General features: G+C 39.9%; 3 protein-coding genes and 2 non-coding genes across 7 annotated transcripts; 3 read left to right on the top strand and 2 right to left on the bottom strand.

Moving 5' to 3' along the window:
• The first annotated feature begins 18653 nt into the window (after positions 1-18653).
• Positions 18654-26779, top strand: Mak16 (MAK16 homolog). Its single transcript, XM_047550432.1, has 10 exons — positions 18654-18739; positions 20929-20978; positions 21070-21179; positions 21295-21359; positions 21699-21850; positions 22573-22627; positions 24220-24294; positions 25207-25323; positions 26043-26108; positions 26280-26779. The coding sequence occupies exons 1-10, from the start codon at positions 18725-18727 to the stop codon at positions 26475-26477; spliced, it is 903 nt and encodes a 300-aa protein (XP_047406388.1). The 5' UTR covers positions 18654-18724; the 3' UTR covers positions 26478-26779.
• Positions 21817-35966, bottom strand: Tti2 (TELO2 interacting protein 2). 3 transcript variants are annotated; one of them, XM_047550429.1, is made up of 9 exons: positions 35914-35966; positions 34881-35628; positions 33453-33639; positions 32761-32853; positions 31180-31367; positions 30958-31101; positions 28461-28623; positions 26936-27106; positions 21817-22375 (listed from the first exon to the last, which is right to left on the bottom strand). In XM_047550429.1, exons 2-8 carry the CDS (start codon positions 35522-35524, stop codon positions 27002-27004), a joined length of 1524 nt encoding a protein of 507 aa, XP_047406385.1. In that variant the 5' UTR covers positions 35525-35628; positions 35914-35966; the 3' UTR covers positions 21817-22375; positions 26936-27001. The 3 variants fall into 3 exon arrangements, with proteins under 3 accessions (XP_047406385.1, XP_047406384.1, XP_047406386.1); XM_047550428.1 differs by lacking the exon at positions 21817-22375 and adding an exon at positions 25117-25288; XM_047550430.1 differs by lacking the exon at positions 21817-22375 and adding an exon at positions 26284-26857.
• A 341-nt stretch (positions 35967-36307) lies between these two features.
• On the top strand, positions 36308-36410 carry LOC124984148 (small nucleolar RNA U13). Its single transcript, XR_007108607.1, has one exon. It is a non-coding gene; the product is annotated as a small nucleolar RNA U13 (small nucleolar RNA).
• A 5332-nt stretch (positions 36411-41742) lies between these two features.
• On the top strand, positions 41743-41877 carry LOC124984111 (small nucleolar RNA SNORA70). The gene has a single exon (XR_007108572.1). It is a non-coding gene; the product is annotated as a small nucleolar RNA SNORA70 (small nucleolar RNA).
• An 11142-nt stretch (positions 41878-53019) lies between these two features.
• Rnf122 (ring finger protein 122) lies at positions 53020-67885 on the bottom strand. Its single transcript, XM_047551089.1, has 6 exons — positions 67451-67885; positions 61898-62054; positions 56654-56699; positions 56317-56358; positions 54374-54456; positions 53020-54113 (listed from the first exon to the last, which is right to left on the bottom strand). Exons 1-6 carry the CDS (start codon positions 67473-67475, stop codon positions 53999-54001), a joined length of 468 nt encoding a protein of 155 aa, XP_047407045.1. The 5' UTR covers positions 67476-67885; the 3' UTR covers positions 53020-53998.
• Positions 67886-71373: the final 3488 nt, after the last annotated feature.

Below are 71373 nucleotides of genomic sequence, written 5' to 3'. Positions count from 1 at the left end.
TCAGCAGGCATCCTGACCCAAAGTGTAAGGTAATAAAGGAGGCAGACACAAAATGAAGGTAGAGATGCCACGCCTTATCCTGTTTTTAGTTACCCATCATGTATCTGCTGGCCTAAATAATTACTGCTTTTAGCAAAGTCAGCCTAAGTCCCTGTTTTAGGGCTAGAGTGGAAAAAAGGAGAGGACTGTGCCTCAAAATGAGGGGATGGTGGTTCTCAGTGTCCTGAGTGTTAGGTACAGCTGCAGGTCCCAGTAATTTGCTGTCCTAGATCTGCCTAGTGCTGGCCCTGCATTGCTCCCATGCCAAGCACCTCAATTAACTTCGCTGCAAAAATGGTTAGATAATAATGTTCACTTCTAGAAAACTTCAAACACAAAAGACTGAAAATAGAGTATATTAAAAGTAATAAGTTCTGGACTGGGTTGTTGCTCAGTGGTGGAGTGCTTGCCTAACATGTGTGAGACACTGGGTTCAAATCTCAGCACCGCATACAAATAAATAAAAAATAAAGATCCACACTGACAACTAAATATTTTTTAAAAAGTAATAAGTTCTAGGGGTTGGAGATGGTAGGGCATGTGCATAGAATATGCAGGTCCCTGGGTTCGATCCCCAGAAACAAAATGAAAAAAGTAAGAAATTCTGCTCATGAAAGACACCATTAAGAAAGTGAAAAATGATAAAGTGAGAGATACTTTCTGTGTTAGTCCAGTTTTTCATCACTATGACTAATATATCTGATATGAACAACTTTAAGGAGGAAATATTTATTTTGGCTCAGTTTTAGAGGTTTTAGCCCATGGTCAGCCAGATCCAGAGCTTTGGACCTGAGGTGAAACAAAACGTCATGGCAGAGGGATGTGATAGAAGAAAGATGCTCAGCTCAAGGCAGCCAGGAAGAAGTGGGGACAAGACATAGTCCCTAAGAGCACATCCTGGATGACCCACTTCCTCCAATCATGCCCCGCCTGCCTACAGTTTCTACCACCTCCCAGTAGTTCATTTAGCTATCACAGGATTAATACACTAATAAGAATAGACTCTCAGGATTCTATCACATTCTCAAAGTCCTAACCCTGGACATTGCACCAGATCTTCAACTCGTGAGCCTTTGGGAGAAATTCCAGATCCAAACCATAACATTTTCAACGGATAGTATCTAATAAAGAATTAATACTTAGAACATATCAAGAACTTCTACAATGCAATAAGAAAGACAAACAACCAAAAAAATATATATAGGACTTCAGCAAGGAGGAATCCAAATAGCCAGTTAGTATGGGAAAAGATACTTGACTTCTTTAGTCATCAGGGAAATGCAAGTGAACACAATAAAATACACCCGCCAAAATGGTTACAAATTTTAAAACTGGCAATACCAAGTGAAAGAAAAGTTGTGTAGCACATGGAGCATGAAACTCAAGAATTACTGGTGGAGGTATAATTGTGACAGCCACTTTGGAAAACTGCCTATTGATATCTACTAGACCTAAACATACCCGTTTTGCAACCCAGAAATTCCCAAAAATATGCCAACACATGTATATGCATCAAAGGACATGTATACTAGGCAATAAAACACACCTTAACAAATTTAAAAGAATAAACATCACCAGAAAGCAAGCTTTCAGACAACAATGGAATTAAACAAGAAATCAATAACATAAAAATAACTAGAAAACCCCCCAAATATGTGGAGATTAAACAGCATACTTATATATAATACATGGGTCAAAGAAAACTCAAGCCAGCTATGTGATGTGCTTGGCTGTAAAGTGCAGCAGAAGGAACAGGTTGCCAGTTCTGAGCCCAAGCCTAAATGGTGTTGTATACTTCTTTTCCTTGAAACTCTACTTGTTTCTTGGTACCCTGCTCAGCACCATAAGAACATTCCTAAAATAACCTTATGAATGATAGTTCACAATCATTGCCCTGGCAAAAACCTACCAACTCTAAGACATGAGGGCATTCTAGACCAAGCAGATGCAGGCCAGCTGACTGCAAATACTTGAGCAAGCCCAAGGTCAGCAGAACCACCCACCTGACAAAATATTAAAAAAAAAAAAAAAAAAAAGGGCGGGCTGGGGATATAGCTCAGTTGGTAGAGTGCTTGCCTTGCAAGCACAAGGCCCTGAGTTCAATTCTCAGCACTCAAATAAATAAATAAATAAATAGGAAGCAATAATAAATGCTTACTGTTTTAAGCCTCTGAGTTTTAGAGAGTGTCTTAGTCTCTTTTCTATTTCTATGACAGAATACTATAGACTGGGTAATTTCTGAACAATATCAGTTTAGCTCACATGTGGTGATTGGGAAAGTTAAGGTATGACATCTGCTGAGGGTATTCTTGCTGCATCAAAATATGGTAGAGGACATCACATGGCAAGAACAAAGTAGATTGTACTCTCAGGGCTCTCTTACTCTCGTCTCATAAAACCATTAATCCCATCATGCCACCACTCCCACACACACTCTGTGAATTCATTTAACTCTAATTACCTCCCAAAGCCCCTACCTCCAAATACCATCAACATATGAATTTAGGGATTAAATGTCCAACATATGAATTCTTAGGGGACACAGTCAAATCTGATATATTGATATACAGTTGTTTTAGTCAGCTATTTCACTGCTGCAACTAAAAGACCTGACCAAAACAATGATAGAGGAGGAAAGGTTTATTTAAAGGCTCACGGTTTCAGAGGTCTTCATCCATAGAAGACTGGCTCTATTCCTTGGAACTCAAGGTGAGGCGGAACATCATGGCACAAAAGTGTGGCAGAGGGAAGCACTCACATGGTGATCAGAAAGCAAAAAGAGACTCTACTCTCCAGGTACAAAATATATACCCCATAGCCACACCCCACCTGCCTCCAGTTAAGGCTATATAACCCAATCATTTCTCCTCCAAACCTTCTTGCATTGTCTCACACGTGAGATTTTAGGGGATACCTCATACCCAAACCATAACATTTTCACTGAATATGTTAAAGCTATAACCCAATCAACAGAGATATACTCATACATACAGATATTGATATATAGATATTCAAAGTCTATTAGAAAGAGATATGCTACATAGTTATACCTAACCAATACAGAAATTGGCGTCTAGAAGTGGCTGCTGCTTTAACAAAAGTTTAAAGTATGTAGCACTGGCTTTGGGCCCAGCTGGTGGGCAAAGACTGAAAAACAGTGAGAATGCATCTACTTGACAGGTCTTGTGCAGTTACTGTATACTGTATTCTTGCATCCACTACGGATGCAAGAAATTTGCACAATTTCAGTATGTTCAGTTCAAGTTTTCTGTTTGTCTAATTATGGTAGTGAAGATTGAGTGGAGGAAATGCAGGAGAAATACATGATATCATAGGGGAAAACATGGAGAGATCATTTTTGCCACTCAGAAATAACCTTGTAAAGAGTGAAGACTCTGTTTCGTTGTTGCTGTTGTTTGTTTTTGTTTTTTGGCAGTGCTAGGGATTGAAGCCAAAACCTTGTGCTTGCTAAGCATATGCTTTACCACTAAGCTACATGTTTTAATCCAAACAAGAATCTAAACTTTTAGTATTTTTTTATTTTTTTGAGCAACAAGAAAACTACTACAGCAATCTGGAAAAACAACGGCACACACTATGCAGTGGTGAAATATTCGCTAAAACTACCACCTATAGTAACTTGCAACATACAAAACATACCAAGTGAATTTTTACACCTTGATAAAATTATTTCCAGGAAGAATGCTGAATGTGTCAGTTGGTATCTTTTAGCTGTATATTATGAGGACTGCAGAAAGATGTAAAAGGGGGAAAGGGGAGACCAAAATTTAGCAGATTTGAAAATAAGTCTGGTTCTCATCTCCTGTTTCCCCAATCAGTAAAGTTCCTCAGGTGAGAGTTGGATGATTCTTTTATTAAGACCTAGAAAAGGCTAAGTAGGCACATAGTAGGTCTTTTCAGTTAAACAAAACAGGCAGTAGTAAAAATAAGGATGTCTTTCCATAAAAGTTTGGCATGCCCAAGGTAATCACAATTTAGTCTGGAGAGAGAAATTTGTCTAAAAAGAAATGTGCATATGACTTTTGTCTAATGGAATGGACGTCAATTATATGTCACATAGAATACTCACAAAGTTTTAAAAAGTTTTACATAGCAAAAATTTTTTCCCAACTGGAACTGAACATACTGAAATTGTGCAAATTACAGAAAATGTTTCTGAGATCCACCCTCCTATGGGCAGGACAGGAACAGAGAAAAGTGCTCAGCTACAACAGGAGCCCCATCTTCATAAGTAGTCAAGGAGGATGGTGGTAAAGAAAGGTGCTTCCAAGGGCTGAGCCAAGAGCTTTGAAGGACAAAAAAGCAAGGAGGAGAACTGGGCCCTAACCAAGGAGCACCCGCTGCTCCGTTCAGGACCTGACAACACTTGTGTGGGATTTTGGTATGAAATGGACCAGCAACTGCTGTGTACTTATTTCTAGGTCCTCACAAGTCCAATTGAATGTTCAGTAAGAAAATAAAAATTAGTGTGTCCAAAATCAACTTTTGCCTTCTCTAAAATCTGTCCCTCCTTCACCTTCCCTATCTTGTGAAGATACTTCACTTCACCCAAAATCTTCAAAAACATCCTTGATTATTCTTTTTTCTCATTTCTCTCATCTAATAGGTTAGGGACTAGGCCCAACTCCAAAATATTTCCAAAATTACACAACCTCTCACAACTTTTAACAATGTCACCCTGATCCAATCCATGTCATCTGGACTACTGTAATAATACCTAATGACTCTAATTCCCTGAGACAACCAGAGTGATCCTTAGAAATCACGAAAAAAAAAATCATGCCAATATTCCATTCAAAAACATCCATATAAGATCATGAACTACAATGTCTTAAGTGATTAGCTTTTGGCTATGTCTCCAACTTCATTTCCAAGCACCCTCTGTTTACTCATTGCTCTCTGCCCACACTGGCCTCCTTATTGTCCCTTAAAGAAACCAATCATGTTCAAATTCAGGGTCTTTGCTGTCATATGCTTGGCATGGTCTTTCCCCAGATATTTTTATGGGTTATTCTTCATTTCTTTTTTGTTTTTATTGGCACTTTATAATTATACATAACAGGGGGATTCACTGTGATATATTTTACATCTTACATAACTTGATCAATTTCACTCCCCAGTACCTCCCCTTCCCTCTTCTCCTCTTTTCCCCTCATTCCCTTCCTTTACTCTACTTTTCTCTTTTTAAATTGGTGCAATTTAGAATATAATTATAAAAGTGGGATTCATTGTGATGTATTCATACATACACATAACAATTTGATTGATTTCATTCCCCAGTACCTCACCTTTCCCTTTCTTCCTCCCTCCCCCTCTATCTCCTCCTCTACTGTACTGGTTTCCTTTCTAATTTCCTGAGATCCCTTTTTTCTATCTTCCACATGAGAGAAAACTTTTGACCCTTGATTTTCTGAGTCTGACTTATTTCACTCAGCATGATGTTCTCCAGTTCCATCCATTTACCAGCAAATGACACAATTTCATTCTTCTTTATGACTGAGTAAAATTCCCTTATGTATATATATACTACATTTTCTTTATTCATTCATCTGTTAATGGAACCCTAGATTAGTTCCATAACTTGGTTATTGTGAATTGCACTCCTATAAATATTGTTATGCACATATAGCTCTAGTTTGCTAATTTTAGTTCTTTTGGATAAATGCCAAGAAGTTGATAGCTGGAACACATGGTCATGACATCCTTTTTTTTTTTTTTTTTCATTATTTTTTGTGATCCTGGGTGCCAGGGTCCAGCCCTAGCAGGTGTCGTGGCGGTCTCAGGTGAGGGAGTAGGTGTCAACGCAGTGGAGAACAAAGCATCACAGACTCAAGGAATGGATGCTAAGTTCTAAATTTTATTTTTCCCAGCCAGTTTTTTATACATTAAAAGGTTGACAGTTGCCATGTACAGGCAGAGAAACAACATGTATCCCATTTGTTTACAAAAAAAAAAAAAAGGTTGACAGTTACACATGTTTTTCCAGAACAGGAAAAGATCACAAGAAAAAAAAATATCTTGTATAATCATGACTAGACTAGGCAATGAAGTATTCTAATTATTCTTAGTAATTACTTACTTGTGATAACCTATAACTAAACAATAAGATGTATTAATATTGCTTAACTTATCATAAATGTTAAAGCAAGTTCAGCAGGGCTGAGTAAATGTCAGTCATGTGGCTACTGCTGTGGTTAATAAGTGCTAGACAGTTTAAGCTAACAATAATATGATATCATCTTATACTGTATGAACTTAACATTGAGGAACTTCTCTCTGGATAGGTGGTCAATAGTGTTTACAGCATTTAGTAAATCCTAATCTTTTAAGAAATGGAATATCTTGCACTCTTGTATGTTTACCTTCAAACCAGACTATAACATGTCCTGATTTTATATCTAAATATCCCGTGGGAGATAAAGGAGGGTCTATATCCAGGGGCTTAAGAGGCATTCCTCTGGGAGGATGTCATGGCTTTCCATTAATTAAATAAGCATTGCCATAAGGTGTTTTAACTGTAGGAGCTCTATTTTCTTTATTTCTTCTGTTCCTGCTAATCATTCCTGATGGGGTTGGAGTTATTTGCCTACATGCTTCAGGTCATCTGAGAGTAGTCAACAGGGGATCAGCAGTTAGAAACTGTTTTTATATTTTCTCATATCATTCTTGGTTACTCAGAGTTTCATTGTAAATGACTAAATTTGAAATCACTGTTCCATTAGAAGTCTGGTTTTTATGTTTTACCCCTGGTTCTGTTAAGACCCCTGTTTTCAGGGAAAACACATAAAATATTAATAGTAAACCTACACATATTAAGCAAGCAAGGAAGGAAAGCCCACAACCCAAATTCCCAACAAGATGAGACTTTGCAAACATCTTTATTACTCAGCGGAATCCTTGTCAAGCACTGAGGGGAATTGCAGGTGGTGTAACACCTGGATTCAACCCAGGGCTTCATGTATGTTAGCCAAGTTCTCTACCCCAACCCCATTCATAGTCTTCTGAGGAATCTCCATACTTATTTCCACAGGGGTTACACTAATGTACATTCTCACCAACCATATATAAGTGTACATATTCCCCCACATTCTTACCAGTATTTATTATTATTTGTCTGCTTGATGACTGCCATTCTAACTGGAGAGAGATGAAATCTCAGTGTAGTTTTGATTTGCATTTTCCTCAATGCCAAGGATATTAAACATTTTTTTCATATATTTGTATTCCTTCTTTTGAAAAATGGCTGGTCAGTTCATTTTCACATTTATCAACTGGGTGATTTGGTTTTTTGGTGGCATGTTTTTGAGTTTTTTACGATTCTGGATACTACTCCTCTAGTAGAAGAGTAGCTGGAAAATGTTTTCTCCCATTCTGTAGGCTCTCTCTTCATGCTCTTGTTTTCTTTCCTATGTAGAAGCTTTTCAATTTGATGTCATCCACTATTGATCCTTGGTTTTACTTCCTGAACTTTAGGAGTCTTATTAAGGAAGACAATGCTTTTGCCTATGTATTGAAGTGTTGAGCCTGTGTTTTCTTGTATCAGTTGCGAAGTTTCTGGGCTAATTCCTAGATCTTTGATTCACTTTATAATTCTTCACTTCTTTTCGGTCTCCATTAAATGTCCCCTTCCAAGAGGGGCCTTCTTTGATTCTCCATTTGAAATAGCCTTCCCTACTACTCTCTATACCTAGTCCTGTTTTTATTTTTTCATAGTACTCATTGAGCCTGACATTATAATGTTTGCCTGTTTGTTTTATTTATCTGCCCATCACAATATAAGTTTCCTAAGGGCAAGAATGTTGTCTTATTCAAATATATCCCCAGTATGTAGAACTGTGCCAGGCACATAACAGATATTCAATACAGTATTTTTTTGTACGTAATAACTTTTAAAAAGGGGTGGTGTGGGGTGTAATCCCAGCAATTTGGCAGGCTGAAGCAGGAGGATCCCAAGTTAGGAAGGCCTCAGTAACTTAGTGAGATCCTGTCTCAAAAATAATGAGAGAGAAAGAGAGAGAGTGCGAGCACGCTGCGAATGTAGTTCAGTGGTAAAACACCCCTGGGAGGGAGGGAGGGAAGGAAGGAAGGAAGGAAGGAAGGGAGGGAGGGAGGGAAGGAAGGAAGGAGGGAAGGAAGGAAGGGACGGGAGGGAGGAAAGAAAGGAAGGGAGAGAGAGAGAGAGAGAGATGCATGGATGTGTAGGCTATTTTCGCTGCCTCAAACATTCTTATGTTTTAGACATGAGGTTTCCCCCAAAAGTTTCTGTGACAGACAATGCAAGAATGTTTAGAGGCAAAATGATTGAGTTATGAGAGCCTGAATCAGTACATTAATCCACTTGAATGGATTAACTGGGTAGTAACTATAGGCAGGTAGGGTGTGGAGCCTTCGGGGTACATATTTCAACTGTGGTGAGGGAAACTGTTTCCTGGTGCCAAGCCCTGAGCTGCTTCCCTTCACCAAGCTCTTCTGCCATGATGTTCTGCTTCACCTCTGGCCCAGAGCAATGAAATCTGCTGTTTATGGACTGAGAGCTCTGAAACTGGGAGCACCTAAATAAGATTTTCTCCCTCAAATTGTTCTTGTCAGGTCTTTTTGTCATAGTGGTGAACAGGCTGACTAAAACAAACATTAAATAACATGTCATGACTAATGGACAATACATAAATACTTATGATCTGCAAGAAAAAAATAAATTTACTAGAAAAACTTGAGATTTTAGCTAGAGTTTAAAAATCTATACCTTTGTGTACGGAGAATGCTACTTGGTGGTAGAACATTTGCCTAGCATGTGCAATACCCTGGGTGCAATCCCTAGCAATGGGAAAAAAAAAAACAAAAACTATACTTCTCTTCGGTTCCGCTCTTAAGTTGATAAGCACTTGAAGAACACCTCTGAAAGAATATGATATTCTCAAAGCATCAGATTCAGAATAGGAGATCAAAGTATCAACTGAAGAGACCCTTAGCTCTGCTATTTCAAAACTACTCCTCCACAATGAGTGGAAGGTTGAATATCTCTGGCTAAATATCTCTGGAAGTACTTTCAGAGAATTCAAGGCCTCTCTCATTTCTGTTTTCTAAACATAGAGAACTATAAGTGGGAAATACTCAGTCACTTTATTTAAATACAAAGCTCTTTTTAGTATCTCTGCTCTACCTTCAAGTGTTGGAATACCTCAATTTCAAAGCAAATTTCATTCTAATCCTGTCCCTTGAATTCCACAGACTAATCTGAGAGGACAGATTTCATCTGCAAGGGCAAAAACTGCAAAAACAGGGTCTAGGGTTGTAGTTCAGTGATACAGTGCTTGCCTAGCATGTGTGAGGCACTGGGTTCAATTCTCAGCACTGCATATTAATAAATAAAAATAAAGGTCCATCAACAACTAAAAAATATTTCCCAAAAAAACTGCAGAAACATAATAAGTATCACTATATTTCAAAGATTAATACCTCTGTAAGAAGTCGTATTTAGAATATATGCCCAACAATTATTAGAACAAGTAACATAGGACAGATAAAAAACAGGTGCATGCCTGGAATCCCAGCAACTTGGGAGGCTGGGGCAGTAGGATTACAAGTTCGAGGCCAGCCTCAGCAACTCAGTGAGGCCTTAAGTAACTTAGTGAGACCTCGTCTCAAACTAAAAAATAAAAAAAGGCTGGGGATGTGGCTCAATGGTTAAGTGCCCTTGGGTTCAATCCCTAGTACCAAAAGAAAAGAAGACAGATGAGCCCTGAGAAAAAATAAATAAAACAAAACAAAAATAAAACCCTCTACATATTCTTCTCTACGAGGCCCTTTATCCCAGAATGTTTGTTATTTATCCTTAGAAAAAGAATTTACCCACACTTTCTAACTGACCAACAGATATGGTTTTCTTTTCATGGTGACAACCAAAACCTTGGGCTACTGCAAATCCCAGTTCTAAACCATGATATAAAATCCATCACCAAATAGACTGATGATCAGTCAGTAGAGACTGGAAGACTGATTTAAATATATATATCAGTTATTAGTCGTGAAGATGCCGGAGCAGAAGCCATAGCTGGACTTGTGAGTTCAATTATTCAAAGACTCACCTGGACTTTCATGGGTTTGTTTTTTGTTTTTGTTTTTGTTTTCTTTTTACAGCTGTAGAAACTCAGGCTTAAAGAGGATAAGTTAATTTTTCCAAAATACTTGAATAAAAACATTTTGAAGTACTTAGGCACTGTACTAGATGTTTTGGACAGAAAGATAAATGCTACAGTAATCCTTACCCATACATGTGACCAAGCCTATCATTTCGGTTTCCATTCTAGGTAACAATAATTATTACAACAATTAACAGGCACGTATCAAATATTTATTATGTCAACAATTTTGTTAACTGCTACATGAGGATCATCTCTTTTAATGCTCATCTCAACCCTATAAATAAGTTTCTCTTACTGTCCCCATTTAACAGATGACAAGATGAAGATGCTGAGAGGGTAAGTAATTTGTCCAAGGTGACTCAATTAGCAAAGCAGAGTTAAGATTTGAATGTGGCTATGTTAACACCAGATTCTACATTCTTAACCACTGTGCTTATTACCTTCCCTGTGCCCCCAAACACTGTGTCATAGGAGAACCTCTTTTCATAATTCCAGGATTTTTTATTACAGAGTTAAATAGAAGATTTCATAATCTACCAGTTTTATTCCTTAGTCTGATCTTGTTGAGCTATTGAGAATTGGAAAGATAAAGAGTTTGTGCGGTATGAAACTTATAATTTGGAGAACCTTCTTTAAGAAAATAGAAAACTAGAAAAAAAATGGGAATAAAATTGAATATTTATAATGAGAAAATAGGAGGCTCTGGAAAGACTTGTACAAGTGAAAGGCCTTGAAGCTTAAGCTTTGTCAACTTCATAGAAAACCTGACTCTCTACCTAGGTTTAGTTCTGAGAAAAGTTGTTTGTGGAACTGGTTGGAGGTGACAGAGGCCTAGAAAGCAGGAAAATTGTAAGAGGGAGTCTGATGATATTCTGTAGGCCGTCAGAGCTGTTTTGCATTCCCCTCTGTGAGAGACAAACTGCTTCAGAGCATCAGTTCTCCAATACAAGTTCTTGCACCACCTAACTTATCTGGCACTATCTAATATGGGAATCATCTGGGAGCCCTACTCCTTGAGTTCTGATATAGTAATTCTGCTGTAAGCAAGGAAATGTCTACTTTCAGTGAGAAACATATAGACATTGATAAATAAAGGAATCACAAATGCATTCTACCCTAGAGTCTGAGGGTACTACTCATCTAACATGGTCTATCTCCAGGGTCCTTATTATATTCTCTACTGTACAAGATATAAAACAAATTGTAAACCAAAAAGAAACAGATTGCTCCAACTGCAAATTTTTTATGAGCAAAAATTGAGAAATATTGAGCAGCTCAGAGAATATCCATGGAGGGACAATTTTTGAATACTCTTCAGGCACCAGTGCAAAGTTCTGGGGAACAGAGCTCATCAGCAAGAAAGGCAGTTGCTGAAAAGTGACCTCCCCCACATGACTTTTGATTGTTGTGTTGGACTGAAGATCATATAATTCCACAGGTTTTTTCTTTTCTCTTTTACAGTTCTGGAACTTTCATCTCCGAACAACCTGTGTGTTAGTCAGCTTTCTATTACTATAACAAATACCTAAAATAATCAGTTTATAAAGAAAAGGTTTATTTTTGGCTTATGGTTTCAAAGGGTTCAGTCCTTGATCAGTTGACCCCTTGCTTTGAACCTCTGGTGGCACATCATGGTGGGAGTGCAGCAGAGCAAAACTGCTCACCTCATGACTGGGAAGTGAAAGAGAGAGAGAGGCTAGGGTCCCAATTCCCTTCTAGGGCATGCCCTCAGTGACTTCGAGAACTCCCATTAGGCTCTACCTTTAAAGGTTTCACCACTTCTCAATAGCAACATGCTGGAGATCAAGCTGGCTTACTGAAATATGCTGACATTGAGAAATCTCATGTGACAAGGAGCTGCAGCTAGCATCCAAGACATGAAGGCAGCCTCAGGACACAGCCTACAAAAATCTGGGGTTCTCAGTCTTACAACCACAAGGAAATAATTCTGCCAATTCTGAATGACCTTAGAATCAGGCGTTTCCCCAGTCAGGCCTACAGATGAAAATGCAGCCCTGCCAAGACATTAACACAGAGGGTCTAGCAGAGATAGGCCCAGAATCCTGACCCATGGAAACTCTAAGATAATAAATGTGTGTTTTGTTCAAAGCCATGCAATCTGTGGGGTAATTTGCTACACATTAATAATAAATCAATGAAGTTTCCATTTGTAATTTATTTTTCTCAGTGATCATAATTTTAGGATTTATTCATTTTGTTATTCATTTATTTTTAGTGCTATATAATCTTCCATGACACGGCCATAATACAATTGACATCCATTTTTCTATCAATAAACTTTTAGGTTGTTTATATTTTTTTTGTACAGGCAATTCTCTGAATTTTTTTCTTATGGATACGTGTGAAAATTTCTTTAGTGTATATGTCTAGAAGCAAAATTACTGGGCCATAGGATTTTAAAACGCATTTTAAGGAATATTACTAAATTGTTTTCTAAAGTGGGTCTGCCACCAGAAATCCTGTACATACTAGAAGAAAACGTAGGCCCAACATTCCAACATATTGGCTCAGGGACAGACTTCCTTAACAAGACTCCTAAAGTGCAAGAAGTAAAATCAAGAATCAATAAATGAGATGGCATCAAACTAAAATATTTCTTCACAGCAAAGGAAAAAATCAAGAATGTAAAGAGAGAGCCTACAGAATGGGAGAAAATCTTTGCCACCTGCACCTCAGATAAAGTATATATAAAGAACTCAAAAAAAGCACACAAAAAATAACCCAATCAATAAATGGGCAAAGGAATTGAACAACACTTTTCAGAAGAAAAAATACAAATAGTCAACAAATATATTTTTAAAATGTCCAACACCTCTAGTAATTAAAGAAATGCAAATTAAAACTACATTGAGATTTCATCTCACTCCTGTCAGAATGGAAATTGAGAAAATAAGTAACAACGTTAGCAAGGATGTGGGGAAGAAACGTACACTCATACATTGCTGGTGGGACTTCTAATTGGTGCAACCACTCTGGAAAGCACTATGAATTCCTCAGGAAACTAGGAATGGAATCACCATTTGACCCAACTATACCACTCCTCAGTTTATATCCAAAGGACTTAAAATCAACATCCTACAGTGACTCACCACATCAATGTTTACAGTGGCTTAATTCATAATCGCTAAACTGTGGAAACCAACCAACATGCCCTTCAACAGATGAACAGATAAAGAAATGGTGGTACATATACACAATGGAGTATCACTCAGCCATAAAGAAGAATGACTTTATGACATTTGCAAGTAAATGATGGATCTAGAAACTATCATGCTAAGTGAAATAAGCCAGTCCTAAAAAACAAAGGTTGAATGTTTTCATTCATATGTGGAAGCCAACCCACAAAAAGCCAGAAGAGGGGAAGAACAGATATTCAGTAGATTAGACAAAGGGGAATGAGAGGAAGGGAAGAACCATAGGAAAAGGAAAGTGGACCGAATCTGAAATAATGTTCCTATATACTTATATGAATATACCATAGAGAATCCCACCATCATGTACATCCATAAGAATGGCATCTAACTAGAATAAGAAATATTCCATGCTTCTATTCTTCTATACTTCTATTAAAATTCTGCTGTCATGTATAACTAAAAAGAACCAATGAATAAATAAAAGTCAAAAGTCCAAAAATTAAAATAAAAAATAGAGTGGGTCTGCCAATTTACACATTCTCTATCAAGTGAAGAGATGCTGATAGTGTTTATACTTGCCAACACTATTACTACTACTACTACTACTACTATTACTAATATTGTTATACATAAACATGTAGTGATAAAAAAATTCCATTATATATAAAGAGAATTGTGTCATGAATCTCCACATACCCATTAGAGTCAATAAGCATCAATTCATAATCAATTTTGCCCACTTACATACAAAATCATGCCCTACCTCCACCTACTGAATTATTTTTAAGTCATACCCCAAACATCATTATCATCACACTCATAAACATTTCAAACATGTATCTAAAAGAATTTCTTAAAATAAAAGTTTTGAGATGCTTGTATGTTTACATACATCAATAACCACAGGGAGATCCTATGTACCGTGTACCTAGTTTCTTCTGATGGGAAAACCTTGCAAAACCATAGTACAAGTTCATCACAGTGCCACACTTGTAATACCAGTGACTTGGAAAGCTGAGGCAGGAGGATCACAGTTTGAGTCCAGCCTGGGCAATTTAGTGAGACCCTATCTCAAAATAAAAAATAAAAAGGGTTGGAGATGTAGTTCAATGGTAGAGTAAACCCAGGTGCAATCCCCAGCACCACAAAAATGAAAATAAAAGACTGTAGTACAATATCATAAAAAGGATACTGACATTTATGCTGGCAAGATAAAGATATTTCCAACATGATGTTGCTCATATCTAGTCACACTTTCTTCCCTCTTGCCTCACCCCTTCTTTTTTAATTTTTTATTTGTTCTAATTAGTTATGCAAGATAGAATGTATTTTGACACATACATATATGGAGTATAATGTCTCAGTCTTCTGGTTGTACATGATGTAGAATTACACTGGTTGTGTAATCATATATGCACATAGGATAGTAATGTCCAATTTATTCTACTATCGTTCTTATTCCTGTTTCCCTTTCCTTCCCTTCATTTCCCTTTGTCTAATTCAAAGTACTTCTATTCTTTTCTAACCCCACCCCACTTATTGTGAATTAGCATTTGCATATCAGAGAAAACATTTGGCCTTTGGTTTGTTAGGACTGGCTTATTTCATTTAGCTTGATATTCTCCAGTTCCATTCATCTACCAGTAAACACCATAATTTCGTTCTTCTTTATGGTTCAGTAATACTCCATTGTGTATATATCCATTTTCTTTATCCATTCATCTGTTGAAGGGCACACCTCACCCCTTCTTTAAGTTCTGGTAACCACCAATCCGGTCTCTGTTTCTATTATCTTGTCTTTCAAGAAAGTTATATAAATGAGATTATCAATCTGCAAGTAACTATTTGAGATTAGCCTAAAGCACAATCATCCAGAGATTCAATTAGATTATTATATTAATAGCTTGTTTATTTTTATTACTAAGTAGTATTCCATGGTATGGATATTTGTTAACCAGTCTCTCACTGAAGGGCATCTAGATTACTTCCATTTTCCTTATATAGTGGTTTTATTGTGATGCAATTAATAGACCACACAATTCACCCATTTAAGCATACAATACAAAGGCTTTTAGTATGTGCACAAAATTGTGCAAACATCAACACAATCACTTGAAAAATTTTTTTCCTTCACTCCAAAAAGAAAGCCTATAACCATAGCAGTCACTCCAATTCCCCCTCAACAAACTCTCACTACTATGCCAGTCCTAGGCAACCACTACTCTTTTCTGTCTATAGATCTGCCTGTTCTGGACATTTTGTGTAATATGTGGTCTTCTAGAACTTGCTTCTTTCATGCAGCATAATGCTTCCAAAGATCACCCGTGTCTTTACATGTATTTGTACTTCACCTTGTTTATGCTGAATAATATTTCATTGTATGGCTTTTTGGGTTTCCCTTCATCAGTGGATGAATGCTGAGGTGTTTTCACTTTCTGACTATTCTGAACACTGCTTCCATGAAGAGTCATTAATAAATTTTTACAAAGACATGTTTTATTGCTTTTAGGTGTGTATCAAGAAATAGAACTTCTAGGTTGCTTGGAAACTCTACATTTTACTCTCAAACTGTACTCCAAAGTGGCTGCTGTACCTATGTACATTTTGAACAGCAAACTACATGAATGTTCCAATTTCTCTAGAGTCTTACCAGCACTTTTATTATGTGACTTGCTCTAGCCATCCTAGTGGATGTGAAGTAGTGTACTGTGGTTTTGATTTGCACTTCTCTGATGACTAATGATGTCAAGAATCTTTCATGTGCTTACTGGTCATTCATATATTTTGTGTGGAGAAATGTCTGTGCCTGATTTTTCACTGATTTTCACTAGGTTGTCTTTTAAAATTTTTTTTTTATATTTGTAGATGGACATAATGCCTTTATTTGTTTATTTTTATGTAGTGCTAAGGATTGAACCCAGTGCCTCACACATGCTAGGTAAGTGTTCTGCCACTGAGCTACAGCCCCAACCCCTAGGTTGTCTTTTTGAATGGTTAGAATTTATTTATCTATTCTAAATACTAGTTCCTCGTCAGATATAGGATTTGTAAAAATGTTCTATACATTGTGTTTTCCATTTCTTAATGGTATCTATGAAATAGATAAGATTTTCATTATGATAATATCCAATCTTTTTTGTTGTTATTGTTGCTAGTGCTTTAGATGTCACATCCAAGAAATCATTGTCTAACCCAAGATCATGAAGATTTGTATCTAAAGTTTTGTTTGTTTGTTTTTCTTACTTTTTGCTACCAGATACTGAATCCAAGGGCACTGAGCTACATCCGTAACCCTTTTTATTTTTTATTTTGAGACAGGGTCTTACTAAGTTGCTTAGGGTCTCGCTAAATTGTCGAGGCTGGCTTTGAACTTGTGATCCACCTGCCTCAGGTGCTCATGCCACTGGGATTACAGGGTTGCACCACCATGCCTGGTTTACATTTAAGTTTTCTACTAAAAGTTTTTGCTCTTACATTTAGGTCTTTGATACATTTTGAATTCATTTATAGTTTCTAGCTTCTCACTTTTATTCATAAAGCTGCTCTAAACATTTGTGTATAGATTTGTTTCTTTTCCCCTGCCTTCCTATGCATTTCTTAAATATTCTTATAATTTCATCTATTGTATTTTTTACTATATCTCCTCATATATCCTTTATTTTTATAACACTCAATACTACCAGACATTACATTATACTGTATAATTTATTTGCCAAGTCTCTGAGTGCCCATTACTAAGTAAGCTCCTTTAGGGCACAGAGCTTTTTTTTAATTTTCCTCTTGGTTGCTACTTCCCCAGTTCCTAGAACTGTATCTAGCATACAGCAAGTTCTCCAAAAGTACTTAAAGGGTTTTGGAAAGAGTGAGGATGAAAAAAACATTCACTTCTCACTTTGTAAGCTACAACCTATATTCATATATTATTTGTAATTATTTTTTTAAAACATATTTCTTGGGCTAGGGTTGTGGCTCAGTGGTAGAGTGCTTGCCTAGCATGTGTGAGGCACTGGGTTTGATTCTCAGCACCACATATAAATAAACAAATGAACCTCCATTGACAACTAAAAAAAATTTTTAAAAAGCATTTCTCATTTGAAAGATGGCTCTACATTTTGCATTTTGATTTGAAATTCTTGCTTTTTTAGGGGAAAAGTTAGCTAAGAGCCATTTCTAAGATGTGGTAGCAGGTCTGGAGTATTCACAGGCCATCTCATCTATTAATGTGGTGGGGGGAAAGAGTTACACTAAATCAAACTGAAAAGTGCACCACTTCCTCTCCTTAGAGCAATCTGCAAAGTGTGATGTGTACAGGTGGTGGGTTCTTCCAAGTTGCTTTAAATTTGATTTTTCCTAGCAAAAAAAGGTGTGTGTATATAACAGGACTTTCCTCTAGGTCTCTAAACTAGCCTTGTACAGGACAATAATCACAACTACTTTTTATAAAGCAATTCAACCTACCTTAGTCTTCACACACCCCCATTTGAAAAATGGGGCAAGAGTTTGATAAAGTGACTTGCCTAAAGTTAAGTAGTAAATGGCCATCATTTTTTATAACTTGTTTGCCTCCAAAATTAGGGCTAAATCAATGGTTCTGAATTGTGGCTTTAACCAACATGCAGCAAAAGTACAGTACTTAACACAATTACTTGTTTAATGTGATAGGTCTTCAAACTAAGGGCCCCTTCTTATTCTGAGATTGTGCCCTTCTTATTCTTTTGACCATAACCTTTGGTAGAAACGACCTTTCTTTTGTAGAAATAGTAATTCCCTTAGCAAATTAGAAACGAAAACCGATTATTAGACCTCCAGATTTGTTTGTGAAATATTATCTGATCCATGTATTTCTACAGTTAGGACCCATGGCCGCACCAAACATGAGTGTCTGTGAGAGTAAATGAGAAGCACAGGGGCTTAGGCTAAAAAGGACAGAGTCTAACTTGGATTTCGAGCTCGGAACCTACAAACGAGAGAAAAAAGAACAGTCTGGCCGCTCCTGGCGCTAAGGTACGCGGCGCGGGCCGCACCTCTACGGAGGGCTAAACCCGGCGAAGTGAAGCACAGGAGCAGTCTTCAGGCGCACGCTGAAGCAACGAGAGTTAGGCCCCTACCTCTGCGCTCCAGGACCACATTGCAACGCGCACGTCTTGCTTCCTGCGCGTGATCCCACAGTAAACCCAAGCAGTGCGCGTGCGCGCTCCCGTCCGCACGCGGAAAGGCGTAGTCGCAGTTGGACCGCCAGGGGACGCCATGTGGCTCTGAGAGGTTCAGGTTCTCGCGAGAGGTGAGACTAGGCTTTCCGGAAGTGACTCCCCGGAGGTGAAGTACTCTTCCTGGAGGTCTGGCGCTGCGTGCTGAACAGTCGACACCATGCAGTCAGATGATGTGAGTTTCCTCTTGTTGCTCTGAAACCTCGGGATTTATGCAGTGCATTTCGCGCATTCTTAGGGCTCAGGAACCGCATACTCAGCTGACCTATTTGCCTCGTGCGGTTCCTGACGCGAGGTTTTCTGAACCCCGATTGTCGAAAATGGGTTTACATGCATGTCTACCCGTGATCTTCACCTCGCTGCCCTGTTCGGTTTAAGAGGCCAGTACACTACCTCCTCAGTCCACGTGTTCTACTTACCCATTTCCTAGTGTCTAGGATTAAGGACTTTATGCCATGCTGTCAGCCGTGTAGTCCCTGGACCTTGAAGGGCGGAAGGAAAGGGTGTGTGAAGTTTAGACTTCAAATTTAGGGATCTTTCCATCCCGATGCATGTTACTTTTCAGTCTGTTTTTCTTTACATCTGCTCTGTCCGCCTATGTCAGGATTTCAGAAGCATCCTAGGTTGATTCATTTAGGTGTTTGTTGAAAAAAATACTTTACAAATGTTTACAATGTGCTGGGCATTGTGGTATTTACCGGGGTTTGTTAACAAAAAGGACAAAAGCTTCTGCTGTCTTGGAGCAGTCTGGTGAGAGAGACAGTAAACAAGTGAACAAATAAAACAATAGTTCTGTTAAAGAAAGATGAGTAATGAATGAAGTAGAGTAATTAGGAGACACCACTTCAGATGGGGCTGGTCAGGAAAGGTTTCTCTGAGACCTTGAGCTGAGACCTAAAAGATGAGGATGAGCCAACCACTAAGGCTGGATGGAAAAGCACCCCAGGCTTTTCCAGAAAACAGTAAAGGTACAGAGATCTGAAGGTGGGAGAGAAAGAATATAAAGAACACTACTGTAACCTGTTACAGGAATCAAGAGGATGAGAGGCAGGTATGCTTGTTGGGGCAGGATTATGTAGTCTTGTAGGAAGTGTTCTTAGGGCTTTTAGTGGGTGATGGTATCAGCTATCCCCTTGTGAAAGATTCTCTACTTGACTGTGTGAAGGATTTCTGAAGGACAGAATGAAAGCAGGGAGAGTAGAGTAGTAAGTGTGAAGATGAAAAGAAATGGATGAACTTCAGGTCTCTTATGTCAGTGTAACAAGACATGGTGATGAATTAAGTGAAGAAATGGGAGAAATCAAGGGATTCTGATTTAAGCAAATAGTTCTTTCATGATTTTATTGAAATGGGGAAGACTAGAGAAGGAAGGCCATATTCTTTAGAGGGATGCGCAACTCAGATCTCCATCTGAATATGTTAATAGTTATGATGCCTTTGATACGTTGAAGTTGAAATGTCAAGTGGGCAGCTAGATGCAAAGACAAGACTAGTGCTCAGGATAGAAGCTTTAACAGAGTTGGCAATTTTGGAGTCATTAGTTTAGAAATGATTTTTAAGTCACAAGTCTGACTTTCCTGCTTGTCCAATTTCATTTCTAATTCTCAAAATGTGTTTTATTCTTTGACCTTTGTGTTTTTTCCTTTAACTACTTTAAAGCTTTTTCTCAGTTCCTTAAGAGTCACTTAAAGGTTCTCACATTCTCATACACCTCTCTGTGGGTCTTTGACTGCTACTTTGTGATGAATTGTTTACATATTTCTCCCTAACTAGATAGATAAAACTCTTAAAGGACTGTGCTGTCTTTCATTCAACAAGCACTTGAGTGCCTACTATGTGTCAGGACTTGGAGCCTTATGTAAATATGTAACAAATGCTGAATGACTAACAGGAACATTAGCCAGTGAAGGATATCAATAGATAATTATCCTTCCCCTCAGTGAGATAAAGTTGTGGTATATATATCCAAAAACAATATTGTGCAGCCTTTAACAATGGAGAGTGAACATACATGTAAAAAAAGAAAGTTACAAAGTACATATAATATGATCTCATTTCTGCTTAAAATGTACACAGGCATACTACAGTTGGTGCCATACAAATTCTGGAAAAACAGAATAAAATGAAATTTTGTTTCTGCAAACTGAGATTATGGTTTTTGCTAATTTGTGTTTTTCTACAGGAATCATTTATTTGTATAAAGAAAACAAGTTAGGCTTTTTTATAAAGTATTTCTTCCTCCCATTCCTTACAGACTTCTTTTCTTAGTAAAGCATTCCTTGCTGTATGCCTTTGTCTTTTTCGAATTAATATAGCATGTGTTGGGCCACAGCAACTGATGGGGATTTTTACTTTGTCTTCCAGGTTATCTGGGATACACTAGGAAACAGGCAATTTTGTTCTTTCAAAATAAGGTAAGACTAGATTTGCAACCTGGACTAAAATTCTTTTAGTTGCCCCGTTGATAATCATCTTATAATCTTTGTTTATTTCCTCCTATTCTAGAACCAAGACTCAGGGCTTTTGCAGAAATGAATATAGCCTGACTGGACTATGCAATCGATCATCCTGTCCTCTGGCAAACAGTCAGTATGCCACTATCAAAGAAGAGAAAGGTAACTCCTTAATTTTAACTTCCATGAGAACTACTAAACATCCTTTTAAAAGGATTTTCTCAGTCTTTCTGTAAGTAAGACTTTATCCTTAAAGATATTTTACTTTATCCTTCAGGACAGTGCTACTTGTATATGAAGGTTATAGAACGAGCAGCTTTTCCTAGGCGTCTCTGGGAACGGGTAAGACTCACAACAAAACTATAGTGACCATCGATCAAGAGCAAAAATGCCACATGCTCTTCTTTCTTTCTTAACTAACATCTCTAGATTAAACTTTTTTTTTTGTAGTTGTAGATGGACATCATGCCTTTATTTTATGTGCTTATTTTTTTGTATGCGGTGCTAACGATCAAACCCAGTGGCTCAGAGGTGCTAGACAAGTACTCTGCCACTGAGCCCCAGCCCCAGCCCTAGATTAAACTTTTGAAGCCATCCCCATTATGTTTTTAAATGGTTTGTGCATAGTAAAATCTTAATCATTTACCCTTGCTCCTCAAGCTTCCTTTTTCTGTTTGGTAGGTTCGACTTAATAAAAACTATGAGAAAGCACTGGAGCAAATAGATGAAAACCTCATTTACTGGCCCCGCTTCATTCGACACAAATGTAAGCAGCGATTTACCAAGATAACCCAGTACCTAATTCGAATTAGAAAACTTACACTTAAGCGACAGTAAGTACTTGGATATTTATTTTAAAATCTTTACACGGAACATGTTATGAAGCTGAGATTGTGAAACCTCTAAGAATGCTTTCTATTAAATTCAGCTTTGTATGATCTTTTATGATGCTAAGAAGAAATTTTGAAGGCATGTCCCTTTGATTTTGCAGGATTTTTAAAACAATAGGCTACAACTTGATTATCCCGCCCCTCCTCGCCTGAAAATCTTCTTAAGAATTTTTTCTTTATAATTCCCTGAGGAAATCTTAACATTAGAGATTAAAAATTATCTAAAAATGTGATAAGCAGGAATATAATTTTACCTTACAGCCATTCAAAACTATTGTTTAAAATTGTATGAAATCCTCAGAATTAACAGAATACTTTCTAAAGGAGATTTAGACCGTAATGTTTTTTCATTGTGATGTGTAGAGAATATTAAAGATGATGTCAATCTTCTATAGGAAGTTCCTTGTTATTAGTTCACTGAAGCATTAAACTTAGTTTTATCAAATGCCCTCAGAAGCCTCAGAATGCCTAAAGAAAACAAAAACAGCTACATTAAAATATATTTTAAAATAGCTGGTTTATTATAGCATTAAATTTCTAAAAATGTTTAAGTAGTATATATTGCTATATTGAGCTGAGCCTTATAAAACCAATTCCAGTCCTTTTAAAAGCAACACAAAGCACATGAACCTGAATTTTCTGATAATGCATTTTATTTCTCCTAGGAGAAAACTGGTTCCTTTGAGTAAGAAGGTGGAGCGTAGGGAGAAAAGAAGAGAGGTAACTTACTTTTCTGATACTTATAGCTTTTATATTTTCATTGTGGTAGAGCTAGTAAGCAGGGTGCATGAGAAAGATTTAGTTAACTGTTGTCCATGTAATCTGTTCAGCCCTGAATAATGGCTCACTAATGGATAGCAATATTAGTTGCCTATGACAGTTGAATTTTTTGTATTTTTGAATTAAGACTTTTGCTACAGGTTAAAATATGGGGGCTTTAAGGATATTTGTAATGGAGGACCAAAACAATGTCTTAAGTATTGAGATTCATAACTCCTTATCTTAAACTCGAGGTCAGATTTTTAAGAATTCAGAATTTTGATGTTGCTTGTCTTACGTGACATTATCTTCAGCAGAATTTGAGCATTATCTTTAAGTAGCTGGATGTCTGTTCTGATTGTATTTGGTTGCTGAATTGAATTTTAAGATTGCTGGTAAAGAATTGAAAACTACTTTGATCTTAGATTATTTACTTCTGTGAGGTAAATTGGGCAATTTTTATTAATAAAGTGATGAATAGAGATGGCAACATTATCCTTTCCATGGAAAATGTGCTCTAGTCAGGAATCTCCAAGCTTTGTTTAGAATAGTATGCCTGTCTACCTCCTGAATTTTCTATGCTTCAAGACCTAGAAATCAGCTCTTCCTGACAAGTTCAAATTTTCAGTCCTTAGTATTTGCTTTGCTTACCTCCTTATCACCAACAGACATTTGCCTGCTTCTTTGTCCTATCCTTTTAAGAAACAGCTTTACTAATCTTTTGATGCTTTTGTTCCCATGAATCACAGAGTTCTATATCTCAAATGTATCATGTCATTGGTCTCCAAATTTTTTTGATGGGTCACTCCATCAATAAAAGTTTTTGAATGTGGGAATGGTGGCACATGCATAATCCCAGAAACTCCAGAGGTTGAGGCAGGAGGATCACAAGTTCAAGGAATACACACTCAAAACTTTTTTTGGGTACTGGGGATGGAACACAGGGGACATTCTGCCATTGAGCCACATCCCCAGTCCTTTTTATTTTTTATTTTGAGAAAGGTCATACTAAGTTGTCCAGGCTGGCCTTGAACTTGGGTGGTGTATGTGACTGCACCTGGTCCTACTTTTCTCTCTATTAAAGTGTTGTCTTTAAAGTATTTTATTAAATGTACTTAGTTTTTAAAAAAACTTCTGCTAGATTACATACTACTGATAGCCATTAGAGGAAGTTTTTTGTTGTTTCTGTCTTTCTGTCACATGGAATCTAAGACAGTTTTAGAAAGTATAAATGGTATAAAGTCTGTTTGACTTTAGGGCTGCTAATTTTCTGATTCTTAAATGTATGTAGACATATAGTTTGATCTGTCAATCAAAGTCTTCATTAGAATTAAATTTAGAATGCTATTTGTAAAACCATGGGAATTTTTAAATTGAAAAGTTCCCAAGAAAGGTTGAAAGGGAATGAAGAAATCTATCTGGTTGGAAAGGCAAAAGCCTCAATATGAGGTGGGAAATAATTACATCATCTTTCTTATTAAAAATTTGGTAGTTTCTCTCACTTCCTCAGGCTGAAACAATGAAGTAATTGGGTTTCTCTCTTTCTCTTATAGGAAAAGGCATTAATAGCTGCTCAGCTGGACAATGCCATTGAGAAGGAATTACTGGAGAGACTGAAACAAGATACGGTGAGAAAGCCTGTAGCTTTGGGGTATAAGTTGTATTTTTTAAGCAATTGTATCACTCTAGGCAATATGGGGAAATGTAATTTTTTTTTTTTTTTTAATACTGGAAGCCCCCCTGCTCTGATTTTCTTCTTGGAATAAAATTCACATAGGCCAGGTTTCCTCATTTTAGTTCATTAATGCAAGGATATTAAAATCCTTTGATTACATTTGATAACTCATTTCAGTACAAGATACCTTTTTCTGTTTTCCATTATTTCCAATTCTTGTTCCCAAACTCAACAGTTCTAGATCTCTGTATAAAAACCTTGGGATCTTGCTCCATTTACCTGTTAACCTAGTCTTTTAAGGTTTTTAAAAATGAGTTTAAAAGTCTTTTTTTAAAAAAGTAATGTCATCTATTTAGATAACCTACAATAAGCCTTTCCTTTACTGTTTACCCTTATCAGCAAAATTACATTTGTTCTAATGCATGCATTTTATAAATCTCTAAATTTTAAATGTCCTGGTTCCATACTCCATAGAAGCTACCCATCTGATATTAACCACTGATTACTTAAAAGTCAAAAACCAGGACAGATGTGGTGTCACACAGCTGTAATCTCAGCTTCTTGGGAGGCTTATGCAGTAGTATTGCAAGTTCAAACTCAAAGGGCAACTTAGCAAGACCCTATCTCAAAATAAATAAATAAAAGGGCTGGGGATGTAGCTCAGTGGTGGAGTGCCCCTGGGTTCAGCCCCCAGTACTGGGAGGAAAAAAACAAATGTCAAAAATAAGACTTCATTACTCTCTCTAAATTGAAAATAATCCAGAAACACTACTCATCAAATTAAGTAGTCTCATTTAATTGCAGGACAGTAGAATTTCAGGTGAAATACCTAAATGTAGTTAAAATCAATCTGTTTGTTCTTCAGTATGGCGACATCTACAACTTCCCCATTCATGCCTTTGACAAGGCTCTGGAACAACAGGAGACAGAGAGTGATTCTTCAGATGCTGAGGAAAAAGATGATGAAGAAGAAGATGAAGAAGTAAGTCTTGTTTGTTTTTATTGTTTGGTACTGGGATTGAACCCAGGGGCACTTTACCACCAAGCTGCATCCCCTTGCCTTTTATTGTTTGAAGCAGTGTCTTGCTAAGTTGCTGAAGCTGGCTTAGAATTGGGAATCCACCCACTGTGGCCTCCCAAGTTTCTGGGATTATGTACATATACTACTGCACATGGCATGTTTTTGTTTTTGTTTTGACAAGCACTAACATTTAGAACCAAATATATTTTTATGTAAGTCTTATATCTTTTGTGTGTGTGTGTGGTGGCAGAGAACAAACTTATACATGCTAGCAAGCACTCTACCACTGAGCTACATCCTCGGCCCCTTTTTTATGTAATTAAGAGAATATCATCTTCAGCCCCTTAACCAAAAATGACTTAGTCACCATTTTTCTATCACAAGATTGACTAGCAGTGGCTGCTTTGTTCTCTACCTCAGCCAACAAACTCTTTATAAATTAACAATTTTAATTTTACTTAAGATATTTTGCCTGTAATAATTTAAATCAATCATGAGAATTATGTCTTTAAATTTTTTTAAATTTAAATTTTAAAGCAATAAACATGGGAATAACAATTTTGGTTGACTAATAGCAAAGAATTATATTCTTATTTAGCAAAGAATTATACTAGATGTCTAACCTGGTTCTTTGTTATGTATTCTGGACCTAATCATCTGGACCTAATGTTTTATTTTAGGATGTGGGCAAAAGAGAATTTGTGGAAGATGAAGAAGTGGATGAGAGTGACCTAAGTGATTTTGAGGTGAGCTCTAGGGGTAAAAAGATTGTTTTGGCCTGCAGCAAAAAAATAGGGTTTCTGAACATATACAGAAGCAAATAAACTCTGCAGTTTGTTATAAATTTAGAGAATAATGAAGGTAGTTTGGAAAAATCTAGCATTTTTCCTGTTTGACCTTTTCTCTCCACATATTAGGATATGGATAAGCTGGATGCCAGTGGTGATGAAGATCAGGATGATAAATCCTCCAGTGAAGAGGAAGAAGAAAAAACCCTTCATGCAAAACACAAAGGCAAAACACCCTTGAAAGGACCTTTGAGGAGAAAACGAGCCTATGTAGAGATAGAGTATGAACAGGAAACAGAGCCCGTGGCCAAGACCAAAACCACATGATTTTCCACTAACATTTATAACCAGGACTGAACATTTTGAACTTTTTTTTTTTATCTTAAACATACACCTCCAGTTTTTGCTCTTTTATGTAGTGTTTCACACAATACTTATGTTCTTAATATTTATGCCACTTCAGTGGGGCAAGAAATCTGGATTGAGTGCAAGAAAGCCTTAAGTTGTATGAAGAGTATTTTTATACCACGTGTTGGCAATCACAGCTTGAGCCCAAGAAGCGTAACAGATGAGTCCCTGAAACTGGAATGAAATTGTGGATGTAAATACTTATAAATTTTAGCACTAAATTCCTTGGTGTCCTTTTTTTTCCCCCTCCCAAACTTTATTTAGAAATTGCAGGTCCTCTTGTTCTCCTTTCCCTATTCCTATGGGGGAATTAAAGAAGGAAAAATTAAATTAAAGAAGGAAAAAAGTTCCTATTTTCAATGTTTAGTATACAATACCTTTTTCATAACTCCATTTGTACAATCTGGAATAGAAATAAAATTCTTTTCTCTTAGGGAGCAATCTTAAGTTTCATGGTAGGGAGTTCCTTCAGAAACTTGCTGCACTTTTCTGATACAGCTCACCACTGTTCTGTCTTCACAGCTTAAGAGAATTTTGGCCAAGAGATCCTGAAACATAAAACCAAACAAATGTTGACTTTTTGAACTGTTAGTTTCTCCCCCATACCTTCATTCTTTTTCCTTAGAAACATACTTAAAGAAGGAAAGAATGGATGAGACTAGAGGTCAGTTCACCAATCAGAACAGGTTACTTTAAAAACCATTAACAAGCCAGGCACAGTGGTGCGTGCCTGTAATCCCAGCAGCTCAGGAGGCTAAGGCAGGAGGATTGTAAATTCAAAGCCAGCCTTAGCCAACTTAGCAAGGCCCTAAGCAACTCAGTGAGACCCTGTTGTTAAATATAAAGGGCTAGGGGTGTTGCTCGGTGGTTACACACCCCTGGGTTCAATCCCCAGTACCAAAAAAAAAAAGAAAAACACCATTAACATCCTGTTCCAGGTGTCCTGTTGGTTCAAAAAGCAGCAGTTTAATTCTAACCAAGCCAAATTAGGCTGGCTCTAGGGCTCAAAACTCAAACTGCCCAAGGTTAAAGAGCTAAAATGAAATAGTTTGATTTGTTGTTGTATTAGTTCATTCATATTCTTGATAAGTATTTCTAGGATATGAATTTCTTTCTATGCTGCCTTTAGACTTTCAATTGAAGATTTCTAAATGGGATACAAAAGGCATTAGTCTATTAAGTCTTTTAAATACATATAAATGCACAGATAGCTATTATAAACTGTAGCCTTGAGTAGTTAACTTTTGTGGACTATGGAACCAAAAAGAATTCCCATATGGGGAAATAAAACTGGAAAAACATCTATCTAAAATGGTAACCCAGGGCTGGGGACATAGCTCAGTTGGTAGAGTGCTGTCCTTGAAAGCACAAGGCCCTGGGTTCAATCCCCAGCACTGCAAAAAAAAAAATAAGATAAAATGGTTACCCATCCAAAAGTGGGAACATTTCTGATATCTAAATTATTTGATATTATTTCTTAGTGGCTTTTAACCCATTATTTTAATTTAGAAGTCTAGAACAGAACTTAAATTTTACAAACTCTCGATCAAAATGCTTTGCTCAAACTCTCTTGTCTGTCATTCCAGACATCTGATCCTCTTGCCTTTTTCTCTAAGCAGTTCTGAATAGCTTTAAAATAAGGGCCTGGGGGTGTAGCTCACTGATGGAGTACATGCTTAGTATGTGCTTCCAAAGACTGCCTGGTGGAAAGTGCATGGTCCTGGGATTAATCCCCAGCACCCAACAAAAAAAAAAAAAAAAAAACTGTTGAAGACTAGAGGACTCAGAGATGGGGATATAAAGCCCTCCAGGCATGGTGAGGCACAATAGTAAATTATAACCAATCACAGGAATTACATATAAATAATGAGGGCCAACTAAAACCAAATTGTAGATTCTTACCTTTACTTGTCCTTGAGAACAGTGATCTAAGAGAATCAGGCAGTCTGTGGCCTCCTGTAGCAGGGTGTTCTTAATGGGCTCAGGTGTAAGGGTTGGGTCCCTTGCTACATCACATATCAGTTTCAAGAGGGCCTTTAGTAAGACCACAAGTCTGCAAGAAATTCTGCAATCAGAAAGAAGAGACTGTTCATATTCCAAATGGGCATATTAAAATTGAAAGATGTCAAAAGATGCCTGGTGGAAAGCCAGTTCAAAACTGAAGGAATTAAAGGGAAATGACAAAAGACCATTAATATCAAAACAGAACCAAAGATCAGACTTCAGATTTTTGTGATTCCTGTAGCATACTGCCTGTATACACACATATCTATTGGCCTACTCAAGAATAACTTGGAACTTTCAAGATGCTTGGTTCTCCTATAATGGACTGAAAAGGGGGAACCAATATCTCCTCTTCAAAGTCCTATACTTTTGGCTAGAGAACGGGATATGACTCACAGTCCTTTATGCCATCTCAGGCCTAGATGTTAAGTGAGTGAAGTTGGCTTCTGGGACTTGTATCAAATTTTAATTTTCTGTCAATTTCAGATCCTTGCTTACTATCAGTTAAGTTCAGCCCCTATTTTTTAATTACTAACCTAAAAGTTGTCATCCCCTTGATAAAAATGAGTAAAAATGTAAAGAGGCAATGACTACACAAACATTGTGATTATATTTAAAGTCACTGAACTGTACTCTAAAATGGCAAATTTTATGTATTTTTTACCACAAAAAAAAATCTTAAAAGCTAGAAAATATTTAACTTAAATTGAGGAGGTTTCTTTTGAAAAGTTCTATATTACTCAGGCTGGCTTCGAACCTCTGGGTTCAAGCAATCCTCTTGCCTCAGCCTTAACAGTAGCTACAACTATAGTCACGTACCACAGCACCCAGCAATTTAACAGATTTTGTGACAATATGCACAGTAAGCCACATTTCTGAACAGAAATGTGAGTGGGAAAAGTTTATCCCTTCATCCAAAAAATAGTTAGGATTTTCCTATGGTTTGTGTGTTCAGTTCTCTGTCATTCAATATATACTGTGCTCCATTCACTTCCGATGCTTCACCCACTCAGAGACACATAGTCCTTTTCTACCATCCTTATATTCATTCACCTCTCTTTAACTTGGAGTCTTGTTCTCTACTGTAAAGGCATGAAACAATTAATTTGATTCAGTGTCATTCATTTCTCTATTTATTCTAGTCCATTTATTTAAGAAGTTTTAGACCTAATACCAGGATGCTTTGGGAGTATACAGATGTGGTCTTCTATTCTCTTGCAGTTTATAGTTAGTGATGGAGAAAGATTATAAGTAAACAAATGCAATATAGTTAGAAAAGTGACTAAGAAAAAGATTGTCCCCAGGCACAGTGGCACATGTCTATAATCTCAGTGGCCCGGGAGGCTAAGGCAGGAGGATGGTGAATTCAAAGCCAGCCTCAGCAAAATGGAGATGCCAAGCAACTCCGTGAGACCCTGTCTCTAAAGAAAATACGAAATAGGGCTGGGGATGTGACTCAATTGGTCAAGTGCCCCTGAGTTCAATCCTGGGTACCCCCCAAAAAAAGAAAAAGATTGTCATGGGGGAAAGCTACTCTGGATTCCTTGTATGTTTACAAACAAGAGAACATAGTCCAGAACAGATATTATATGTTAACTATGTTATGGTATTGGGTACCAGATTCTCTGTCTGAATTAAACTTTGGTTTAGTTCATGCAAGAAAACTTTTTGCTGACTCAAAAGTTGAGACTCCAATTTATTTCTGACACCTCCCTTCTAAACAAGCATATCCTAAATTAGTATTCTCCTGATCACTGCCTTGCAGAGATTAGATGATATGCTATGAAGAACTCCATTCTCAATTAGATTTAAGGAATTTCAGTATGAACAGAGTTAAACATGTTTATTGAAGTACTTCTAAATGGTCTTTCATATTCTAATATGCATTATAAGTTCAGAGAGATGTATAATCTGTAAGGTCTCTCAAGTTATGTGACTACAGAATATTTTTTTGGAACATCAAGGAGTAATTGGGTAAATGTTCTTCTGAACACCAAACTAAGCTGTCTTAGGATATACCAAGTTTAAAAGAGAAGTGATGGGACTGGGGCTGTAGCTCAGTGGTAAGAGCACTTGCCTAACACGTGAAGCACTGGGTTTGATCCTCAGCACCACATAAAAATAAATAAAATAAAGGTATTGTGTCTATCTACAACTTAAAAAAAACAGTGAATTAATTATGTCAAAAAGGGTCCAATTATGAGCATGTGAAGTAACTATATTTTATCTAATGCCATTTTTTCTGTTTAAAAATCCTGTGGGTGTGGGAAAATTGAAGATACTCAAACATTGCATGTCCCTAATACTTTGCACTGAATTACAGAAATTATGAAGAGAAAATTGGCTGCATTTTGCCCCTTTTTAGCACACCTGTCTGCTTAGAAGTTATATATACCTGGGCCACGTATACTGCATGAGAAGTTTTAAGGTTTCTAATATCTTCAATCTAGCCTCCTCTTCTGGTCCATCATAAACCTCCAGATAACCAATGATGACTCGCTCCAGCCTCTTCAAGTGTCGTACAGTTAGGATTCCCAACCTAAAAATAGAAGAGAAAATGTGATGTCTAAGAGTTGAATTTGGGATGTATGGCTAGACCAGCAACCCAGATACTTGCCTCTTCACAAAAGCTGGTAGATTTCTTGCATAAGTCCTACGTAAGAGAAGGCGGTGCTCTGGCTCCATGTGGGTTAAGATCAGCTGCAGTACCTCATCACAGTGTGTGGTGGGGCGAGCTGCATCTCCCTTCCAGTGCATGGCTTTCTCCAGGATGGGGAATAAATCCAGGAGACACAGGAGCACAGCCTAGAAGGAAGAAATGGAAAGAAACTATAATTCACCCATTTGCATTCATAACATTCCTGATTTTTCTAACTTAATCTTTCTTTGGGTTCCATGTCATAGAATTCTAAAAGATGCCAGAGTAATTAATACATTGGATGCAAATTATCTCTTTCTCTTTACATCCTTCATTTATTCTCAGGATTGTTCCTTACTAATTTGTGAAATGGGAATACTGGCAGAGCTGGGATTTAATCCAGACTTTAGGAATTTAAATGTATTGTCATGAAGTCACAAGTTGAAGTAACTTAGTGATACTTCATATTCACATACTATCAATAAACCCACTTCTACATAGAATCTAAGATTGTCCAAAAGTAGTATCAAATTTGATCACCCTATCTGAAGTTAGAGTATCCAGACCCTCCCTTTTAGCTCTCCTGGGATGCTTGGTTATTCTTAGTGTTTTGTTTTTAAAACTCTTTTCTTCCCAATCTTAAAAGCCATAAAAATTTTAGCTGTTAGCATTGGAGACTCAATAGCCCAAATGTTATTTTAAAAGTAAAAGTAAAAAAATAAAAATTTTAAAAAAGGGAAAAAGATGGTGGGGGATGAAGTAGAGAAGACATTTAAAAAGATCTGGGGTTAGGGGTATAACTCTGGTACAGTGCATGCCCAACATGCACAAGGATCTGGGTTCAATTCCCAGCACTCGTGGGTGCATGCACACACACACACACAATCTTTAATTTTATAGAACATGTTTCTTCTGTGTTCAGAATGTTGTTCTCCCTCCTATGAAACTTCTATTCATCCTCATAAGCAAACATTACTTGCTTCCCAAAGCTCTAAAACTAATCCCAACACCCACCAAACTCATTAGTTGCCCATGGCTGGTCAACTGCTGCACTTTACCAAACCTAATATAGTTATCACTCATATTGTACATGTGTTTAGATATATGAATATATAATCATACAATTACATAACTATCCCTCTAAAGGATTTTTTAAAGCCAGAACCCCTGTCTAATTCATTTATCTTTGGATCCTACAATAGTGGTTATCAGTGTCTGTTGGATGAAAAAATAAATGACACTAAAATATTTCCATAGGAGTTTCAAGTGCATATGTTGATGAAAGGCAGCAGAGAAGGAAGAACATTAAAACAGAATTTTTTCAGACACATAGCTGCCAATAAATGATATGTAAATGACCCACAGGAAAGCAAAACACTGGTTTTTCTTTGGAGACGCAGGTGTAGATGTCTGTTTAGTGTTGAGGTATTTTCAATTAGGCAACAAATTTTGTTTATCATTGTCACTTTACAAAAGAGGAACGTGTCAACTATTCAGTATTTATATAGTGCCATCTTCTACTCAATTTTAGAGAACCAGACAGTTATGAATAAATCTTACCTGAATAAGTTTGTGCTCTGGCATGTACAGGTGGTTGAAAATGGCATGGTATATGACCTGGGCTCTATTAAACTGAAGCAAATCAGCAGCAGGCTGCAATAAGACAAGTTATCCATTAAAAGTTTTCCAAAGCTGGCAAATTGTTGGTAATTTTTGAAATTAGATTATGGTACATGGAGGTTAATTATCAGTCTATTTCTGCATACGCTTTAAAAGTTCTACAATACAAAATTTTTTAAAGTTTCCTTGAATACTAGCTTTCATATTTGGGTATAGTCCCTTTCAGGTTTGTTTTGTTGTTGTTGTTGTTGTTGTTTCTTGTTGAAATTCAACTGTTAATCACTCAAGGTCTGGTTATTCAGTATAATAATGACCCATTCCTTCTGTTTCTTCTATAACTATCTTTTTTTTTTCTTGTGCATGCTATACACACACTCTACCACTGAGCTATACTCACGATTTTATGATTATCGGTTTTTAATTATAACAGAGACACACAATTCTACCAGGTTGCCAGAAGGGAAATTTAAGAAGAAAAATAAATAAGTGAATTTAATGACTTAACAGTGTTAACATAAAGCTAATGCATGAACAGAAGTGAAAATAACAGTTACATATCATGACTGAAGAATGGCCATGAATAACTAACTCAGTCTGTCCCATCAAAACAAGTGACAGCAGAGGTTGCTTACCACATTAAGCACAATGTGATGGAGGCAGTGTACACCCAGGATTTTGTTCTCAGTTTGATAATCATCTGAGATGAGCAATGATGGGGGAAGTATCCTTTCTAGGTGTTGGTTTAGCCAGGGTCGAGTGACCTGTTTCAGAGTCCATGAGAAAACATGTTTGGCAGCAGGGTTATTTTTCCAGGTTTCCCTAAATGCATACATGAAACAACATTAAGTGATGTGGTGTTAATTAGCAAATAAAACTAACCAAGCTGAACACAGTATTTTTTATTCTTGAAAAAAAAAATCCTTGGTTTAACAATGTACATTCTATGATCTGGATTAAAATAATTTCCATAATCTATACTAAATATATAAACAATCACCCAGGACTCTAGGTTTAAAACTTATCCAATGAGAAGTAGTCATTTATAACCACAACTGTGTATAGGATCTGACGTGACAGTGGTGTTGGTGGTTATTATAGTGAAGATGTTCTGAGAAGGGAGGAGTAAGGGAAATGTCTCAGCATTACTAAAAGGGAACAAATGAATTAATATGTGAGCACCAATTTAGAGCTTATAAAGTGAGTTTACATGATTCAACTAATCCTCAAAATAACTGCATAGTATGTATATTTATATTAAAAATATTGAAACAGATACATAGCGGTCATCAAATCTGGTTCTATTCAGAACTATAAAAGGAAGCCCTTGTCTTAAACCAAGACTTTAACTCCAAGTTCCTGGTAAAAAATGACAGTGTTGGACATTTTTTGTCATCATTTCAGTGCTACAAATACTTCCAAAGTACCAAGTGAGAAAATCACAGAAAGTATTTTTGGTAGTAGCAGTCTAACAGGTTATTTATGTTTTCATCCCAAATACTGCTTCCCTATCTAAAACCTAGTGATGAATTTAAAGATTTCTAAGCCTGGGCTGGGGATATAGCTCAGTTGACAGAGTGCTTGCCTCCCAAGCACAAGGCCCTGGGTTGAAACCCCAGCACTAAAAAAAAAATCCCTAAATTTAAATTCAAACTGTAAGTTGTTTTTGTGGTACTGAGGATCAAACCTAAGGCCTTGCACATGTTAGCCATGTGCTCTACCACTGTGCTACACTCAGCCCCTCAAATCATAAGTTTTTAAAATCTTCTTCAAATCCCTATTCTCACCCAACTTAAGAAACTTAATTCCAGATCAATAGGAACAGGATTTCCAATTTTCTAAGGCAATTGTCAAGTGCCAGGAAGAACACTGTAAATCAAGCCTAAAAACGTTGGCTTTGATTTCAAATTTGCTACTATCTAGTTCATTTTTAACAAACCACTTTTAAGAGAGCTACTATTACAACATCCTTATTTTCCTAATGAATAGACTTGGGTTCTTTGAGCCCTAACCTTCCACCACATTAGTTTGAAGCGCCAGGGGATAAGGGCAGGAGTACTCACTTATTCAAATGTGGTTTGAGAAGCCCCATTACCACAATAAATTTCCCTTTCTCATCTTCCTTTTCTCCGCGTAGGAATCCTGCCACAGAACTGCATTCAGTAACTCTAAGCAGTAAAGTGAGCACCTCTCCAGCAACCTCCTGAGATTTTGGGCTGGTCCATGGTTTCTCCAAACTATGTGTGATACTGAAAACATAGATGGGTCCTGCCAAGTGACCTAGGCCTGTCTCCCATGCAGGGCAGACAAGAGAATTCTTGGCAGCCTCGACTTTCCCCAACAGTTTAAGAAAGAGTAACCCAACTTCTGCTGCTTTCTCGGCTACTTCGGAGTGACCATTGCTTCCACCTTCCTCTTCCCTGGGTGGGTCTGCATACTTTCCCAGGGCTTTTGCCACTTGCCCCAGTACTTCAGGTATTCCACGGTGCGACTCGTCACACCCCTCAAATAATCGGTTACTTTCCGTGGCTTCTAATAGAGCACCGAGGTCTCTAAGAGCGGCATCTCTTGAGTTGCTCCGTCGTGCCTCCTGGCCTATAAGGCGGTGCAAAATCTTGGAGAAATTCTGTTCGAGGGCAGAGGGAGACCTCTCTCCAGGCAAGGAAGAGCCTTCCCGCGGTGCTTCCTTCGCGCCGTCAAGCTCCATTCCTCCGGCTGCAGCACTAAAGATCTGGCCTCCGTCAGGACACGAAGCTGGAGGCTGGGTAGGACCCGCTTGAGAGGGAAGAGATGACTCGGAGGCCTGGGAGTCTGCCAAAGGACTACAGTTAACTATATTCAAATAAAGGAGGAGATGTCTGGGAGCAGGGGACAAGTTTGACCGGGATAATAAAGTGTGAGGGAAATGGGCCTTGTGGCAGTAAGAGAGTCTCGAAACTGTGAAACTACTCTTTCTGAAGGCAGCCCCCCTCTCCCATATATATATACATATATATATATATGTGTATGTATATATATATATTTTTTTTTATTTTTTATTTTTTTTAAGCAATAACCTGGCGAGCCATGACACGAAAACAATTGGACAGCTCGTACCTGCCTGCTCTCCCGCACACCGCCAGAGTCGGGCAGTATCCGCCCCAGCTAACCTCGTTGCCGCAAAGCACAAGGCTAACTTCCGCCGATACTGCCGCAACGCTCCATTTCACGACTTACGGTCGTAAAGTCATAAAGATCTAGGCTAAGAAAAAAGGCAGAGAAGGTGGAGCTCTGGAGAATATATTTACATATATAAGTACCCGCTCACTTATTTAGTTTCTGTTTTATCTTTGATAAGGTGGAAAGAAAACATCGCAGAATATCAGTTTCGTTTTGTAAAATGTATAGGAATTTTTGTGTGAAAATGGAATATGTCTGCACTGTATTAATCACCCTTTCCGTAAAATTAGTGGCACGTACTTGGGACTTCTTAACATCAGAAAAGTTCTTGATCCTTCGGTTCATGAGTGTGATGATTGGGTGTTCACGCTACTGTGTGAGATGTGCCTCCCTCTTAAACCTTGTTACGACCGTGGCACATTACCCATCTGACGTGAACCTTGAGGATCAGATGGAAATATTTATTTTACCTATGAAAGCTTAAGTTTTTCGACCCTTCTTAATTTCGTTTGTTATTAGCCAGATACTTCCGCATTTCAAATTTTTTTTCATATAGGCATAGTTGACTACTTTTGCGTATGTTTTGGCTTTTGTTCTGGAAATAGTTTGTGGAGGGTTAGTTAACCCGAAGCGGAATCTGGCCCACTTCTACACCGAGCTACAGGAGTGTAGCTTTCTGCAGGGAACCCCTCGCATGCAGAGGCGCGTAGCTCCAGATTTGGGCTGCAGGTGGCGCGTGGAACGAACCCCAAAGAGACCACAAGAGAGCGTTAAGCTGGGGCTCCTGGAGGTCCGGGACCGCTGTCTTGATGGGATTTTTAGAAAGGCGCGTAGCATGGAGTCCTCGCTTACCCTCTATGATAGCCCATTTCCCGCCGTGTGGACATGATTTCCCCCACCCCCTCATTGCAGTTTCCCCAGGGGCGCAATTGCGTTCGCTTAACTTTCGGTTCCTCAGGGCCTAGTCACCGTGCACGGTGCCCGACCCCCCTTGGGAGTTTGCCAGCTTCGGTTCCTCAGAGCTGACACGGTGTCCTAGGAGTCGGAGGAAACCAACTTCGTTTGTGCCAAGGCGTGGGCAGGAGCGGAGAGACACGGGCTTTGAGCATCAGGAGGGTCGGTAGAGACCACTGGACCGTTTTCGGAGCGGGACCCACGGGAAAGCTCAGCGCCTCTCTGCTGCGGCTCGGCAGCCCTGCCTGCGGCGGGCGGCCTATGCCACGCACGCAGCAAAAGCTTTTATCCCGCCTCCAGGTCTCCAAGAGCCCAGAGGAAGCCCCCGTGAGGCCTCCGGATTGTGTGTGTGTGTGTGTGTGCGCGCGCGCGCGTTCCAGGCGTGAGCCGTGACACGTCAGGCGTGCGTTGTCCTCCTGGAGGTGGTTATGGTGCAGGGGGCTATACAGTATTCCTTCTCGCCCCGCGCTTCTTGGCATGTTCTTGGTACACGACTTAGAACTACACTATCTACTATGTCTGTCTTCCTGTCTGCTTGATTTTTTTTTCCTTTCCCTGTGACTTTGGGCAAAATTTCAGTATTCCAAGAATATTGAGTTATTCTGTGCCTTAAGTTTTTTTTATCGGAAAAAAATATAGGTGATGCTAGTCTCTACCTACCTCTTAGAATTGTTTTGAGAAATAAAGTAGTTAAATACATATAAAACTGCTTAGAACAATGTATGCTCAGCGGAAAATTGGATACAGGTGTTAGCCCTTATTGTTATACCATCCGTACTAACTCACATTTCCTCTTTCCAGAGGAATTTTGTCATTAGAACCTTCCTTCTTGGCCTCTGTCATTGACCTTCCCTTCTCTGACCAATTGGTGGCACTCCTGATTTTTCTCAGCAATGCCAACCACTAATAAACATTTCCTCCCAAGAGGACTTTCCCTTATAAAGACCCAAGTGGAGCAAGATGCCAATCAATAGGCAGTTATTGTATCCTTCCTGTGTATGAGCGTTTCTTCTCTGTACCATGTATCCCTTGTGCTAAGTGGATCCAAGCTCACACTTGATGTGAGGAAAGTACTTGTATTGTAGACATTTCCCTCTCTACTCTGAGTTTCCTGAAGCCAGTGACCAGGTCTTTATCCCTAGTGCCTGGCACAATTTAGTCATGCAATAAACGGTTATTGAATCCACATGTCCATCAACAGAAGACTGGCTGAATAGACTATGGTACATCCACACAATGCAGCTCTGTGTGACTGTACAGAGAAAAGAGGACCATTTCTGAGGTCTGCTATGGAACTCCAGGATATGTTGTTAAGTGAAAAGGGCACTGTGGAGATCATGTATGTGTTGTCTTCTTTTAAGAAAGATGGGCAAATAGGAACAATGATGTGTGCATTTTCTTATATGTGAAAAAAGCAGCAATGGAGTATAAATTGCAAACTAATAAACTATTATGTATAAGAAAAGAGCAGGATGAAAGGAATAGAGATGGAAACTAGACTTCTTTGAATATATAGCATTTTAGAGTTTTGACTTTAGAATCACATAAATGTTTTATGTCATTATTTTTTAAAAGAAATTAACAAAGCATTTTCTACAGAGAAAACTAAATATATATTGAATCACTGTCATAACCACATAGAAAAGTAAGAAAATGACTTCAAAGCTCATTAACATGGGCATATATCATTAATGTGATATTTCCTAAGAACAAAAGAGAATGGCAAAGGAATCAAAATATGCATTTAGAAATAGCATTGTTAGTAAGAATAACAGTATTGTAACTTACTATTGTATTATAAATAATTTACATATATGTGTATATAAAATACCGAATAGTCAAATTTGTTAATATTGTTAGAACCCAAAGTTTCCAGTTAAAAACAAAAAAGATAAAATTATCAAATAAATAAAATTTCGTATAAACTCTGGAGTCTGAAATTAAAATAGGCAATGTCAGTATGAATTTATGAATTAATTTTCCTCATTCTACAAAATGCACGCGTCCTAGTTGTGTCCACTGAAAAAGCCAAAAAGCAATAACAGTCCAATGACTGTTGTCCAAATTCACAGTCTAAATGCCTTTTTCAATACCAGGAACAAGTCATGGTTTTGAAAATTACTGAGCTGAAGCAAGAACTGTACAAGATGAGCCTGTGGCATCTTGTTTTGCCAGAAAGCAGGTAGCTGCCAAATATTACTGATCAAAAGAACCCCAGAGCCAAGATGAAGGTGCACCCTTCAGTCCAAGATGGAGCACTTTAGGCATGAAAAGAATAATAATGGTCATGATTGAAAGATATTAAATATATACAAATCAATGAATTGATAATGATACTAACAAGAAAATTCCTCATCATTCACCTTTTGAGGACCTAAGAAACCAACTCTATTTATTTATTTTTGGTATCGGGGGTTTGGTATGGTTTGGATGTGAGGTTCCTGTGTTAATGCAGAAGTGTTCAGAGAAGTGACTAGATTGTGAGAGTTGTACCGAAATCAGTTCATCCTAGTTTGAATGGAGAAACTGGGTGGTAACTATAGGCAGGTGGGGCATGTCTGGAAGAGGTGGGTCACCAGGGGCATGCCCTGGAAGGGTGCATCTTCTCTGTGCCGACCCTGTCTGCTTCCAGACCCCACTGTGAGCTGAGTAGTTCCAAGTAGGCTTTGGCCTTGATTCTCTGGCTTACCTTGGGCCCAAAGGGAAGGATGGTGGAGATGGACAATTCTGGCTCTGAAACCATGAGTCAAATAAACTTTCCCTTCTCTAAGTTGTTCTTGTCAGGTGTGTTATGCCTAGCGTGCCCTGGGGTTCATCCCCAGTAACACAAAAGAGAAAGGAAGGAAGGAAAGGAAATGATATGATATTTGGAATGTACTTTGAAATACTCCATGGTAGGGGTTATGATGAAGGCGTGGCCAAGAGATAGATGCAAAAGTATAAGTGTGTTGATAGTTGTTGAAGCCAGGTGGTGTTCATGGGTGCCATTTATATTAATGTTTGTACTTTAGCATAATTCTGAAATTATTTATAATAAGAATTGATGTTATTGAACTTATATTTTTAGTTTTGTTTTTGCAGTCTGGGCATTTTTTTTTCTTTCTTTCTTTCTTTTTTTTTTTTTTTTGTGCTAGGGATTGGGCCCAGAGGTGCTTTACCAGAGTCACTGTGCCACTTCTTCAGTCCTTTTTGTTTTTATTTTGAGACAGGGTCTCACTAAATTGCTTAGGGCTTTGCTAAATTGCTGAGACTGGCTTTGAACTTGATGATCTTCCTGCCTCAGCCTCGCAAGTCACTGGGATTTTAGGTGTGCACCGCCATGCTGTGCTTATTAGGTCTGTTCAACTCCCCAAACATGCGCTTTTCACCACTGTATCCTTTCTTTCTAAATCTTTCAATTATACAATCCTAAAACCTCACTATCATTGAACATCACATGAATGGTACTGTACAGAGGCCAAGGCAGTGACCTACTGGAGCCCATAGTCTTTAGGAAAATTAAAAGTAACATCATCTGGGTTGATCTTTACACTGCACCTCTCGGCTCATTCAATCTTCACAATTTGAATTCATAGAGTAGCATTTTTTTTTTTTTTTTTTGGTCACTTTTGTACCAATCCTGGATACAAGCTAAAGGTGTAACATTAATCATACCTTGATGGAGGCATTTTTATGAGAACAGGTGAATGCCATCCATGTGCATCACTTCCTGTGGCATTAATCTAACACAGGGTAAAATCTAGAGAACCCCAGGCCCGAGGCACATCTTTCCAACTAGTGGTTTCCAAACCTGGTCGATGAACAGAATCTCCTGGGGAGCTTAGCTTTTTTTTTTTTTTTTTTTTAGTTTATTTTTATTGTACACAAATGGGATACATATTGTTTCTCTGTTTGTACATGAAGTAAAGGCATACCATTTGTGTAATCATACATTTACATAGGGTAATGTTGTTTGATTCATTGTTAATTTTTCCTTCCCCCGCACCCCTCCCACCCCTCTTTTCCCTCCATACAGTCCTTCCTTCCTCCATTCTTGCCCCCCTCCTACCCCCAACTATGTGTCATCATACACTTATCAGCGAGATCATTCGTCCTTTGGTTTTTTTGAGATTGGCTTATCTCACTTAGCATGATATTCTCCAATTTCATCCACTTGCCTGCAAATGCCATAATTATATTATCACAGAATAGCATTTTCATCCACATTTGCCACCTTATCCTTGACTATCTTTATCCACTTTTTTTTGAAGGCAGCATCCCCTAAAAGAATAAATAAGTTCAGTAGCAATTCTACTCCAGCAACTATCAAATACAAATAACCATATGCAAAGATATGGGTTTAAATCACAAAGATAAATACATTTATTACATCACTATTCATATTACAAACATCTGAGAACAAAGTGGAGGCTCAGCAATGGCATGTCCCCACTAGGAAATTTTCCAGCCACATTTTTAAAAGAATGATGTGGAGCTCAACTGATGACATTGTTAAGTGGTGCCTGTAAGATGAAAGAGATACTGTGAGCCCTACTTATAAGATAATGCTTAAAAAATAATGTTCTGCACATATGGATTCATACATATGTGGAGGTGTAAGAACACCTGAATGAGGAGAAAATGTTGGTGGATACATCCCTGTTTCTCTGCATAGATGGATGACCTTGAGAGGCAGGCTGGATGGCATTGATGTAGGGGAAGGGAAACTGAGAGGAAGAGAGAGGGGATAAGAAAAAAAAATGACCACATGTTTTACAAATAAGCCTATGATTATATTTGTATATTTTATAAAATATGTATGAATGTGATTATGTACAAAAGATTAAAATTTAAAACATTTTTTCTAAGACAAAACAGAATGTGCATTGACTGCAAACAGTAGTCTGTTTGGTAGTGTGTGAAGCCTGTTGCTTATATGGGTTGCCCAAAGAGACCTTGGAGACAGCACTTTCAAGGGCATTTTCATGTCTCTGATGTGATACTGCCCAAATCTAGGTTCCAGACAGGTATGCAGTGTATCTTTGGAAAACCCCAGGACACGGTGGCCAGGGTTCAGATTGACCAAGTCATCATGTCCATCCTCACCAAGCTATATGTGATTGAGGGCCTACACAAGGCCAAGTTCAGGTCCCCAGCTGCCAGAAGATTTGCATCTCAAAATAAGTGGGGTTTTACCAAGTTTAATATGAATGAATTTGAAGACCTGGTGACTGAGAAGTGGCTCATTCCTGATGGCTATGGAGTCAAATATATCCTCAAACATGACCCCCGAACAAGAGGAGGACCTGGCACTCATGATAACTTCCACTGTGTTGTCCCCTCCTTAATCATACTCATCAATAAATCTTGTATCCAAAAAAAAAAAAAAAAAAAAAGGAAAATAAGAAAGAGAAACAAGATTACAGTAAATTCCAAGGAATTTGCTGCTAAATATTGAGCAATACCTCTCAGCTTTCTGAACCTCATATGATTAACAATTTGGGGTAAAAACCTCTTCATAAAGAAAAAAGAAAAGAAAAAAGAGAGTAAACAGCAATGTCTTCTGCCTTCCGAGAGCAATGATTAATGTGATAAAAGCCTGACAATATTCCAATTTGGGCTTTCCAGGTTCCTATAGTGTAAATATGGTTAACAATGGGATTTTGAAATACAATGTAAGATAATGATTGCTTTCAGCAGAGTTACTTTTCTGATTACAAGCCAAATGGAAAAATGATAGTACAATATTTACAGTTTTTGAAAGCCTGTTAAGAATTGAAACCAGTTGTCTTAGGGCCAGATGTGATGGTGCAGGTCTGTAATTCCAGCTACTCAGGAGTCTGGGCAACTTAGAGGGACCCTATCTCAATAAAAATTAAAAAATTAAAAAAAAGAAAGAAAGAAAGAAAGAAAGAAAGAAAAGAAAGAAAAGAAAGAAAGCAAGCAAACCTTAATAAATTTTCTACCTTCATGGTTTTTACTCATTTGCTTTTATAACCAATTTTAGAGGTCATATAGATAAGCAAAATATTCCCATTAGCTTTTCCATAGGTAACACCTCTGATACTTGGGTCTCTGTGGTGGTAATGATTGCCCAAGTTGTTTTTCAGGAACTAGTAAATGACTTCAAAATGTTGAAACCACTAACCCTTCAACTTGGGCTGATGCAAGTATTTTATGGGTCACTTTTTGACATCAGGGAGCCAAAACTCCACCTCAGTGCAGACTAACAAATTCATTTCCTGAACATGTATCCTACAAAGAGAGAAGATCCTTGATTATGCATGCAGAGACTTTTAATTGCGGTCACTTTTTCTTATCTGCAATCACCTTGCACCATGCCTCAGACCACCCTGCTGCTTTATTTAATCTATATCCTTAAACTCTGTCTTCAGGGAAGTGAATCTAAGACTTAGGTCTCTATCTCCTCATGTTTGGCCACCTTGTGAATAAACTGTTTTATGAAACTCATTGGTTCAGTGATTGATATACTGTGCTGTGGGCAAAACCAGCCTGATTTAGTAACACAATGAAGCAACCACTATATCCTTCTGCATATGAGGTTGCAAAATTCTTTAACATTAATTTATGAAGGCTGGTTTGGACTTAAGTGTGGGAGGTTTTCCACATTCCACGTAGATGAAGGAAGGAGTTTCTGTCCGAGGAGGACGGTCCTGGGTATCAGTTAATTACTAATAAATTTATCTAATCAATAAACACAAGAGCCAATACTCTTTTCAAAAGGAAGGAGGTGTGATGGATCAGGTCATACCTGATCTGGCCTCACCTTCACTTTTATTTATAGTCCCATAGGTAAAGGGGTCCCTACCGGAGAGGCTTCTTTTGTGAGGAACAGGATAAGGTGGAGTTAGGGAAGCCATTTGCTTAGAGAATTAGCATATCCTCAGGGGTAAGCCAACTCTGTGCAGGGACACCTACTCCTTGGCTATCTGAAACAGTCTCCCATGACTACCATCTTGGGTAGACATCTTGCCCAAAGTCTATTCCTTCACAGGGGTGGATCCTGTTTTCACTGAGGCTCCACCTCAGTAGTCTTTCCTTTGTATCTTCTCTAATCAATCATTCCCTTTATTTTGCCAAAATGCTCAAATTCATCATGAAAATGGTCTCTCTGATACCACCTTTCTCTCCAGCCACCAATCACCCCATTTCTCTGTCCAGCAAAATGTCTTGAAATAAAAGGTAAAACAACCAATTCTCCTGCTATCATTACTTCATTTTTTTATTAAGGAAAATTTGCACTTGTGTTTATGTCTCTTACCTTTTTAAAATTTTTATAATAGTTGTTTTTTTACTGCTTTTTTTGTTTTGTTTTTCAGTGTTGGGGATTAAATCCAGGATATTGACCCATGCTAAGCAAGCACTTTACCGCTGAGCTATACTCCCAGTCATTTAAAAATGCAATCTAAAAAAAATGCCACTGAAGGATGTAACTCAGTGACAGAGAACATATTTAATACGTGCAAGGTCCTGGGTTCAATCCCTAGCGCCAACAAACAAAAAGTGCCATTTTCATGTTGTTCTTCTATCTTCCTGATTTCATATAAAGAGGCAGTTAAGGGGGCTGGGGTTGTGGTTCAGTGGTAGTACACTTGCCTAGCACATGTGAGGCACTGGGTTCAATCCTCAGCACCACATAAAAAGATAAATAAATAAAATAAAGGTATTGTGTCCAACTACAACTTAAAAAATTAAAAATAAACCAGGCAATTAGGGTTACTTTTGAGAGTTGGGACTTTTATTGATTGATCTGTTGTGAATTTCCCCATCATTCTTTTCCCTGATGGCTTTAGTAACCCAATGGATAATAATTGCTTAATTTGATTAGAGTCACCAAATGGAAGTTTTCTAATTCCATTATTTCCTTTTGCACTTTTTACCTGGAACTATACTTTAAATAGAACTTTTCCTTAACCACTGGCTATTTGACTACAATGAAATGCAATTTTTACAGGGAAAGCAGGATGAATACTTATTCAGTGCCCTAGAGAACTTTGATGCCTGATATTTTGTCATTTTTGCTTTTGTCATATCATATAAACTCAAGTATGTTTGTAGATATGAGTTTAATGCCATTGATATTCAAAGTATCTCATCTTTTGCCAACAGGAGTCTTTTCCTTTTGGCTTCTGTGTTTTTTGGCTACTATGTCCCATAGTCTTGGATGGCTTCCTTGATTTCCAGAATGGTAAGATTGAGTCAACCATTTTCAAAGAGCCCAAGGGCCTTTCAAGAGAAAATGCTATTTAAAGGCTACAATTTGAACAGTGAAATGCCATGGCTCCTGAATTTTTATTGATTTTAGACTTCTAGGCCTCACTAGTCTTGCCAGTGACCACATCTAGGAAATATATGCTCTTCAGAAAAAGAAAAAAATATCAGTTCATATTGATATTTCCAATGCAAATTTAAGATTTCAGTCTTCCACATCTTTAATGTGCACTGACAATTTTGCTTCTTAATAACATTAACATGATTACTTATTTTCTCTATCCTAAAATATACACATAAAGATATTAAAATAGCAACAGTGTTATCATTGAACATCAGACTATTGAACATAGTTTGGAATTTCTTTTTTTTTTTTTTTTTTTTTCTGCAATGCTGATGATGGAACCCAAGGCTTTCTTCATGCTAGGCAAATGCTCTACCACTGAACTACACTTCCAGGCCCCATAATTTAAGATTCTTTTGCTGTTCTTCTTTTTCTTTAGAATATACTTAGTAAGTAATTACAGTCAAATTCAATGTTTCAAGTTCTTGGACATAGACTTTTTTTCTAGGTGGCTGTGATTGTTAATTTTATATATTAACTTGGTCAGGTGGAGGCATACCCGGATAGTTAGTAAAGCATTTCTGGGTGTGTCTGTGAGGGTGCTTCTGGAAGAGAGGGACATTTGAGCCAGTGGATTGAGTAAGGAAGATTCATTTTTACCTGATTTGGATTGGCACCATCAAACCTCTTGAGGACCTAGGTAGAGCAAAAAGGCAGAGGAAAGGTAAATTCTGGAGTTGGAAAATCCATCTTCTACCACTGGACATCAGAACTCCAGTTTCTTGGACCTTCAAGATTCTGGGACTGACTGTTGGGCACAGTGGCACATGCCTGTAATCCCAGCAATTTGGGAGGCTGAAGCAGGAGGATTGCAAGTTTGAGTCCAGGTTTAGTAACTTTTCGAGAACTTGTTTCAAAATAAAAAAATAAAAGGCTGGGACTTACACTAGAATAGACTTGTAACTGTTCCCTTCCATTCTTGCCCACAATTTCATTTCCATTAAAAACTCAGATACTATCACTTCTCTGCTTAAGTTCCATTATCATAAAATAAAATTCCTTCCTATGGCTACTAGGTCCTAAGACCCTGTGACCTTGGACCTCATCTTGTACCTTCCTTTCCTCCCTCTCCTTAAGCTCCAGTGCATTGGATTTGTTCCCACACTATCTGTGCTCTATTCTGCCTGAGTTTTTATGCTTGCTCTTCTGTCTGGAACTCTTCTAATCTTAACTGATATACCTTCCATGGTCACCTCTCACCCCAGTTTGAGTTGGGTAGGCCTTGTATACTTAGCATCGTGGTGCACATGTGTGCATATGTTTATTAATAATATTATCTATCATTCCCATTCGACCACAAATATCTTGGGAGTGGGAACTATTTTGGTCTTATTCATTGACACAGAGCTGGCATGTACTAGACACTCAATTAATATGTGTTGGCAGTTACTATTATCTCCATCTTATAGAGGGGAAATATGAGGTTTAGAGAGATTGAAGGCTATGATCTCCTGGTTAATTAGAGACTGAGCTGGGCTTACAACTCATTCTTTGGATTCCAGTTCTAGCTTGTTTACTCCACTATTTAAATTAATCTCATAATGAGGAGTAGAAGGGAAAGTATCCACATTTTCCTAAATCATAGCCACATGTCATCACTGAAGTTTGGCAGCAAACCTTTTTTTTCTCAAATATTGAGCCTTTTCCTTTTTCTTTCTTTTCTCTCCCAACCCCACATTTTTATTTATTTTTTTTTTGGTATTGGATATTGTCACTTTTTAAATAATCTATAAAAAGGGAAAGTCTGTAATTTCTATTTAGGAGTCCTAGTCTGATCAAGAAGAGACTATGCACCTTGGGATGGACTGATTTCCAATGGACCCATTCCCTTAAGGAGTATCAGGAAGAGCTAGAAATTGGCCACAGTGAGAAATTGTCCACTGCCAGAAATGGATCTGTCATGGGGGAGGAGCTGGCAGTGCCCCTGTGCACAGCAGGGTTCACTGAGCGGCAGGGTTCACTGAACGTAAGGTACAAGCTCAAAGTGTCAGCCTTGCTAGGAAGCGTGGGAGAGAGGCAGCCATGAGAGGGTTTTGCCACAGAGCTGGAAGCCCTTCCCCTTTAAAAATTAATAACTGAGCAAAGAGCATTCATTCAGAACTGCTCCTTCATCTGTGCTAGTTTTCAGACATTTCTCTTCGTAAATACTAGACTTAAGAGAAATTACTTGTAATTGATTTATCCTATAGGCATGTCTTCCTTTAAAAAAAAAAAAACTCGTTGTTTATATGCAGATTTTAGCGTTTCAAAGTGAATAAATTTAAAAAGTGGAGAAGTCCTTGAATCCTACTTTAAAAGATTACTTTAGGCTTGTGGGTGGGCATAGCTCAGTGTTAGAGCCTAGCATGCACGAGGACTTGGGTTCAATTCCCAGCACGCACCCCCACCAAACAAAACAAAAAAGAATGCTTTAGCTATAAAAAGACTCAACATAGAATTTCTTTAAATAATGAAATCCCCCCTGGTACATTTAAGCCAATTATTCAATTCAATGTGCATGGCTCCCCGAACACACAAAGCAGGGATGCCTATAATTCATTGCCTGGCAGCAGTCTGTGTTTCTCATGTTTCTCAATCTGAACGTAAAAGTTTTTACTCTTGCAAACCTGTAATGAATTTGCTGGATTACTGTCTTTGCTGTAACATTGGCATGTAATAATACTTCTTGACTGAATGACTATGTTAAAGATATTGCATTCCAACCACCAGGAAATACAGATTTCCCCCTTGTTGGCATTCTTTCTTTCAAAAAGGTTGCTTAAAGTGGTGCTTAAAAGATAATTCTAGCTTGCTAAATTTAGGATGTGGAAAAAGTCCAAAATGAGAATATTCCATTGGTAAATGTGCAAGAAATGTTAATGTGTGCATTAAGGGGAGGATATCTTATACTCCGTTTTTCTCTTTCTCTCCCTCTCTTTTTCTACCTTAATGCACAACGTATAATTTAGTAAGATTAAAAGTTAACTAAGGAACTGAAGAATTTTTTTATCACCATTACTGCATTTTAAATATAAAAGGAGGGTCTGGGAATATGACTTAGTGGTAGAGTACATGCTTAGCTTGTGCAAGGCCCTGGATTCAATCCCCAGCACCACCCTACACACAATTCTTACAGATAATAAAGTGATTTCATTATCTCAGTTAGTCCTAAAAACTGCCTTGAAGTCAGAGCTACTCTTCAAAATTAATCAGAAAGTTATCTGCTTATCTTTACAGTCAAGGCAGATTTCTGGTCATTCTTAGTTCAGTTGCTTAAAGAGAAGCTACCTATAAAAACTAAGGTTAAAAAAAGTAAAAAAGAGAAAAGAAAAGAAACAAATGTAAGAAGTATATCTAAAGCTTACTTTGTGTGTGTTTGTTGTGCTGTGGACTGAACCTCGGGGCCCTCTTCCATTGAACCACATCCTCATCCCTTTTTAATTTTAATTTTTTATTTTGATGCAGGATCTCGCTAAGTTGTTGAGGTTAACCTTGAACATGGCATCCTCCTTCCTCAGCCTCTGGAATTGCTGAGATTACAGGCATGTGCCACCGCATCCTGCTTCAAAAGCAATTTTAAGGGAGGAAAACAATTTCTAGGATGTTTGAGTTTATGATACACTCACACTTAGAACATAGTACTGAAGACCACCAGGAAATTTTTTTTCTTGTTTTTTATGCCTTCAGATTTTAAATATTCTAGTATCTTCCTCATGCCTTTGTGTGTGTGTGTGCCTATGTGCGTGCGTGCGTGTATGTGCACGCGGGCGCGGGCGCAGGAGATCAAACCAGGACCTGCCGTGCTATGGGAGTGCTCTACCACTGAGTACACCCCAGCCCTTCATGGGAATTTTTATACCTTCTCTGTTCTTTTGCAGACATAAAATCTGAGTCAAATAACTCAACAGAGAGTTAAATATTGAAGGTTGCAAAGAAAACGAGTCCCTGGCATACTGTAATCATGCTATTACATTTTGGATTTGTTTTGATTTTTTTTCTGACTTATGCCCAACCTTATATCCACTAAGCACATTTAGTTTTTCCTTAATTTGTGCTTGGATTTTTTATTTATTTGTTTGGTTCTGGAGATTGAACTCAGGAGCGCTTTACCACCAAGCTACAGGGTATCACTAAGTTGCTAAAGCCTGTTCTGGAACTTGGGATCCCCCTCACTCAGCCTCCTAAGCCAAGTTGCTGGAATTACAGGCATGTGCCACTGCTGCTGGCTTGTATCAATTCTTTTTAAAATTTTTTTATTTTGACTCATTGTAAACAAATGGGGCAAAACTTATTTCTCTGGTTGTACATGAAGTTGAGTCATACCATTTGTGTAATCATACATGTACCTAGGGTAATGATTTTTGTCTCAATCTGTTATTTTTCCCTTCCCCCCACCCCTTCCACCCCCCTTTCCTCTATACAATCCATCCTTCCTCCATTCTTGCCTGCCTCCACATCCCCCCATTATGTATCATCATCTGCTTATCAGAGAGATCATTCGGTCTTTGGTTTTTTGGGATTGGCTTATCTCACTTTAGCATGATAGTCTCCAACTTCATCCATTTGCCTGCAGCCTCAATTCTTTAATGCATAAAAGTCACCATAAATTCTATTCATGTTTTTTGAGCCTATCGGCTACTTTCTTGAAACACAAAGGACATATAAGATATTAAACATTTAGAAACAGAGTTGGTCCATGTTGGGGCTTAGGCCATCATTTGGGTATAAACTCTTAGTTGTGATTTTTTTGAGCCATTCATGATAACAGTAGACCATCTGAAGGATTTTGCAGTGGTACCCTCCACAATATCAGAGAATAAGCTGGGATGAAGAAAAAAGAAAAAAAGTAAAGAAAGGAAGAGGGAGCAAAAAAAAAGGGGGGGGGGAGGAAGGAGACAGATAAGAAAAATGTGTTGCTGTACATTGTCAATGGAGAGGCTGAGATTGGGAAGGATAGTTGGCAGCCATCAAAAGCATCTTCTAGTGTGGTACTTTGTTGCCTCTTCCTCTACAGAGCATAGATCCTGGTTTCTCGTTGTCATCGCATTGGGAAAGAATCATAAGCCGTGCCACAGCACAAGGTGTTTTCCTCATCTACATAGCTGCCCATTTATCAGAAAGGAATTAAGCAAGTACGCTTCTTTTTTGTTTTTAATGGGATTAGTAGGAATCCAACGCGATTGTCTGGGATGTAGTAAACAGTTTAATTTTTTTCCCATGAATTTGTACAAGCTTACATAACTGGCCAGTTTGTCCTTGTCTCCAATCTGAGCACATCTGTTCCACAGAACCTATGCATATGGCTTCAATAGAAGATGAACTGTCAGTGAGATGGTCAGGGACTTGCAAGGTGATATCTAATGCCCAGAGACAAGAGGGTGATGGAATGGAAGGCAGAGGGTCTTATTGTGGGGGAAAACATGACAAAACTGGGGAGGAATAAAAGGCCCTAGTGAGGATGGGAAAAGTCGTGGTGGAGGTAGGGGTCAGAAGTAGTAACAACTCATGGGAGATGGGGGAATGGGAGGGCTTGATGCTTCAAGGTACCGATTGTCCCATTTTATCACAGAGATTTTCAAATTCTGCCCAGTTGGAGCTCTCAATTCCTCAACCCCACTCCAGTTACCTATTTTGTAAATAATAGTCCCATATAAGATTTCTTTAAAAGAAGTCATTCACTGTGAAGAAAACAAACAAAAACAAATACCATGCATTGACCTAAATAACTGCAAGCTACACAAATTATTTGAGCAGTATCTGGTGTTTGTAACTTCTCTGACTTCATTAGCCCAGGAAATTACTAGTACCTGGTACTTTCTTCAGTGTCTCCATGGAGAGTCATCTGCTTCCAAAGCTCTGAGGTAGCGAAGTTGATACTGAACTTAGACCTACACTACCTGGGTTTACACTTGACCTTGACTCTTATCTGTGGAATTACAGATAAACCATTTGGTTTTCTCAACATTCTTTCCCTCATCCAGAATCAGAGGGGGTTTACCCAGAAAGGAAAGTAGAGTCCTTTATGGGGGAAGAAACTTGGTAGGTTATTGCTTATTATCTTTTGATTGATCACATGGTGTTTGCTACAGATAAGACCAGTTAAGTTGGAATCCTGGTATGTGTATGATTATCACCCAGTTTCCTTTGAAACATGTTCAGGGTGCTAATTCTTCATTAATTTGAATAGTACCAAGTATGTTATTGTTACCTATGAAGTTGCCTTAGTGCACAGAGGAAATAATGGGCTTAGCTCCCAAATGGTGCTATACATAAAGTTTAGGATGCTTACCATATCAAGTCCCAGGTTCCTAGCCACACATAGGACTTGAATCTTTCCCTGACTCAACTTTGTACAAAATTGTTTGCATTCCCTAGTCCAAAATAGGCTGGTTAATTCTTGCATGACTTTGGCCATACTACTGCTCTCCAGAGGCTCAGGCATCATATTCCAGCAGGCACCCCTCTGCTGTTGCTTCCACAGCAGTTGAACTAAGAATTTCTCTGCCATACAAGCATGCTCACCCGAAGTGCAGTACTTACACTGCTTCCCCAAGGCAAGGACTGTTCTGTCTCTCAGTGCCTGGGGTAGCATGTGTTCTGAAAACCCTGAACTGAATGACGAGACCGCACTGATGACTATGTATTTGGGAATTATGATTTTACTGTTTGTGCTCAGCTGCTGCCAATTCATAGCCAATCAGCTAAACAATATCCTCTTTTCTGTGTGGACACACTGCTTGAACTGAACAAAAGTGACAGGCATTTTTCCCCATCATTTTGACCTCAGGACATTGAAAATCTGTGAAACACACATTTCAGTGCTAACATTTTCATCTGAATTATGTTAACACTAATTAATTCAACACTGATGAATTGTCTTGAAGAGGAAGGGGAGATGGTGAGGTAGGAGAGTTGAAGCCAACCTCTGACCACCTGTTATTCCTCCTGATGTCAGCAGTACTTCCACCATGAGGCTAGGGCAGGAGCTGAGGGAAGGTTTTGCTTCAGCAATGCATTTTTGTTCCCTACACTAAAATAAGCTGAAAGTGCTAAAGGAATCAATGTCTCTGCGAAGAAAGAAAAGGCCCCATGAGGTTGGTGGCAGAAAGCAGCAGGGTCAAGTTTTGAGGAGGAGCCGGGTCACCCCGGAGTGTGAGGAGGAAGCGGGGGCAAGAACAAGTGCACCCTTAAAGGGCAGATGATCCCACCAAGAGAGGTGGTGATGACTTCACTAGGACTGCCAGGTGCCCCAGCTGCCCCTTGGGACTGTCCAACACAAATGCAAAATGTGCCCGTATCCCATATCACACAAGCACAAAGGTGCCCTTGGGGCCTGTCACTTTCTGTATGGGCATCTCTTGCACAGATGACTCACCAGCACACCATATTTTTCTTAGCAAATATTCAGCCTGTGCGCAGCACCCAGGGCTTTTCCCCTGGATGGCCACTGGCATCACCCCTTTTCACTGAGCAGAGGGCAGCCAGGGCCCAGCTGCTTCATGCTTAAGACTGCCAGGAAATTGTTCCTGACATTCTCACTTGGCACGCCCTCTGTTGATTCAGCACCCTCTTGGGAAAGGTGGAGGGCATGGGTGCAAGATCCGAGTGCACACAGCACACAACACTTCTAGATGTCATATAGAAGGCAAGGATGTTCCAGTGAGTGGGTATGCGTCTGATTTTGGTAGGGGGAAATAGGAAGAGGCAGTGAGGGAGCTTTGTTCCCTCCATCAATACAGAAGCCAACAGGTCCAGGCTATAACCACAGGCAAAAGTCGATTAGAGAAACTTGTTATTAAATTTAATTTTCTTTAAATACATAACTTTTTCCCACCCAAGCCCACTCTGGGGAGGGACAGAAGCCTTTCCCAACCCAGAATTCTGGGGATCCCACATGTAAAGCCTGAGATGGTGAGGATGAAGTATAAAAATACTATTTACAAAGCAGAAGCAGGTATCTTGCTGCTGGAACCTCCAGACACCCGTCTCCAGACCCCTTTTGCTCCTTTAGAAAAAGCCCCTGGGAATCAGGCTGTGTGTAGGAAAAACCCTTCCTCAAGAGGGGCTCTCACCCCAACATGGAATAGGAAGCTCTGAGATTGAGGAAGAGGGAGAGAATGGATAGATAGCACCTCAGATCCTAGCAGGGGAAGGGATCAGCCCCCATCACCCTGTAGACAGCCAGCCAGACGGCCAGCCTTTATTTCAATAGGTTCCATGTAAACATTGACTTTTTCCTTTTATAGGTCCCTGCTCTTCCCTATTTCATGCAGAGCCTCCCTCACCTCCAGTGGAAGTGCATGGTTCCTTGATCTCTCCTTCCTTCCCTTCTAACCTCCTGTGAGGAGTGGGGATGAGATGTTAGAAGTGTGACAGAGTCAGCTCATTGCTTCTAGGTCAGGGAAGCTTGCCTTCCATGGAAAACCTTGAAATAGGGTGCTCCATGTTCACAGCCAGATAAAGATGGATTTCTTCCCAGAGCATGGACAAGATAGTCCAGAGCCAGGATATAGAGGTCTGGCTGGTTGAGTTCATCAGTACTGAGTAATAGGGAAGGAGGTTTCGGGAGGCAGAAAGGTAGGGCGAGGCTGGCACCAGTCTCGCCCTGCTGGTGGAAGGCCAGCCCTGTGTCATCCTCCCCCTTGGGTGAGCATGACCATCACCATCCAAAATTTGTTCATAGTAGCTGTGCAAGAGGGACCAGGTGCCCACGTGGCAAGAAATCTTCTCCAGGTCTTGGTGTAGAGGCAGCCCTCACACCAGTTCATCTAATAGGATCCCGATGCTCTGAGTGGCCTCTGTGGGGCCAGCGATGGGCTTGTTGCACATGGGGCAGACACAGCGCACTTCCAGCCATTTCACTAGGCACCTGTGAACAACAGAATTGTCGTTTCTAAGAATATCCCTCAGACAGTTCCAGCAGCTTCTCAGTCCCACTGCTTCTTGAAGAACAACATCCCTATGCCTGCTCCAACCTAATAGCTCTGGCTTGCCGGTGTCCAGACAAGATAGAATCTAGGGCATCACTGGCAAGGGGGAGATGGGAGGTAGCAAGGACTGGAAGTTTCTAGAAAATACTCCCTGATTATTTCTTCTTCACAAGGCAACCCTGGCCACACCCCCACATACTTGCGGTGAAAGGCATGTTGGCATGGGAGCACACCCAACTCGTCCTTTCCCTTGAAGTCTTCCAGACAGACTGCACAGGTCTGCTGCAGAGAGAAAGGGGACATGTCAGAGGAGACTGGAGAAGCACCTCACTCACCCATCCTGGATGTCCTCATCTCGTCCACAGCCAAGAAAACTCAGTTCTAACCCAGTCTCCTCTGTCAACCAGAGAAACTAGCCCTATTTTATAAAACTCTATTGACAGAATTGGTAGTCATTAACCCCATGTGGCAGCTTAAATTTAAATGAACTAAGATAAGACAAAGTTAAATAAATTTAGTTTATCAGTTGCAGTAGCCACATTTTTTTCTTTCTTGATTATTATAAAGGTTTATTTAACCTAGAGTTTAATATAAATGATGTGGGCTGAAGGCACAGATTAGTGGTAAGAGTGCATGGTTAGCATGTGCAGGACCCTGAGTTTGATCCAGAACCACAAAACAATCAAACAAAAAGAGAAAAGAAAAATAAATCCATAAAACCCAATTTTCCCAAGTTTTATGATATTGTACTAAAACAGGTCTTTTGGAGACGGGACATGGATTTCTCTGCTGAACAGCCATCATTTATACTCATGCTAAGGTTTCTAAGTATGATACTATTTCCTATACTATAACCCATGTTAGCACGATTCCAATGTTGTTCTGCTGCTCCCGTTGCCCTTTCCACACATTCATCTATCACTTGATTTATAAAGAGAGCAAATCCTTGCAGTATTCCTTGGACATGTCTGCCACCGTTTAATTTCCATGATAGCTTCTTGTTTATAGATTTTTCCAACTCAGGAGAGTGAGCTTCGCTCATGTGGTCTACTTGGCTGGCTCAAAGCTGCTTTGAAACGGAATTGGTGGCCTCCCTCCTGCTCTACCAGTAGGCAGCCCCATTTCAAATGCTCAGGTGCTAGAGGTGGCTGATGATTCCCCTACTGGACAGGACAGGTACAGAACACTTCTGTTGTCACATAAATTTCCACTGGACAGTGCTGTACTAGGAGAACAGTTTCAAATCCTTTCTATAGTCTAATACATGGAACATGGAGGCATTTATCCAAAATAGTACAAGTAAGGAAAGGGATGTGGTGAATATGGTCAGTTACATTCTTTTAATTCAGACGTGAGTTCTTAGATATCAGCCTCCATGATTTCAGTTGAATTATTCTTCTAAAGACGGCCTAGAAACCACTTGAACTTGCCTGGGTGTCACAGCAGACATCAAAAATAAAAATGCAATGAGGCCATGTCTGGGCAGTCTTGTGTCTGGTGATGCTGGCATCCTCCACACTCCCAGACAACCACAAATGCTCTCTGATTAGGAGTGTCTGTGGTTACAGAGGAAAGCCTTGGGAAATGGATTAGGTGACCTCAAAGGTCTAGGTGGGAAAGGATCGGGAAATGGCCAATTAAGGGTCAGAGTTGAAGAACCCAGGGAAGCAGTGTGTATGTGGGAATCTGGGAAATGGAGGAGAAACAGGAAGGAGCCATTGGGATTCATTCACAAGTCAGGATCTATACACTGGTAAAAGAACTTTATTTTCTTTAGTGAAAAACCAGGACATGGGAGCAGAATGTGGGAAAGTTGGTGGAAATTTTCCTATGGTGTGGAGCACTGTGGAGCACCCTTGAAGATTATGTACTGTAGGATTCCTGGGGCCATGGTGTCACTACTAACCCAGATCCTTGTGTGAAACACCCCCCAACCCTTTTTTCCCCCTGCATGAGCTGTTTCTACCCATAATGAATTCCACATATTGATTACTGCTGGGATGAGTCCCTTTTATTTGGCTAAAGCAAATACAAAAACAGGAACTAAAAATAATCTTGAAAAGGTCCTGGCTGAGAGCTGAAGAAAGGTGCTATTTACCTTACCTGCTGGGGATCTCTTGCATGCCAACCCGGGACACTTACCCCATAGAGCTGCAACTTTTTGGCATCACCTTTAAGCACCACCTGGAAAAAGAGGAGGAAAGATGTCTGAAGGAACCAACACTAGGGCCTGGAGGATGGACCAGTGAAGGGAGTACTGGTCTTTCATGGAGCGTTTCCTTTGTTCCCATGAAGGAGGAGGGCTCTGTATTGTTTGGGGCAAGCCTGACCTGAGGACTGTGAAAGGAGCCAGTCTTGGGAAGGCCCAGAGAGGACGTCAAGGGGATCCAGACTAGAGGAGCTTGGGCTTGCCCTTCTGCTTCCTCCTTGCATAACAAGTGGTAGAGGAGCAACTGTCAGGGAAAAAGTTGGCATTTACCTCCTTATAGCCATATCGTTCACTCTGTGCCTGGTTCCGGAGTTTGCTGGAGGAAAAAGAAAAGGGTAAGAGAAAGGATTATTATGTTTTTGCATTAAAAGAGCAATCAAAGCAGCACAGGCTGGCTGGATGCTTGGGCATTCTTCTGGGAGTAAGGAGGGATGCTTGTCTCCTAGATGCCATGGAATAAGGTTCTGATCCATCCAGGTCACCCAGAGTTGACTAAAGAGTAAGCCTCTTATTGATTCAATGCCAGAAACCATACAGTCTGGGAGACTCTCTGGCAGAACATCCCAGATAGCCCAGTGACTGTCCCTGCCCTTTGCCAGCAGGTAAATTCTTTCAGGTATCCAAACTATACAGATCAACAATGTGCTTACCAACTGTAGAGAAGAAGTTAGATATTCTTAAAAGGGATCCTTCTATAAAGCCAGGGTAGCAGGATAAGAAGTCTCATTTGACCCAGAGGAATTTTCCACTTGGAAAACACAAGTACTCTGGAACCAAAGCACACTCTTCCCTTCAGTGCCAAACAAACAATCCAGACGATGCCTTCTTTGTTTTCACCTCTTCATTTTAAGCTGGTGGCCTGCAAAGAGCCTACCTCGCCGTAGCCAAAACATGGCATGTTGTTACTAATAGCAATGGCATAATAGTTCATCGGGTATGTGCTACATGTTGCTTGGACACCGACCTAGCTGAATTTGTTCTCACTGAATCCAAATAACTCTAAGACGGAGAAAATTTCCTTTTTATGTGTGATAAAAATGAAACCCTAAGAAGCTAAGTAATTTGCCCAAATTTCACGGATCTAGTTGGCAGCTGAGTCTGGATTTGAATCAAAGTCCAAATGATTACAGAGTCTATTCTTTTTACCACAGAATATCACCTGTTCCCCCCAATTAGGTTGGATACATCGTAGTCCTGAGAATGAGATCTGATCTTGGGACACACCTTCACATCTCATAAGGTCTAAGACTCTCTGAATGGCTTACTATGAAAATGGCTGGGACCATAATTATGCACAAATTTTGTGCTGTTTTAATGGGGGAAACTTTTACTGTGACAGCAGGTACCTTTAGATGGCCTCCTATGCCTGGGCAATAAGATAGAACCTGATGGGGCACTCTCTTTTCCTTCCTTCTTTCCTTCCTCCCTCCCTCCCTCCTTCTTTCCTCCCTTTCTTCCCTTTCTTTCTCTCTTTTTTTTTATTTTTTGCCATATGCTAAGCACACAAGCTTTACCACTGGGCTACGCTCCCAACCCTCACTTATTATTTCTAACCCTGACCTGGGTTACTGGAAGGAAGCATCAAAAACTCACCAAATTATAGTACGGACAATCTAAGGGGCAAATTCACCTCATTCACAGTTTTTACAGAACCCAGAAACTAAGAATAGGTTTTATTCTTCAATGCTTGAAAATAGAAGTAAAGAGGGCTGGGGGTTGTAGCTCAGTGGTAGGGCCTAGCATGTGCAAGACCCTAGGTTTGACCCCAGTTCCACAAAAAAGAAAATAGAAGAATATCTCATAAAAACAAACTAGTAACAAAAAAAGAATTATATCTTGTGACATAAAAATACATGAATTTCAGGGTTGGGGATGTGGCTCAGTGGTAGAGCACTTCCCTAGCATATGTAAGGCCCTGGATTCCATCCTCAGTGCCTCAAGAAAACATGAAATTCAAATTTCAGTGCCCAATTAAATGGTACCAGCACTTCTTTGGCATGTAAACAGAAGAGCTGGGTGGTTGTGATAGAAACCCCATGGCCCACAAAGCCTGAAATATTTACTATCTGACTCTGTACAGAAAAAGGATTGCTGACCCAAGCTAGAAAAAGAGAACCTTGAATCATGGAGAGGTTCAGTCACAGCAGGTGTGAAGATGCCCCATAGGCTTTAGAGAGGCTGAAACTGATGTGAGGGTGGTACAGGCAGAGCTATGGCTTAGGCACAGTGTATGTTAGATGAGGTGGGGCAGCCAGCCTCCTCCATTCTTCCTGATAGGAAGTCAGATGACCCGGCAAGGTCATATGTTCCTAGAGCCTCTGGAGAAGTTCAGTCCAAGTGGACTCCTGCCGGGGGCTTGGGGCTGGGGAAGCACAACCACTGTCCCTTTCCCCTTCTTTCCATTATGGTCCAGAAAATATATTCATACATCATGCATGTGTCTCCTTCCCAACTCCAAATCAAAGGAGCAGAGAAGATGCATCCAAAGCTTAAGTGAGCTAACCTGTTACCTGACTGACAGTGAGTTAAGCTGAGGAAAGGTGGATGTGTTATCAGGGAACTTAAAGCCACTGTCTGAGGGAAAAGGACACTGCTGCTTCATTACCAGTTATGTGCATAGTACATAAGGAAGTGATGAAGAGCCTGTGTGGTGTTTTTGTTTTGTTTTGCAGTGCTAGGGATCAAATCAGGAGCCTCAAATGTGCTAGATGAGCACTCCACTGCTGAACTACATCCTTAATTCCAAGCCTGTGTTTTTAACTTTCTGGGAGAAAGAGGGATGCCATGCCTCTTTTGATGCTCAGATACCTCACCTGCAACATGGCTGAACTTGTGGACTATCTGTGGTGCCTCTCTGCTTGCTGTACCTTGGTGCCTAAGGTATCCTCCCCAACCCTCACCTGTCTCACCCTGCTGGTTCCCTGTGATGGCCATATTCAGGGATCCTTCAGAACCCTCAGTATGGAGAAGGGCTACCTTTATCTTGCATAAAGATTTCAGCTCAGGGAAGTTTAGATTATGATAAAATTGGGGCTCCAAAATGTTTCAAGGAAAAGAGAGGAAAAAGCAAAGATCTCGGGCCATCCCAGTTGGGGATGGACAGGTGGCCCTCTCAGCTGTTGGCTGAGCAAAGCAACTAAAAATACTCAGAATTCAATGAGACCATCCCTAGCTACTGCCAGCAGGCTCTCCCTTTCCTCTTTTCCCTTTTAGAAGAAACAATGAAGCCAGGTCCTGAAAATAATTGTTTCTTTCCTGCCCATTTGTACTTCACTGGCCCCTCCATCCTGTGCGGGGCAGAGGTCAGCTCCTCTGAGGGGGAGAAGGAGCACTGGGCAGCAGGGAAGCAGAGGCTGGCTTTGGCCGATGAGCTCACAGGTCAGGAGCAGCGGTCATGGGCCTATTTTGGCAGAGGAGGAAACTGAGAAGCAGGGAGAGGAAGTGGCTTCTATGCTTGTGTGTCTTTCTATATATAGGTACACATACCACAAACTAGTGAGCCTCTGGAACCATGAAGCTCCAGGATCAACTGGTTTTGGGCAGGCTGCAGGATGGGGGGCAGGGTGATAAAAGAGCAGATTACCGCAGAAGGGACAGGTGGCCCCAAGCAGCACCACAGTGAGGATGGCTTTTAGTATCATGTGGTTACTGCTCTGTTCTTTTACTCCAGCCAAAGAGAAACAAATCAGTGACACATGGTTCCCTAGCCTGTGCTTCTGCAGGACTCCAATGCCCAGCTATAAGGGGATACAAATAATGGTGCAGAAGTTCCTCCACTTCCCATGCAAGGAATTAGACTCATAGAGCACACCTATGGAAGGAATCTAAAAGACTAGCTAATCGTTACCACGCTAGCCCACTGGTGGCATCTCCCTTGATGTGTGACCTTGGGCAAGTCCTTAACTGAGCATGAATGTCTTCATTTATACATGAGCTAATAACTAAACCAGAGGACTGTTCAGAGAAGCTGGTGAACTAAATGGTTTACAAAATGCTGACCACAATGCCTGAAACAAAGGAAAGCTCTTGGTAAACAGTAGCTGAAAACCTAAGGTTATACCTATTAGTGGCAGAGTTAGGAAATGAACCCACTCCCTTGTCACCCACTTCCTGACTGGAGGGATCATCTCTGGATCATCTCTGCTGTTTGGCACATACGTACGTGTGTTTGTGCATGTGGGAAGGGTTCAAATAGAGTTGGTTTTATGAACTCCTTCCAATCTCATCCTAAATAAGTCTTTAACATTTACTATGTATTCACCTTTGGCTTTTGAGGAAACTGAGTGAGTGGTTTGAAACAGAGGTTTGTAGGAATAGGTTGGTAATCAGACAAGTTTGAGGGAGAAAACTTAGGGTTTAGGAAAATGAAGAAGGGGAGGGAAGAAGAGATGCTAGAAGTCTATTCTTACCCCCACTTAATTATGAAATGCAAATTTAACACTCAATTGTACAAGAGGGAAGGTAAACCATTATTTTCTTTGCATGGACTTAAGTGGAAAATTCTAATCCTAGGGACCCGTTTTGAAAAGGACTTTGGAGAAATGCCTGAGGGGACATTAGTCCCCTTCCTTGAGGCATATGGACAAGTGTCTGCCGCTCCCCTCTAGCAGCCTTAAAGCTGAAGGACCCGTCCAGCAGGGCATCTCAGTGGGGAACAAGGGCCTTTTCCTTAATCTCCTGAAATGATTTAATCAGACACTGGCCTAGACCCCAGCTTACATGTACACAGGCATTCGGTAATATGTGTGGTAGGGGAGGGGGTCAGTTGTCACATTTTCTATTGGCTGGGGATGTCCAACGCTCTCCAACATACAGGACAGTCCTATATTATCAGAAACACTACTACCCTGAATTCCACTCTGAATATCAAAGTGCCCCCCCGCTTTTTTTTTTTTTTTTTTAAGAAAATAGCCACCAGTTCCCATGTCCTCCAACAGCGTGAAAAGAAACAATTCCTGGAGCTTGGTTACCCCTGCCAACCTCAAGTCTCTCCCTGAATCCCTAAGTAATTAAGAATAAGTGACATTTCTCATCCCACCCCCCCACTCTCCAAAATAAAAGCTTCCAAGGTAGAATCAACACAGCTCTCCAGACATCAGCTTGCTAATATAAACATGAGGAGTTGACAACAGAATTTCCCAGGAGGGCAGAGAAACATGCCTCTGGTGTAATAGATGTCCTGGCATCCCAGAGGGCATGAGTAGGGAGGAGAGAAGGATACTTAGGGACCACCAACTATACCACACAGCCAGACAGTAATTCTAGGCAAGTTTCTAATAACTGGCCCAGAGATGGGATACAGTCCAACCTTGGTGACCTTATATGTTCTGGGACAGCTTGATTGGCTAATATAAATAGAAATAGTAGGCCTCAAGGTCCCAGAGAGGAGCAGGCTTAGCCATGTCCTCCCAGCAGTGATTCCAGCCTGAGGCCTGAGGTTCCAGCCTTAGAGTGACTCTAACCTGGCCTCCTCCTCCTTGACTCCTTCCCTAGGTAAGCCAGCTACCCACCCACCTGATAAAATAGCAGCAGAAGATGAGGCTGAGCATGAAGACAAAGATGCCAGTGCCAAAGATGACCATATAAATGTTGAGAGGAAGGTCTTGGAAACTGATGGGTGGCATTGAGCAGGACTTGTTGGTGCTAACCAGTCCCAGGCCACAAAAACACCCTGCAAAGGAAGAAGAAAAATAATATTAGACTTGGAAATTTACCCGAGGGTGATGGCATACTGTGTCAGCAGGAATGGAGAGCATAATTGCAAGCTCAAGTTCCTAAACCTCTGATTCAGTGGCTTGAGCTAATATTCCAGCTTTAACCAGTACTAGCTTTTCATGATTTGGGGTAAATTATTTAACCAATCTGTGAAATGGAATGCCATACAAAGTATCTAAAGGGATCAAGGATTCAGGCAATAGGGAGAAAACGGAAAACCCAGTTCCATCGGGTAGAAGTTCACAGAGTGAAGGGCCAGGATTATCTGGGTTTCAACCCACCTCTTCCCAGCTAGCTGCATGACCTTTAAGAAGTTGCCTCTCTAAGCTTCACATTGTCATCTGAAAACCAGCAAAATATAGAGAGGACTGAAAATGACAGTATAAGAAATAGACTTCATAAATTGCAAAGTGCAATTGCAAAGGTCATTTGTCATTATTAAGCCACCTGCTCCAGTAGACAAGCTGTGCCAGGACTAGAATAGAAATTGTTCACTCCAAGTCCAGGCCAGTGTTCCAGAAAGTGGAGATGAGGGTTGGGGGTGGGGAGTTGCAGCTTCCCTTACTGGTCTGGTCACCTCCCTCCTTTGTACTCAGTCTCATGGTAAGGTTCTACTATGGAGATGGCAAACCCTGGAAGCTTGTTAGACATGTAGAATCTTGGACCCGCCCCAGAATAAAAGAATTAGAATTGATATTTTAACAAGAGATTCAGATGACTCCTCTGAACAGTTTGTTTGAGAAGCACCAGCTAGTCACTCTGCTTCCCTTTTCTCATGGTTCAGGGATATGTCCTGATTGGCCTTCCAACTGTGGCAGTCATTTCCCTCTTGTCAGTATTTGGTGTTGACATGTTGACATGGGTACGTGAGCAGGCTCTGGGCAAAGGTACAAAGAGAAGTTTGGCTGGAAAAGAAAAGCTTTTCTTTCTGTCATGTCTCCTGGGCCACCTAGATGGGTGGGAGCCAACTTAGAGCTCGAAAGAGAACTGATAGAAAGCTGATGGCTTAGAATGGCAGTAGGAAAGGGAAAGGGAAGAATCCTTATTAACAAGAATATACCTGCTGTGTCCCAAGTCCCAACTTTCTCAGGCTACCAATTTAAATTTTTTCTTTTAAACAGTTGAGGTATTGCTATGTTGCCCAGGTTGGCCTGAAACTCCTAGACTCAAGTAATACTCCTGCCTTAGTTTGCAGGTAGCTGGGACTACAGAGGTACACTACTATGTCTGGCTTCCAATTTCATCTTTGTAATACCACAGCAAAATGTCACTTTCTCCACCAGCAGGGGAAAAAAATAATTATGAAGTGATCTGCCTATAGTTAAATAGCTAAGGAGCCCTAGCTCCCAAAGCCTCTATGTCCTTGGGTTCTAGGCATAGAGGCTTTAGTTAGGAGTCAGGAATTGTTAGTATGCTGCAAAATTAGGTAAATAAACAGTGCTACCATAACTCAGCAGAAGGATGACTCCAAAGACTGGAAGTCAGCTCTGACATGGTATATCTCATTCCTCTTCATCACCTTCAACAAATCTCTTTTAGACCATGTTGCTTCCTATTGCACATCCCTATTCCAAATACCCATTACTCACTGCTGTCTCTTAATTGCTGTCATTGCTGTTTCCAGATTCATCTTCTCAAATTTTCCCCACGTGTCCAACACATCCTCTCACTCCATTTATCATGTACTTTCCAAATGCATGTCTGATTTCAAGTCCTCTTAAACATGTCCCTGGTCCCTTTGCAATTTCCCACACAACATTTTCAATGCTTCCTCATTGTTAGGACCACTCTCCTAACATTTTTCTTGCCCAATCTTGTCCTCATCTAACTCCATACCTTCATTCATGAAGTCTTCCCTGCCTAGAACTCTGTCCTCCTTTCTAAAGTCTATCAGCCCTGGTCTTTGTAACTCCAAAGAGCTCTCTCATCCTGAATCCTACAGTGTTCACAACCTGTATCACTTATTCTGGTCCTTGCTCATTCAGTGTCTTATGATGCTCACTTGTTCCTAGAATCAACTTAATTTGACTTAAACATTCATTGAGCATTGATTATATAAGCACTATGATAGACAGTAAGGACAAAGAAGCATAGAAGAATCATTATATGATCTTACTCTATAGGAAAGCAGAGACACACAAAGATTTTTTATTATATAAAGTTAGGTTGCACAATAGAAGTGTGTCTAAGACTGAGAACAAAGACTAAGAGCCATCAAGTGAGTACAGTCCTAACAAGACCAAACACTTCAAGTCTGAGGATACCAACCTAAATTCTCATATGTTCTCCAGTGCCTAGCCTAGTGTTTGGCTTGTCTTGGTAACTAGTTAATAGATAAATAACTCCCTGCTTTCTCAATCCAACCTGGTTCCCTTGGCGAAAGCTCCTACTTGAAAGTAAGAAGATTGATGTTTGGGAAAACTGCCCAGAAAGTGCCCTCAGCTAATAAATCACCAGTCAACCAACAAGTATTGTTAAAGGCATGCTTTATGCCCTGACCTAAACGTTGTTTGAAAACAGAAAGCAAAAGAAGTTCTTGTTCTGAAGGACTTTTTAATTAAGGGGAAATTTAAAAAATAATGAGCTACTAAACTTTGCTGCGTTCAATAGAAAGCCCCTTGCTTCTAGACTCCAGGGGAGATTAGAAACCGAGACGCTTTCACCACCCCTTCTCACTCAAACATTTGCTCTCCATGGGGTAAAGAAGATCAATTTTCTATGAGGAGATCACGCTAGATTGGCCCGAGAGAACCAACCTTCAATCCACACTGGCAAAGGGCCTCAGGACTTCCCTTCCAAAAAACTGTATCTTCAATGCTAATGAGGTGTTCTGCCCTAGAGGTCTCCCCAACTAAGGCAGGAGAGGCAGTCTTTGTGCTATTTCAATGACCCTTTGCTTCCTGAGTGCAATGCTCACAACCTGTACCATTTGCTCAGCAATAACTGATGCTAATAAGTGGTCTTAACCCACTCTCCCTCCATTTGCGTTGGTTCTGTGTACCTTTCATGAGCTGAAGTCTGGTATCTTTTGGGTCCCAAAAAACCTAATTTTGTTTCCTGTTCTTGGGACTTGCAGAACTGTGACAGTGACCATTGCAGAGGGTATAACATGTACCCTGAAGGCACTGTGACCCCAGCAGTCTTCTGATCAGTATCTCTCTTCCATCTTTTCCTGTCTCATAAGGCTTTCCCTGGGGCTTCAGGACTAGGTCAATGCACTTGGGACTTTATGGGGACTTCATTTGTTTGTATTATAACTTGAATAGTCCTTATCTGAAATGCATGAGACCAGAAGTGTTTCAGACTTTGGATTTTTTTCTTTAGATTTTTGAATATTTGCATATATATATATATAATGAGATATCTTGGAGATGGGACCCAAGTCTAACGATGAAATTCACTTACATTTCATACACACTTTATACTTATCACCTGAAGCTAATGTTACAAAATATTTTAAATAATTTTGTGCATGAAGCAGTTTCTTGGTGTGGAATTTTCACTTTATGGCATGTCAGTGCTCAAAAAGTTTCAGACTTTGCAGCTTCTCAGATTTTGGATTTTCTGATTAGGGCTGCTCTACTTGTACTGTACTATCAAAGAAAAATGGGGTGAAAGTATATGGATCTAAAACTTGCAAGAACAGAGAATGCCAGTCCCAGGTAATAGGGGTTCCAGCTGTTTTCCAAAGGGATGGGAAAGACGTTGCTTCCTCATTGGAGTCAAAGGAACAATATCAGTCAGTCACTTTAAGAAGTGAAAGATAAAGACTGGTGTGCAGTGCAGGGGTAGAACTGTGTTTTAGCATGAACATCAGTCTAAGGTTCAATACTCAGCACCACAGGGGAAAAAATGTGAAAGATTAAGCAAGACCTTCCCTGGTCTAAAATCTCATTTGAAAGGGAGCAGTCCAGAAGAAAGACCAGTGTTACTCACAGTCCCTTAGTTCTAAGTCTCTGTTCCATTGTTTCCGCCAACCTATGAAAGCCCTGACATCAGAATGTCTCATCTCAGCTGGCAGGCTGAGAGCAAGAATGACGTCAGAGAAGGGCTGGCCAAGAAAGACCAGGGGATCTGGGAACTGCTTCTCCTTCCCAGCCAACGGGAATCTTTCCCAGATGCTGGGATGCGCCGTCCTTCCTCAACCCCCATCCTCCGCCCCCTCTCCCACATTACCCGCCTATCACACACCGCTTGGTTCATTTTCAGGAAATTAGATCCGACTAGCAAAAGGAGGAAGAAGGGGGATGGGGGACACTTATACACATGCTGCCCAAACCCGGCCTTAAAACAAAAGCCTCTTGAAATAATTAATCCAAGATCTGGCAGGAGTCTACTCTCAAGAATGGATCTTTCCCCCCCTCCTAACTAACCAGCCTGCCACATTCAAAATAAGGCCAGCTGCTTCCCACCTCCTTCCAGACTCTCCCGCTTCCCCCACTCCCAGCATTAGAAAAACGCGGGCAAGATTCTAGGACCACTGGGGGAGGGGTGACTGAGTATTGGTATTTAAAAGTGACTTGTTCGGAAGGAAACTCGTTTCAGGCAGTTTCGGTTAGAAATTCAGACCCAGACCTAATCCATATCACCTGAACCGCCAAAAAGTCTCAGGTGAGATGAACTAACTCAGCAGTCTCAACCAGGCCCGGGTTGGGGGACGACTGATGGGGGATTGGGTCTGGAGGTGCGGTCACCACCCAGGCTCGGGAACAGACCGCATAGCCTAGCCTCGAGACCAGAAAGCAGAGCTCCTTTCTAGGCCAGCCCCGACCCAAGGAATAGCTGGGCGCCGAGATATCTGCAAGACTTTATTCATTAAGTAAAGCGAGACTCTAATCCGTCTTCCACGGGCAGAGAACCACTAGCTGACAGTGGAACCCAACAAAGACAGAGAAGCCACCCCGGCGCCCTATCCCGCACGCTGCACTGTATACATATTTAAAATAGCCTGCAAAGTTTCAGACCGGGAACTTGAGCTCCCTCTAGGAGAAGCTAGCCCGAGCGTGGATTTAATTTTCCAACCACCACAACAAAGAACAGAGTTTGAGCGCACAAAGGCAGGGGAAGAGGGTAGAAAAGCCGAATAGCCACACAAAGGCTGGGAACCACTTGGCTCCCACGCCCCTGGCCCGCCACACTTTCAGAGACCCCCTTCAAGCCCTCACATTAAAACTGGATTGTTTCAAATTCCGCGCTGTGCACTGCAGAGTTGGGCACCAGGTCGTCTTCTTTGCCGTTCCAGTGCATGGAAAACTTAAGAGCTAAGACGAGCCCGTCTAACGTTAAACCTTGCGCCCCCTTGGCGTCTGTGGCCAGCCCAGAGTCCGCTCACCTTCTCGCCCCGAGACTCACCGTTACACCACTGGAATGGGTGCATCAATGAAGTCTGGGCGGGTCTCCTCGGGCGAAAGAACGCAGGCGGCGGGGAGGGTAGGCGGGGAGGGCGCAGCGGCTAGCGGGTTCGCAGGAGCGGCCGGCGCAGTGTGCGGCAGCCGCCTTTCTCGAAAAGTCCAACTCCCTCCGGAGTGGGGGGCTGCAGTAAGTCCGGTTTTCAGAGCAACAAAGAGGAAAGAGGAGGAAACAAACAGAAAGTCTCTCGGAACAGAGCCACAGAGGAAATGCACTAAGGGCCTCGGGCTGGGGGAGATGTGGAGTGCTGCAGAGCCAGGCGGGAGTGCCCAGACGGCAGCAACTCCCAGCTAGCCGAGAGAAAAGCTTTTAGCTGGAAGCTAGGCTCAGATCTCACAGTGCGGAGGAAAACGCACTGGGATTCCGAAACTGACACCCGGCTACTCACACCCCCTGCCTATTTCTGCCCCCCCCGCCCCCAGGCAAACCCCGCCCCTGTTCGTCACCTGCCCTCCGGCCAATGGGAGCCTTCCTCCTGCCCCCGGGTATTATTTGCAGGCCCTGCCCTTCCCACCGAAGGGGGAGCATCTTCTCAAGGTGGGCGCCTACCGGCCCCACCTTCCCAGACCTCGGGCGACAGGGGTCCTTACTTTAGTGAGCTGCTCTGTGCAACGCCAAGAGGGGGAGGGGGCCGGCTTCCTCCGTGTTGGACCAGGAGGAAAACGAACAATTAGTGTTTTCCGCCTCCAGATCTGTTACTGTTTAGCATTTCTATAGCTCTTTGAGAAGCTAATCCTGGGGAATGGCTCTGCATGTGTTCCTTGGGTTTGGACCTGGTTTTAGGTAGCGGCAAGCACAATCCTATGTTCACTTCGAAAGGGGAAAAGTGAGGGAAGTGGGTAAAACAGACGCATATAACTGAGATTTGAAAAGGACTTTCGTTGTCATCCTACTTTTGGCCGGTGCCTCATTTAACAAACAAGGAATTAGGCCGGAAGCTTAAGGCAGAAGACTTGTCAGGGTTGCACTCTCCTGAGTAGCAGAATCAAAACCAGAAACTGGCATCGTCGATGTTTTAAGGTCAGGAATCCCCAGCTTCTAGCTCTCCGTAGGTGTTGAATGAACAGTAGTTTATAGACTGAATTTCTCAATTCTCCATCCACTATTCTTTCTTTTCCATGACGCTGCATCATTTCTTCCTGTTTTTGTCTGCCCACTTTTCATTTTCAAGAGTTTCCCGCGAGCCTACTATATGCCAAACATCGTTGGCACAGGAACCCCATCAATGTTGTCAGAGACAGCAGATTTCTGCTGTCCTGGGGCTTACAGTGCAAGTGAGGGGACAGACAACAAGCAAGCAAACAAACAAGAATGTCTTTATCTTCCTGTGAAACCTGTTATCTCCCTATCCAATCTGTTAATTGGAGATGCATACTTTATCTAACTCTTGGGAATTCCTGACTCCCAAATAAGCTTAGGCATATGAGTGCTTTGTCACTTCAAAGTATGATCCTTCAGGTATCAAATGTCTTTTCCAACATCAGAGATCAGTGTGGAAAAAGTAGTTTTGCCTTTCTATCTGTGGGGGATCCGTTTCAGGACTCCCAAGGTTACAAAAATCTTCAGATGCTCAAATTCCCTATATAAATTTCTGTGCTATTTGCACATAAGCTATGCATATCCTCCCCTATACTTCAAATAATCTCCCTAATATTTGCATAACCCACAGATGTGGAAGGACAGCAGTTTAATAATTGCTTAATTAACTTAAAACACTGTTTTTCCTTATGAGCTAGTCTGGAAGGGTATCATGTACTGATCCAACTCATTTAATTTCTTTTTTTTTTTAAATATCTTTATTTTATTCATTTAATTTTATGTGGTGCTGAGAATCGAACCCAGTGCCTCACACATGCTAGGCTCTACCTCTGAGCCACAACCTCAGTCCCTCATTTTGTTTCTTAATAGGGCAATTGCAAAAGCTTCCTAACTGGTCTTTTGAATTCTAGTCAGTTTTTGACTTTAGAGTCCATAAGAATCACTGATGGCATACATGAAACATTTACAGATTTCCCAGGCCTTGAGTCCAGAGATTCTTCTTCAGTAAAGAGTGGGTCTCAGAAATCTTCATTTTGATATACCTTGTCCCCCAGAATTTTCATGCAGTTATTGAGAGAAATAATACTCTGATTATATACTTTCAAATTCATTCTTTCCAGAGTTGTCTTTCTAAAATATATTTCCTTTGCTTAACAACTTTTACTGGTCTCTGGTGTTTTTAGTGTACACCATGGCATTCGAAGCATTTCATTCTAGTCTTTGCCTGTCTTCCTAATACTCTACTCCCCTTGCACTATTCATCAGTTATGAAGCTTTTTGTTATTATTGTTCCTTGTACATAGTAGTTTTTATTTTTCCTGACTGATTTCATATGTGCTTCTGTTTGTAATTTTCCTTTTGTGCCTGGCAAACATATTAAGGTTCAGCTAAAAATTCATCTTTTCTGTGATCTGCTCTTTTCCCTTTCTGAATCTATTTTGATACCTCACATATATAATGTACTATGTTATAGGATTTTAAAGTTGAGTATGTGATTTCCTGAGTTTGATTTCTCCATGAGCCCTCCTCAAGAAAATTTTCAACCACTTTTGTGGTTCTAGATCTGGTTCAATAAATACTTGTAATTTGTGCATGCATATAAATAACCATGTAATTTAAGCCAGGCTGTTGATACAGTGTAGAGGTTTAAAAACTGTATAGAGTCAAGCATCATGGTACATGCCTCTAATTGCAAGTTTGAGGCCAGCCTGGGCAACTTAGCAAGACCTTGTCTCAAAATAAAATAAAGAGGGGCTGGGGTTGTAGATCAATGGTAGAGTGCTTGCCTCATGCGTGTGAGACACAGGGTTTGATCCTCAGCACCACATAAAAATAAAATAAAGGTATTTTGTCCATCTACAACTAAAAAATTATTTAAAAAAATAAAAAGCGATGAGGATATAGTTCAGTGGTAGAGTACTTCCCTAGCATGTTCAAGGACCTGGGATCAATCCTCAGCAAAGAAAGGAAGGAAAGAAGGAAAGAAGGAAAGGAAAAAAACCGTTTTGTTTGATTCCAATAACATGACATTCTGGAAAAAGCGAAACTACAGAGAAAGTAAAAATTTCCATGGTGTTCAGGGATTAGTGCGAGGGAACGATAAAGTGGAAATCAGAGGATTTTAAAGACAGTGAAATACTCTGTATGATAGTATGATGGTGTCCACATGTCATTATGCATTTTTCCAAACCAATAAAGTGTACAACACTAAGAACAAATGCTAACATAAGCTATGGATTTGGGATGATACTGACATGTCAATGTACGTTTATCAGTTGTAACAAATATAACCACTCTGGTGGAGGGTGCTGGTGTTGGGGAGGCTGTGCAGGTATATGAGAATTCTCTGTAACTTTCTTTCCATTTTGCTGTGAACCTAAAAATGCACTGAAAAAATGAAGTTTATTAAAAACTCAAGTGTGTGTTATGTTTACTTCTATGGTTCTTTCCACTCATTGCTTCAGGGTGAGGCAGAATAGGTTATCTGAATTTTGTTAAAGATTTTCTTGCTAGGTACCTTTAGCACGAAAGAGTGAAAAAGGAAGAGCCTTTGAAGGGGAAATTGACAGGAAATGAGGAAGACCTTTCCATCCTACTCCTCTTTAGAATGAATAGAGCCTCTGTGGGAAGACACCTTGAAGGTAGGAACAGGGGAAGTTCTCACAGAGACAGAGCTGATCAGTAAGGATAGTGAACATGTCAGGTCACACCCACATGAATCATGACTACAGTCATCAGATATTCTATAATTTATACTTTTTTGCCTAACATTTCAGATATCCAGTAAGCTCTCCTGACACACTTAAAGACTCCTGTTTGGAAAAAGT

The sequence above is a fragment of the Sciurus carolinensis genome, chromosome 4 (assembly GCF_902686445.1).
Source record: "Sciurus carolinensis chromosome 4, mSciCar1.2, whole genome shotgun sequence".
Taxonomy (NCBI): Eukaryota; Metazoa; Chordata; class Mammalia; order Rodentia; family Sciuridae; genus Sciurus; species Sciurus carolinensis.
Note: the sequence above shows the minus strand (reverse complement) of the source record. Positions and strands in the feature narration are given on the sequence as shown.

Bases quoted from the DNA above. Each gene is read 5' to 3' on its own strand.
- Tti2 (XM_047550429.1), bottom strand. From the start codon at position 35,524: ATGGAGCTTGACGGCGCGAAGGAAGCACCGCGGGAAGGCTCTTCCTTG. The intron at 31,102-31,179 runs GCAAGTATCTGG...TTCTATTTTTAG, and splicing joins CTACCAGCTTTTGTGAAGAG to GTTGGGAATCCTAACTGTAC. The intron at 27,107-28,460 runs GTAAGAATCTAC...TTTATGTTTCAG, and splicing joins GTTCTCAAGGACAAGTAAAG to GATCTCTTGGCCAAAATTCT.
- Mak16 (XM_047550432.1), top strand. The intron at 24,295-25,206 runs GTGAGAAAGCCT...TTTGTTCTTCAG, and splicing joins AGAGACTGAAACAAGATACG to TATGGCGACATCTACAACTT. The intron at 26,109-26,279 runs GTGAGCTCTAGG...TCCACATATTAG, and splicing joins GTGACCTAAGTGATTTTGAG to GATATGGATAAGCTGGATGC.
- Rnf122 (XM_047551089.1), bottom strand. From the start codon at position 67,475: ATGCACCCATTCCAGTGGTGTAACG. The intron at 62,055-67,450 runs GTGAGTCTCGGG...CTTCCTTTGCAG, and splicing joins CCCATTCCAGTGGTGTAACG to GGTGTTTTTGTGGCCTGGGA. The intron at 56,359-56,653 runs GTAAATGCCAAC...CTCTTTTTCCAG, and splicing joins AACGATATGGCTATAAGGAG to GTGGTGCTTAAAGGTGATGC.